The 72,089-nt window shown below is 40.9% G+C and overlaps 1 protein-coding gene across 1 annotated transcript; it reads right to left on the bottom strand.

Moving 5' to 3' along the window:
• Positions 1–14,050: 14,050 nt before the first annotated feature.
• smad6b (SMAD family member 6b) lies at positions 14,051–57,392 on the bottom strand. The gene is made up of 4 exons (XM_007249251.4): positions 55,608–57,392; positions 50,288–50,344; positions 48,028–48,105; positions 14,051–15,013 (listed from the first exon to the last, which is right to left on the bottom strand). Exons 1-4 carry the CDS (start codon positions 56,362–56,364, stop codon positions 14,463–14,465), a joined length of 1,443 nt encoding a protein of 480 aa, XP_007249313.1. The 5' UTR covers positions 56,365–57,392; the 3' UTR covers positions 14,051–14,462.
• Positions 57,393–72,089: the final 14,697 nt, after the last annotated feature.

Here is a 72,089-nt window from a genome sequence, read left to right as displayed (position 1 = left end):
GCTTGTGATTACCCATCTTCCTCTTGATTATATTCCTGAAGTTTCCTGCATCGTCTTCAGGCAAATGTGCCACAGGACTCCATATGGGCTTGGAATATGTATGCTTCCATGGCCAAAAGGGTACTAGAACCTCCTTTTAACTCTCCTTTGTAGAGTTTTCCTTAATAAACTAATCCTTTTTCTCTAATATTGTAATCAACTACATATGTAACTATTACGTTTACACAAATAAAGTTTTATTCTACTCCATTTTTTTTTAGAAATGTGAAAATGTTCTGTATGTATTGGCATTTTAGCAGCTACATTAGTTTTCACATTAAAACAACAAAAAAACATACAAATTCTAAATTATAGTAACTAAAAAGTTCTTTAGTTCACACACTCCACACTCCAGACACAGGGACACATCCAGGTATGTTGGTGAAGGTAGGGTTGTTCGTCTGGAATGTGTAACCTGACCTCAGAACTGAGGCAGAATCTCTTCACTCATCTTTGTTCCACCAAGAGAGGGGCTCCAAATTGTTGAACACACACACACACACACACACGCACACTGAGCTCTATGGACAATGAATCCTGATCAGCACACTGACATTACGATTTAACATGATGAGGTATTTTCTTCATGTCCACTTCAGTGCGGGACTGTGAGATAAAGTCATGAATGAGAACTGGCAAGACCGCCCTGCAAGATGTACTTTAGCCTCTGGCACACAAAGACCAGGCTCTGTGTTGGATTAGAGAGAGAAACAGAGAGAGAAAGAAGGTGGAGCTTAAAACATCTCTGATCTTCACTCTGCTGAAAATACCAAGCCATGTATTACAGCACACAATATACTGTATGTATAAATATGGTTTACAGCATATACAGGCTTCAAAAAGGTACAAAAGAAGAGTTCTAATGAATTCACACCAAAGAAGATTGACTTTTAGTTCCTTAAAGAACCTTTCACTGGATGGTTCCTCACAGATGATCATTACAAATTGAACCAGTCTGGTGTGTGTGTGATAATTTTAGAACATATCCCTAATAAATTGTTTTATTGTTGTTTAAGATTTTCTTCCCTAAAGAACTCTAAGAGATTTAAAATTTTAAAGAACAACTAACATTCAATACCAAGTGCATACATAGTTCTTTAATTGCCTTAATGGAGCCAGACTTCAGAATCCTTCAGAAGATCCTTCACCATATTCTACACCAAGCGTCTCAGACTGCCTTCATTGATTTTACAGCAAAGACTAAAGAGCCAGAAGAAAATGGATGTTTACCGTTTTTTTAAGATTGTCTAGTACATGTAATGTTTCCACAGTGAAAGATCTGCAGTGTAGAACATGTTTTATGCTACCAAACCATTTCCATTTCCATGCATTACAGGAGCTCAGCTTTGTTTTCTTTGTTGAGACATGTGCATGTGTATCATGCAACAGGATGAGTGTAACAAATGACTGTTCGTTTTTTTATTTCTGTTTATGAATAGGTGTTAATCTACAGTTAGAGTAGATACAGAAATCACGGGCATAATTATTTGTTTCCATATTGCTGCATTGGTGAGTGTGCATGAGACGAGGATTTCGGCACAACACCTGTTTTGTTTTTGCTTTATTCTATTGCTAATCAGTGATGGGTAGCCTGGCGTAACTCCCATAAATTGTTATGAAATTCAAACTATCTACAACGTTTTTATTTTATTCTGCAGTGCAAAAAACTTTAAAAACTTAATTGTTTAGTTAATCAATCTGGACTGTGGTTCACACACATTTTTTTTTGTAGCCAAACTGAAGAGACCAAAAAACTGGACCAAACAAGCTAGATGTATAAGCACCCTAGGAACTGTAAATAATTTAAATAATGATACACTATTTATGGTTTTCCTTAGAACTACACTTCCAATCCACAAATTGTTAAAGAGCAGGTATATTTCAGAATCTCTGTCATACACACACACACCCACACTCACACCCACAAAAGTGTATTACATGTGTGTAACAACACCCTTAATCAGCTCAATGCAGCAACAATTATTTGCATGTTCTTAGACTGTAACTCCAAGTTACAGCAATAACTAGCCCTACCACAAGTCTTAAAGCACCACGCCCCATTTCTAAATTCTTAGGAACGCAGAAGAATACAGAGCACGGTTGCAGCATTCTGGATGTGGAGCAGCAGGCCAGCCGATGTGGACCCCCGCTCTCCCAGGAGGAGGAAACCCAACACGGGCTGGCCAGCGAGCTCGAGCCCACAGAACCACCGCACAGCGCGCCAAACCTCAGCCTGGAAGCTTGGACAGCAAGGCAGTGTGACTGCATTTCCTGAGTCCACCCCATTTAAAGTTACAATATGGAACATATTAGGAGAGAGAGGCAGAGAGACCCCATATTTTCTATTTAATGGCCCCCCTTGGAAAAAAGGCTCCTTCCTGTATAAGGGACAGAATAGACTGGTAGGGTGAAAAAAACACACCAAGACTCTCATTAAGGGCCAGAACACAATGTAGTTTGTTGAACTCTTGCCTTTCACAATGTGTTTCTCAAAAAAAAAGGATCAGAGAGATGTGATCACAAAATGTGGACAGAACTTTACAGCATTAATATGTTACTGACTTCTGTAGATTTTTTAGCCTTGTTTATTTGTGTCTGGACATTTTTTTACTTTCTAGATTTTACTTTCTTTGACAACCAAAATCGCTGAATATTTCTTGAGACACAAAAAAAAACAGCATTTAAAAGACTAGCCTGAGCATGCCAGCCTAGCAGGGGGGACTGAAAGCACACAACTTTGGCTATGATATACATAATAAGCAAGCATAACAGCCAACACAGACCTAAATACAGTGGGAAACTGAAGCACATTTTCTGACAGCAAAGTTTTTCTCACTGTATTCGAACAGCAAATCTCCATGTCTATGTGTACACCTGGTCACCACATGTTTCTAGTATCAGCAGTGTATCCTGATAAGATTTTTATTAAATGCATTTACAGTTTACTCAGTAAGTCAGACTGAAATCCAATCACTGTGTTGGTTGCAAACCAATTTTATATGCTGTCATGTATTTTTGCAAAGCAACAACTTGCTGATGAGAAAAAAACTGATTACCTCATCAAGTAAGCAAGCTTGTATTTGGAGGAGTTTTGGTTTGTTTGTATCTGTTTTAAATACATCTTGTTTGTGTTTATACATCTATTTTTATGTGATTTGCCTTATCTAGATACAATCCTGAGAGTTAGGATGAAAACAGGATCACAGATTTAAAAGCAAATTTTAACTTACATCACTGACCTCACAGATCTCATATTATTATGTCATTGTTGTATCATATTCATTTTTTCCTTTATATTGTGCCAGTTCATAGTAAATGAGGTAACATACATTTCAATACAATGTATATAATATATTGACATCTATTCCAGTGAAGGATTATTCTCTGAATGATGGCCGTCCCTGTGTGAGAAACTGAGCCCCCCTCTATAGTAGAGCAGACACCAGGTACTCCCATGAAAAAGCCCACCCTCTCTTTCTCCAAGAAAAACAGTAGAGCCGGGGAGGTAATTCTAGTCTGATGCTGTGTGAATGGAGTCTTGTCCCATGGTAGGGGTTAATTGAAAGAGGAATGCCTCTCTAATTCTGCTGAAAAAAGTGGGCCTTGGCCAGGTTTCAGCAGCAGAGACGCAGAGTAGTGTTACGACTGCATGAGAAGACTGGGATGGAGTGAGTAAAAAAAGAGAGAGAGAAGTAGACTGTATTCTGTAGTGTTAAATAGAACAGTCAACTTCAAATAAATAAATAGTTCCAAATATATTCGCACCTAGAAGAAAGTGTTTTTTCAGAAACCAGGAACAATTAATTATAAACATTTTGACTGATTTAGATCATTTAGGTAATATTCACTGAGCTACACAAACAAAAATTCTTGTGTAATGAATGTATCATGCAACATTTGAGGCATCTTAGCATGCAGATGTAGAGGTTACACCTAATAGTGTCCTGTGATAATTCATCCCATGCAGATTAAACTTCCTCTTGCAGTGTCTGCAGATTTTGTGATAGAGTTAGAGTGTTGATAGTGCATCCAATAGCATCCTGCACATTTTTTTTAATCAGAGATTGGCCACTCACAATATTTGTTACTTTAAATAACATGCCTTGACAGGTATACAGGCTTCAGGTGTAGGTGATATAAAAAAAATACATTCTTCTCTGCAGTAAAATAAGTTATTTACAATCTGAAAATTTGAGAGCTTTGAAATCTCCTACAGGTCACTTGGAGAAGCCTCATGTTCACTCTCTCTGCTCGACTTAATAATTCCAGATCAGTAAGAGGAATCAACCCCAAATTCTGCATGTTGGAAAATATAAGTAAAACCTAGACAAACAAAATAAAATGAAAGATTTGAAGGAAATTAACTGTTTGATTTGTATTCAGGAATATATTGATTTTAAGTTCAGAAAAGAGCTAATTTTATGACATTAGCAGATTTACTTAAATATATTTTCTATACTTTCTATTACATTTGCGATTATGATTTTCAGTAATTTAGTTGTATAATGTCAGGCAGAAAATTGTCAGACAAAAATCCTGGTTAAAGCAAGCTCTTGAGATGGCAGCAATATGTGTACGAGCGTTGTCCTGTTAAAATAGTGCACTGGTATAATAGTGTGCATTCAGAAAAGGAAGGGCCACTGATTGCAGGACCTCATTAATGTAACTTTGGGCTGTCAAAGTGCCTGTAAAATGCGTAGCAACAAAAAACTTAGTGTTCATCTTAGTGCTGATAGTGTTTTCACACTCAGATCTGGATTAATCGTCTCCACCATAAAAAAAGGATAAAAATTAAGGACTTGACAGTGAAGATGAGCTGCTGCTCTTCTGCGTCACTCCATGACATTCTGGCATGACTACCCACCAAGTTTCGATCATGGTTGATTCCTTCCAGGTGCAGCTATTTTTTTTTAAGATGAGCATATGATTTAAATTTGTTCACAACTTTTACAAGCTTTACTTGTTGCTTCAAAAAACGTAGTCAATGCCTGCAAACAGATATCGGCTCTACTGATGTCTGAAACAAAAACATGCAAATTTTATTTCCTTCAGTATCTTTAATAATTGAAGTAAAAGTCTACCTGCAACCACAAAACTAAAACAAGGCCTATTGTGAGTCTGTGTTCGTGAGCTTATAGCTTATAAGAGCTAAGAGCATGGAAGGGAGTATCTGTTGATTAATGCTGTCAGAATCCTGCCTCAGGGTGTGTGTGTGTGTGTATGTGTATGTGTGTGTGTGGAGGGAGTGCTGTGGCATTCTTTTAACCTCTGTGGAAACTCACTAAAATAAATCCTGCGCGTACGTCAGCGAGGCCGCTCTTTACCCTGTAATTAGAGCGGGGGGAAGAGGGGGTAGAGGGGCGGGAGCTGCAGCGGGCTGCACTCAAGCCTCCAAAAACACCTCCGGCTCTACACCAAGCCTTTTCACTGGCTTGTCGGTGGGCTTTCGCAGCAGCGGGAACAATGTAACATCAGATTCAGTTTAAAGTTGGCTAATCCAGCAGATCAGTAATGTCCCAATACTAGTCCAACAGTAATGTGCAGCTCTCTTTAAGTGTTCAGTAATGCAGTAAATTTAATATGCATTGTGACCCTTGGAAGTCTGGGGGTTTACTCAATGACAAAATCAATAAAATAACCTGCATTTCTACAAAACTAGGCATGAAGTTACAGTATGTCTCAGGTAGATATATACTGTGAATGATTACAGGCGTGGTCTGATTAGACACTGGGTTTTGGGCCCTACTGCCCTATAAAAAGGTTCTGAGAGGTGTACCTCTTGCTGAGAGATTGATGACTGTTAGGCTAAGTTCACATTACCAGGCTGAAGTGAATCAAATCTGATTTTTTTGCTCAATGTGGCTTAGATCTGATTTTTTTATAACTGTGTGAAAGTGCCAAATCCGATTTTCTCAAGTCAGATTTGAGTCACTTTCATATGTGGTCCTAAATCGAATGCGTATACGATCTGTTCACATGTTATACAGACTATGAAGGAACATGTAGTAAACTTACTTAATCATGTAGTAAAAGTGTTAAACAAACCAGAATACTTAGGTGCTCTTATCTGGGGTGCTGTTAACTTGCAGTTTTTGAAGCTGGTAACTCTGATGAACTTATCCTGGGCTACAGGAGGTAACTCTTGCTCTTTCTTTTCTGGGGTGGTCCTGATGAGAGCCAGTTTAATCATAATGCTTTGATGGTCTTTGCATCTGCACTTGAGGGTCAGTTCTTGATTTTTTTTTTTTCAAGTTGACTGACCTTCATTTCTTAAAGTACTTTTTCTTTACTTAGTTGTTTCTTTACCTTACTTGCCATAATATGATTAAAACATTACTCAAATAAGGCGATTATTCACTGTATACCAACTCTACCTCTTCGCAACACAACTGATGCTCTCAAACACATTAAGAGGCATAAAGCTGACTGTAAAAATGCCAATATTTGCAAAGCTGTCACCTAAGCATCTATTCTGGTTTGTTTACCATTTTTTGTTTACTAAATAATTCCAGAAGTGTTTTCTTTATCGTATCTTCATGGATGACTTTATCATTAATCTGCAATGCAGAATATTAAAAAATAATGAAACAAAAATCAAACAATATTTGACTGGTACTGTATATTAATTTTAAGACACAGAAACAAAAACAAGACAAGTTTTTCTGAAGTCTTAAGAATAAAAAGAGGTTGCAAAAAAGAATATGTAAAAACAAATAACTGATTTTGGACAATAAAAGCATATGAATCATAGTTGCCAAATCATGTCAAAGCATGAACCTTAAAAGAATGCAAATTATGGGCCATATAAAATGAAATAAAATAGTTTTGTAATCACGGCAATGCAACAAAAGGCAGGTTCTTATGGCTAGATAATTCCAGTGGTGAATCACCATTAAGATTAACCTGGGTGTGGGAACCTGGCCTTATGTGCTTATTTGTTTTGTTTTTTTCAGATATCTATAAAAGAGGGAAAAGGCCACAAGTATGCTTGTAGATTTATGTTTTTTAAACTTTGATCTTCACATCTTCTCAATCTTTGCCTGAGGAGCCTCTCTTGTACACACGTTTACCTGTGGGTTGACGGGTGAACGCTGTGGGTGGACCATCAATCCCTTCTTGTCCTTCTCTGACCTGGAGTGTGATCTCTGTCTGTCTCTCTCTGTGGATCCCCTAACCACCTCCACCACCGAAAACACACACATTGCGCATGAGCGTGTGTGTGCTTGTCCTCATAACTGCGCATGCAGTTCAGAGTGAGCATCTGTGGTCGGCTGGTTGTCTGTAATTAGGGAGCTCTAAGCCTAGGTGAGAAGACTTCCGCAGGCTGCCTCATGAGAGAGCGCACGCAGGAAGTCTTCCAGCCACTCCGTGTAATCTCAAAACGTGCTATTACTGAGGTGTGTGTGGTGGGCCAGATGTGCCAGGCTGCACCAGCTCATCAGATGGAGCTGCAGGTAATGGGTGGGATAGCAGTCGTTGGGCAGAACCTTTTTAGTGTTGCCATGTTGTTTAGGTAGGGAGTCTGTAAATATACAGGAATAATCAAGGCTGCGACCCAATTGTGTATATAATGTATGGTATATAATATATATGGAGTACTATACTGTACACTAATCTTAATCTAGTGCATGATTGGCAGGTACATTAGTACATGAACCACCACTCCCTTGATGCCCACATGGTTAGAAACAGAGACAGAGGATCCTGTGGCTAAAAGTACCCAAAATTGTGCTCCTTTTTGCAGTAAACTATGATGATGTGCCTTCTTCAGAGTTCATACATGTTTTAACCAATACATTTCCATGATTTTTTTCATGACTTTTCCATGACTTCAAGGCAAATTTTCATGACCATACGATTTTTAAAACATCAGTGCAGACATAGACACTAAAACCAAAAATCAACTAAAAGTATAAATAAAATTGATTATAGTAGGCCCAAAATGAATCTCATACCCAATCTTTAATAATAAAATGTGTGTCAGATCCTGAGAGCTCCATTTGTCAGCTCAAAATAGATTTTCTCCATCGATAAACTGAAACTGAAGATGTATAGACCAAATTTCCATGACTTTTCCAAAACTTCCTGGGTATTTTTTATTTTTCCAAAACTTATCCAGGCCTGGAAATTGTTATTTTCATTTTCCATGACTTTTCCAGGTTTTTCATGATTGTATGAGCCCTGCTCCTTGATAATATATCTTAATAGGTGTCTTTCTTGCCTTCTATTATAAAAGGGTGCCTTCTTTGCCAAGCCTAAGAGACTACTAGTGTCCCAAAGTGTGTGCTTTTTTCAGAGAACTGGATGCAGTGCAGTATAGGGATCTCCTACAGTTGAGGAAACATGATAAAGTGCCCAGTTAGGTGTTCATCTAATGAATAAGTTCCCCTCCAGTAGATTAAGGCCCAATCCCATTTCATCCCATGGCCCTACCACTTAGCTCTGTGTTCCCATTCTTGTTAGGCTAGATGGGAAGGGGGAATTGTTAGGGGAATTTGGCCCTTTAAACAAAAAGTTGTCAGAAGTACACTTAAAACAGAGGGCTGAGAAACACTGGCAAGTGTAATGTGTAGTTTTAATGTTTTATATCAGTTTTCTTTATAACAAGCTTAAAAATAACTGGTAGTTTGTCTACGTATCTAGCTAGCTAGATAACTTTCCTATTCCACCTTAAATGGTGCTACAGAGGGCAGACGCTGCAGCATTTAAGGTGGGGCAGAGAAATAAATAAATAAAAAAAGTTAATAAAAGCTCATTTAAGCTCCCCATCACAGAGAAATAAGGAATGGACAATACTAATTAATTGCTGCACCATCTGCTCCCTTTTTAAAGACATTCAATACCCCAAATAAACTAGTGAATCATCAGCTATGTTACTGAAATTCAGCACTCCACTGCTGTAGGTTATATCTGTGTTGGGAGCAAAAAAGTTGGCATAAAATTTTAAGGGGGAGGACAGCACACAAAAACAAGGGGTAGGAGTAAAAAAGAGAAATGGGATTGGGCCTAAGTATAACGCAGTGCAGTATAAAAAAATCCCTACACTACATGTGTAAGAAATGGTGAAGACAATACTTAACAGAAGGCTCTTTTTTTAATTTTAATTTAGTCTTAATTAGGTACTTTTCGATAAGATTTTTTAAGAGGAACACTCCAGACAGAGGGTTTTAATTAATCATAGAATGTTGCACAAGCTGGCAAATGTAGTTTTTTTTTTTCAAATAAGATAATTATTGCATTATCTGATGTAGGTCCAATGTATTATAGCCCTTTTCTTTATAACAAACATATAAAATAGCGTGTAGTACGTTTTTAACCATTCCACCTTAAATATTACAGCAGCAATTGCTAAGGATGTTGCATTTAACGTGGAGTGGAACATTCGAACGATAATCTAGCAAATAGCTAACTTTATCTCCCTTACACAGAGAAATTACGGGTAGATAATAATACATAAATGTGGCATTACCTCAGTTGATTCCTAAACTTAATTAACGTATTTGGGGCAAACAGCAAGGTTTTTAAACTTTATCACTTCTCTGCTATCACAACTTTTAAGGGAAAGTGTGCCACTCGAAAACAAGGGATAGGGGTACAAATGAGAAATTGGAGTGGGCCTCGGAGTGGTTTGGTAAAACGAAAAACTACATCTAAAGAAATGTACTGGGTGAGAATTATTCGCAGCAGTGGTGATAGGAAACAGACATCCATCTGCTTTTAACACTTCTGAAATTTCTGAAAGTTATTACTTGAAATGGATATGTACACTTCGCCTGATGTCTTAGATATCACATATAAAAACTCAGAAGACATGTGGCTTCACTAGCTATTTTGGAAAATGAATAAAATAACTATATTTGTGTTGTAGACATCTTGACCCTTGGTTCCTGTCAGCATTACTATAATGTGTGCTATTTTAAGCACTGTTTTGGAAAATATTAATTTAATACTGTATTTTAAACTAAAATCTATATTACTTGGTCTTTTGAAACACAACTTTGTTAAATATCAACAAAAGGAAAGGAACACATTTACATCTCTCCAGGCTGGATCATTGTAAATAAAGAGTGTAAACTAAATTTTTCTCATTGGGTCCGGAAAAGTTGAATCAACTTAAGTTAAATTAAATGCACAAGGAAGAACGCAGTTCTAAGTGCTGAGATAATGATAAAGAATGTTCAGTGTTTGTTACGTAGAGTAAGGCTGTATCTCGAATGTGCATAAACTGCCTAGATTGTCTCATCAGAATGCAGTGGGCGAGTGACTAACAGGATGTGACAACATGTAATAAACCAGGATCAAAAGACATTTTGGCACCATAATCATCAGCTACAGCGATAACAGCTTAATATAAATGTAGGTCAGTAGTTATTGGCTGGGTTTTATGGGGAGAGACGTGCTTACTTATATCTTCATGTCCTTGAAATGAGCAATCAAAATTATTTTCGCTATATAAAGCTAAGCATAAGTGCGGTAACTTATTACCATATGCCTGAACTGAAGGAGCTGTGCACATTTGCTGTACATTTTGGGAGATTTAGGGCTACACTACTAACAAAGTCATGAACATTTGGGAATTGCATATAACACTAAATAGTAAAAATAATGGAAAATCTGGAACATGTAAAAAAACATGGAAGATTTTTAGAGAAGGCCTTTGAAATTCAGATTTGTTGTGTGCAAAATATAAACAAGCGAAAAGCATTCTGTTCTCTGAATGCAGGTTGAAACTGGTCTTTTGTGCCTGACTGCAGTTAGCCTGTCCATAACAGTGGCCCAGTTTGCCAAAAGCTTCAGCAGAGTTCAATGCAGAGGCCACGTTCATTAGTCCTACACTCACTACCGTGCCATTCCACTGAGGTCTGTTATTCAGAACCTCTCCTAAACCCTTCTGCAGTCTGCTTTTCCAGAAGACATTAAGTGGCTTGACTTGTACTCTTTAAACGTCTAACGAGTTGAACATTTACTAGGCCCTGTCTCGCATGTGTCCAAGTACAGCAGCAGGCAGGAGGAGGACTTGCCTCCTGGAATCCAAAGTCTATGGAATGCACTGAGGCTTTGGCAGGACAGAAGCCATAATCACAAGGTTTCTGAAATGTGCTTTAGAAAGTCGTCAGGCTCTCAAGGCACTCGCATGCATTGCAGGATTCAAAAAAAGAATAAGAGCAGCTCTGCAGAGCGTTTGCAGACCCCAGCGCAGTTTTCAGCGCAGCAGATCTATGGTCAGCAGAAACAGTAATTTGGCACTTATGGTCTAGTGCTGGTCCAAATCGACCTATTCGCAATCGACGCTCGTGAAGGACTATGTGTGGTCCTTACAAAAGACAAAAGACCTCTGGCAAACTTTTCCAGGCTTTGTGCACCAACCTAAGTAAACAGAGTGGTGTGGAGGTATGTCCCTGTTCCGTCCAGGGCAGCCTAGAAACTCTGAGCAGCAAGAGCCTTAAAGCAAGCGACTTTAATCAATACCATCCATGAGGTAGCAGCAAGAAAGCTGCTTACATGGCTTTTCCGTTCTCCTCCCTCCCTCTTTTCCTCCCTCGCTCTACACTGGAGCTGCAGCTTTGCCACAACTATGAGAAGCAGGGCGCCTTCCCAGGCCTCGCTCTCTCTCGCTCTCCCACTTTCTGGACCTTGCCCAAGCCTGCTCTAATTAGGCCCACTTTCGTACCCGCTGCGGTGCCTTGTGTAATCTGTGCACTATGTAGATGGGTCTCCAGTTCTGCCCAGCAGAGCAGCCTGCCAGCTCCTTCTTCCCCCAGCGCTCATCCAGGCCCTCTTCCCATAAAGTCTAGCACACAAAAGCACAGCATAATGGCCCCCAGTTGCAGGCAGAGGAGCCACTCCTCTGGGCTGTTTGAACTCGGCACGGGGCCGGCGTCACACAGGCTCTGGAGAGAGAAGAACAACGGCAGCAGCGGCGTTCTCAGCTTTGCATGAGATGGCAGGGAGGTAGGCCCACTCTTAGCAAGAACTTCCAGCACCTTTGAGAACGGCGAGTGTTAACAGGCTATAGGGCGCGGGCCATGTTTGCTCAACTTGTTTCAATTACGCTGTCCAGTCATACTCTCAGCAGGATGCGGAGCATCTTTTTCCCAGCCGCTTTCTGGACCACAGAGTGCTGGACTTTAACACTTTCACAGTGTTGCTGTGAATATACCTTCTCTATATTCATTCAAGCAGAATTCCTGCTAAAAGACAAGATTCTGCAGGCCATTGTTATTGTTAAAGTTATTGAGCAAGGTCCCTGACATGATCATTGTTTGATTATTGAAGGAGATTGCACAAATACGTTTTTCACAAAAATCCCATCAAATGTGAATGCTGTGATTTTCATCACAAAACCTCCCCAGGTAAGGCTTATTCAACTCAAACAGTGCTAAATCTACACAATTTAAATTTTTACCTTTTTTTCCCACTCAAACACATGTAGGTCAATTCTGACAAGATGCCAAGGGAATGCAATTAGCTGATAACTTTCAATTGTAAGAACAGGCATATGAAAAGCACCTTAATCTCAACTGCAGGGTTGCACCCTGGCTAAGTGTTTGAGAGAAGTCTACTGTTATGCCCTGCCCAGTGCTTGCCCAGAAGAGCTGGCCCTGTTATTGTTAAATCCAGAATGTGCCGAAGGAAAGCATTGTTTGGCGCCGCAGTCAGATTGTTGCTTTATGTGTGCTGAATGTTGGCAGTAGAGTCCACAGCCAACTCCCCCCTCATCCCAACCTCCACCCTCCAACTCCTTCTCCTCCAATGAGTCTGACAACAAGCAACACCCGCAATTAGAAAGGAAGCCAGCTCGGCCACATCCAGTCCGACTGCGGCCCGGATTGGCTTTCCTCATCGGCCGTTAGAAAGCCTCGGTTTCAGCGCATGCACGCTTGGGGATCTATCAGTCCGGCCGGACTGGAGCCGCCACTCCCTCTTCCCCTGGTCAGTCATTGTGAGGAGAAGAGCAGCCTGCCCCATAAAACCGCGGACTGCGACCGCCACGGATGTTCGTCTCGCGGCAGGCATGCAGGCTGGATTTAGCCGGAGCTGTGGACAAGGAAATCAGGCCAGGCCTCATCTGTCAAAACCAAGCTCCTCCTCTCAACAATGCACCGACCACTCAGGCTCTCAAGGACCTCAAGGAACTCTGGCTGCAGCCCTTCTTCCGCCAATCAGGAGAGCAGGATGGAAGATTGATGGCTGGGTGGCACGTAGAGGTGCATTTTGGACCTTGGAATGAAATAGGAGAGATGTTGGCCTAACAAGGCTATAATAAAGAATGCAGGTCCAAAATAACCTAAAATAACTGAAGCTGAGACATAAAAATGTTGACCAAACGGCATAGCTTATTTCAGACCCAGAGGCTTGCAATATAAAAGAAGAGAAGCCAAGATGAAGCCACTGGTTTACTTGAAGCCATGTCCTAGGGTTTGAATTCCTCTTCCATTTACAGAAGGTTAGGAAATGAATGTCTTGGAAACCCTTCTGTTTTTCAGTTCCTCCCATAGACAGGGAGGGGAATAGAGAGAAGAAGAGGGAAGGAGAGCGAGCTGGAGAGAGTGTATTAGAGTTAATAATGTTGACTTGATAAGAATTCCTGTGCTGCTCTCTTGTGCAGACGCCAAGGAACTGGCTTCTAGAGAAAGATTCTTTCAGTGGTAGTGGTCAACACAATACCAACACTTTTTCCAGCCCTCAGAAGTGAGACAGGATCACAAGCACAGCCATTGGCAAGTTAGACAAGCATGGCGGCAGGGGGTCCTTTCACAGTGCCTACTCGACTGCTTAGACACTTTGCGGCCTGTGGCAGAACATGATAGGAACACTCAGCCTTTGTGCATAAATCTAGAGAGGCAGTGCAATGGACACATCAGAAAAAAGTGGTCACGGTCATGATGCAAATTAATATGACTTTACTCATCAAACAATACGGTTTCTGGTTACTGACCATATGCATATTATAAAACCTGTGGTTATGGAGGGGAGGGTTAAGTAAAAATAAAGTGAGCAGATCAAGACGTATAATGCGAATACTTTATTATCAATGTGTGAATGGTGTTAGCTTTTTGTCTGGATATTAATAATACATGAAAACTATACACCAAAACCAGGCTGATCCTATTTTTGCTGTATAATTTTTCAAATTGGTATTGAAAGATTCTTTATCTTTATAGATATTTATATATATAATATATATAAGCCAAAGTGCATTTCCTGTTTTTTCCACTTGTACACATTGCACCATACATAAATAATTACATTGTAAAAATGACTCCAGTATTTACAAGTATAATATATATTTCATATAATATATAAAACTTTATATTAAATCTAAGTAGATGATATTTGGGATAGTTTGTGGGGGTCCGTAGGGTCTCTCGGCGCGTCTCTCGAGTCCAAAGTCCGAGTCTGTCCGTTTGTGTGTGTGTGTGTTATCTGTGGTTGTTGAGGAGGATTTCGAGCCAGCACGGGCAGGAGGTGATGAACTGGCGCGAGTAGCAGGGGCCCCAGCCCTTGGCGAAGCTGATGCGGACACTGTTGGGGTCATACGGGCCGTCCGGGAGCGCCGGCTCCGCCCCCTGCCGCAGCAGCAGCGCCGAACGCTCATAGTCAAACACCTTAATGGAGTAGCCAGGCATGACCTTGCGCACCACCAGCAGGCCGCGCGTGGCTGGTCCGGCCTCCAGTGTGGGCGAGTTGACGAAGATCGGGTGCTGGCTGCGGTTGTAGGCCCAAACGCCGTCGGGCTCCTTGCTGAGCAGCAGGCCGTACCCGATCTTGCCGCGGGTGCGCTGGGCGGTTCCGCTGCGCCGTTCGCCGCTCAGCTGGCCCAGGCAGAAACCTGTGCCTTGAGGTAGGTCGTAGAAGATGCTGACGGAGGGCTCGTACACCGGGTAGAGGCGGCCCACCCGCGTGCGGTGCTCCCAGTACGCCACGCTGCACCAGTGCGTCTGTTTGGGGGCGTCCGGTGACAGACTGGCATCTGAAACAGAAAGATAAAGAGGGGAAAAAGAGATTAGCAACTGACATATATAGCATTAAACCCCTAGTGCTCAAAACTATGCAGTTCTCACAGTGGTTTATATTGAACTGGAGCTAAGAAACTATTATAAATTACAAATAATAGAATCAAATTACATTACATTTCTTTATTCAAGTATTTCTTTAAACATATTTAGCTACACACCTAACCATAACATATCATTTAAAATACATATTTTAACTGTAGGAATGCATTGAGTATTTGACCGCATAATTAATAAGGCGGAAAAAAAACAACAAATAATTTCTACTTAACAATACTGTGCATTGTTAGTATGTCTGCTAGAATGTTAAAAGGTTCAGTTATACTTTTTTATTGTAGCAAGAACATTCATTTATGCAATTGATAAAAAAACATTAATGAAAACCTGAAGAAATGTGTTCAAAGTTACATATTTTGTGCCATTTTGTTTAGTCTCTTTTTGGTGCATCCTGGTTTGACTGTAACCTTTTATCAAACTGCAGTGAACAGTTTTATTAACCGATTAGTTAAATCTGTTATGATTTGCTTTCATTCCCTAAATTCTGAACAATCAGAATTTGTGCTGAGGTGGGTTTCGTGTTTTGCCTGCTCTAACCCACAAAACTTTAAGATATTACTGAGTAACTGTCAAGACCTTCATGACCTAAACATAAAGTGGTAGACTTTTGCCAATGCAATTTTTAGCACTGCCTGAAGAGGGCCCCACACTGAGACTTCAGATGTTTACTTAAACATGACTTCTATTTGTTTAATGACATTTAAAAAATCATGGAAATATTGTTAATCTCTTAATGCTTGGTGATCATACTTTGGTTGGTGTCTGACTGAAAGATCTAGTACAGAAACACCGACATCAATAACACCTGTAAAGAGCTGCAGTCGAAGCTCATCTTCACTGTAAATCAGCTCGCTAATTCACTTTTCATGCTTGTGGAGTCGGAGTTTGTGGGCTGTGTTCAGTGCCAAAGCCCGGCGCTTTCCTGGTGAGTTACAGCTCCCTGGATACCTGTCGAACTCTGCCTCAAACACATATGAACACTGAACACACACTCACACATGCTTCCACATGTACTGCTGGTTTGGGTATATTTCTGCCTCTTTGTAGTCCTCCTCTGCTGAAGGAGAGAGGGTTTATTGGGGAGGGGTTATGAGCTCATATCCAGGCTTGTTCCTCCTCTAGTATTTCTTTTTCTCTAGTATCTGTTTTTTTTCTCTTTTTTTCTCATTCTGACCTTCCTTCTCTTGCTCTTGCTCTGCTTCTCTTCCCCTCTCTGTCTACATTCCAGTAAATGGATGAAGGTGGCAGTAGGGTTTTGGGGGTAATGTTGGGGGGGTGGGGGGTGGGGGATGGCCCCTCCCTCTCCCTGCTCCCGCTGCGGGCCAGGGGGACGGCATTCAGCTCCCTGACAACTTAGCCCAAGCTCGCGACCTGCTGACCTCCCAGGCTTCGCCCTATCAGCTCCCATTAACTCGCACACAGAGTGATGCCATTATTTTGCTTCAGAGAGTCTACTGGCAGAGGGGGATTTAAAGGGCCCGCTCTGTGGCCCCATTCCTTTCATTGGTCTTAATGAACGCCCCGGCCCATTACCCGGAGTCTTTAAGGTGAAGTACCGTAGATACACTCACACACTCACACATACACACACACTTTAGCCAAGACAAAAAAAACCACTCCAGACACACACTTACACATGTACAGACATACAAACAAGCATACGCTGGTGATTTGATGTCTCATAAGCATAAAATCCCCATCACAAAATGCAAAAAATCACTCGCACATGCAGTCTAGATACATAAAGCACACTCTGGCCTGTTCAAGTTTGATCTACAGCTCTAATGTGGGAGGGGGAATGTGACTAGTGCTGCCATGCGAGCTGGGCTGCGGTACAAGGGCTGGATGTGTGTGTGGGGGAGTAGAAGTGTGGTTACACACACACACACACACATACACACACACTGAGCACACTAAAATGGCCCTCTTCGCTGGGCCCCTGAATGTTACCATTAGTGAATTCCTCAGATCCCGCGCTAGCCTGCAAGGCAGCTTTTTTTCCCTCCTCCACAGCCTTTATAGCCCTCTGGCCGCTATCATTTCAGAGGCTTTGAACATGGCCACAGCCTTATGGGCAGTGTGCGCACGACAGACGACCCACAATCCAGCAGAAATCAGAGTTAAACACAAAGGCTTTAGTGAGAGCAGCGACTTATGAGCACAAGGCTTCATGTTCAATCTGTACATCAAAGTCACTGACAAACAGTTTATACAGTTTATAATGCTGAGAAGCAAACGGTAAAACAGTTAGTCTTAGTCAGAAATATACATGAAGAGAACAAAAAGAAGAGAAAAAGTAAGAGAAAATGGTCAAAATTAGAGAATAAAGAATGAAAGAGCAAAGTAAGAATGAAAACAATGAGAGAGATGTGACAGAAATAAAAAGCAGAGAGAGACAGAGAGAAAGAAACGCAGAGCGAAACAGCGCAAGTGAGAGAAGAGAAAAGTAAAAAAAATTAGAGATGAGCGACAGAAACTGTAATAAAGAGTGGAGAGAGACAGCTCGAGAGAGAAAATGAAAGAGTGTGTAAGAGAGAGAGAGAAGAGAAAGTGAAAACTGAGAGAGATGAGAGACAGGAATAAAAAAGGTTTGTGACAAGAGAAAAAGTGATTAGTAGAAAAAGTGCAAGAGTGAACAGTTGTGACAGAGGTAGAGAAAGGGAAAGAAACCCAGTGAGAATGAGGATTAACACAGTGAAAGATGAACAGAAAGATGACAGACAAAAGGGAGGGTAGGAGAAGAAGTGACTATTGTATAGCTTTACATAGAGGTGTGAGCAATGACAGTAAAAAAGAATGGATGCCGTGGTTCAATTTCCTTCTATTGTTTTGATAATTAAGCCAAAAATGTTCACTATGTTGTCAAATTTGCATCTAGTGCACTTTACTGAGTTTAGATTGCAGTACTTGAGTTCAATGCTAATTGTCTGAAATTAGACACTGGAGACCTTGAAAATAGGTTTTGTCATTGAAATATATGGGAATGAGCAGCTACATATCATACTGTAATCCACCAGCAGAGGCGCTAGACCTGGTTTGGATTCACTTTTGGAAGACACTGCTCTGTTTAACTTTTTCTACAGTCGCTGGGTGTGAGGAACAAAGGTTAATCATCTATTTAACGTTTAGTTTGGGATCAGCTAATGCACATTACATGTCATGCATGTGTATTTATGCGTTGAAGTATGTGTTTGTGTATGTGCGTGTGTGCTGTTCTATGCTCTTGAAGTGTGCAAGAGTTGAAGAGAATATCAGGCTGTGTTTTTGTTTTGGAGCAAAGTGTGTGTTTTGGCTGGGTCGCGTCTTGCTGAGTGCTGCTTCATGCATTTGTGGAGAAAGAGAGCGAGAGAGAGAGAGAGAGAGAGAGAGAGGGGAAAGAGGGAGGGAGTAAATCTTTCAATGAAGGGCAAACTCATTAGAATCTTCGTAACAAAACAGTGCCATCTCTCTCTCTCTCACTCACTCGCTCACACGTTCCTCTCTCTCTTTCTCTCTACCCCCTCACACCCCCTAATTCTGTCTCCCTTCATCCAACACACACAGCTCTGTTTGGAAATAATCAGCACAGTCTCTTTGGCCTCTCTCTTTCTCTCGCTCTCTCTGCTCACTGTTGACGTGTCTTCTTTATTATGAGGTCTCCGTTTTTTCCACCGCTGTTCTTCTTATGCTCGTCATCTCCCAATCATGCACTGCATTTCACCGCACCTCTAATTGCCCCGTGCAAGCAGCCGGCTGCTGTTAAAGCAGTTGAACATGCATTTTCTGTGCCTTTCAGAGAGGCCAGGTAGGGCTGGAAAATGCACATCAGCATGCTGAAAACAAGCAGGATGCACAGTTCCTGTCTGCGCCTCCCCCCGAGACCGCCATCAGTGAGACTTGTCTGACAGCGGGCCAGCGCAGGAACTGCCGCCTCACACACGCTCCCAGCCTGAGTGCGCTGTACACACTCACACACTCACCAAGAGTGCACTCAAGCAACCTTCAGTTAATGATACGTAGTGCACTTGGAGCACGCAGCTATATATGAAGATTGAGACGCAGTCAAACTGAAGATCCAGTCACTGTTAGAATGACAGCACTGTATAATAACACACTCCTTAATAATCTTTCAAGCTATTACAGATCACTAAACTGCAGCTAGTAACAGTAGTAATAGTGAGCACACTACTACAATAAACAGCTTTGCTGCATTTACCCTGGTTTAATATTGCTTGGTTTGTAGAAAGGCATGCATCTTATTTAAACATGTTGTCAATTCAATGAGCCTTTCCAGGTGTTGTGCTGAATTTTGCACATCTAACAGAATCTCACTACCTTGGATTTCATGCGGCAGAATGATTGTAATCTACAGATACACTAGATACAGAAAGCACCAGTGTAGTCAGCTTTGCACCAAGTTTCATCACTTTATCACTGTTTGTTATTTTTTTTTCTTAATTAATTTTTTGTTTTGCTTAAGTTAACTTTTTTTTTACTTTTGTTGAATTCTAATCTCTTAATACATTATTACCTTACTACCTGTTGCCCTCATATTGTGTGTAAATATCTGTAGAAGCATGAACTTTGCCAAAGAACAATCAAGTTAACCAGGTTAAAAATCATGGTAACTGCCATGGAAAATTATGCCATTTTTTCCACATGCCATATTGGGTGTCCTTGTCCACAGTACATAAAAATCAGCCAGACTTTAAAGGGACGTTCTGGCGTAAAACTGACTAACATTTCAAGCTAGCTGTCATGTTATATACAGTAATATTGTGTAGTGCAGCATGGCTTGCTCAGATTTGATGGAACTCTGAACATGCTTTCATCCATCAGTGCATTTTTACTACAGTACCCAGCATGCATTATGCAAACACCTCCTACAACCAGCTATGGTGTTACTATGGTGTAACTGCTAAAAAAGCTGGTAGTTATTGAGTACTTCTTTAAATCATATAAATGTAACATAAAAACTGAACAAAAAAAAGAAAAGAAGTTCAGTATTGGGTTCCATTGCTGTTTTTATCCTCACAAAAACAGCAATTTATGGTTCATTTGAATATTATACACTTTTTTTATTCTTTTCCAAACTATATATGCCTATATATTTCACTATATATTTCATTTGTTTACCCAGTTAATTAAATGAATACTAACACATGCTTGGATGTCTGTTTATTCATTAGAAGGCTCACGGCCGTCTCTAATGGTAATAGTAAACATTCTAAAGAACATCTGATGTCCCATCTGAGAGCATACAGATCCCATAACCGTGTGGTTTCTGGAAGACTGTGTGTTCCCCTCATTTCCGAGCGGATCATGGGCACTCGCACCCACACACACACATGCTCACAAAGCAGAGAAAGAAAGCTGGGAGCAATTACGCCACTTTGCATCTGTTTAACCCCTCCACCTCCCAGCAGCTCCGTTTATCCATTAGGAGAGTAGCAGGTGTTATTATCGCCATTATATTCTCACAGCTGTCTCCTCTACACGTCAGTCTCCTTAGACACGCAAACACGCTGCCAGCAGCCAGCGGATACACTGTCACTCACAATACGCTTGGAGTACACCCAGGAAAACGCAGGTCGCACCCACTGCCACTGACACCAGGAAGAAGCAGATAAGAAGATTAAGAATGAGTAATAGAATGCTTATGTTCTCCATGACTGTTACATCTCCATCACCCACATGACGGTCTTTCTCTGTGATGGGCACCTGCCATCTTTATTTTGCAAACCACTGCCTGAAGGTAGCATCTTTTCAAGGTATGACAAAGTGATGCTTCTACACTTGAACACTGAAGCCTTTCTATCTAAAACCTTATACTGACTTATCATTTTGATGGGTTAGGATTTCATTCTGGATTAGGTTCATTTTGCTAAAACACAAGCAGACTAATCTAAGCCAAATGCATCTGAGTATACACTGACATAACAAATGTCATGAAACCAGTACTGTCTCCCTACACTTTTATCTAGTGCTGTACAATATAGAATTTGAACATCATCATTGCAATGTGTGCATTCACAATAATCACTTCATATGGTCATGCAAAAAAATTAACCAAGCCAAATAAAACCATACACATCATGCCACAACTTGTTTTATACAAAGGAAAACTTGTACTGGTCGCATTTTGCATTTCCCTTTTTACCAAAAGAAACTTGCCCAATTTCATAAAATTTCCAAATATGTTGAAAATACCTGTATTTTTTAATGTTGCAGTATACTCGATGAATAGATAGATAGATAGATAGATAGATAGATAGATAGATAGATAGATAGATAGATAGATACTTTATTTAATTTCCCAAAGGAAAATTAGCAATAAGCATAGACTGTATATCGCAGAGCAACAAGATATTGCAAGGTTCATTTTTACCTCAATATCCTACAGTCCTACTTTTGTCATGTTCCATGAAAGCTAAAGAGGATGCTGTGAATGTGGATGCGATTACTACCAGAGAGCCTTGTCTGCATGGAAAATTCTTGCCAGATACTGCTGGTCACAATCATTACTAATGTATTATGTACTATGACAGAAGTCCTTAGCCCTTTGGAGACACTGCATATGTCTTAAAACACTGGTCTCAACTGGTCTAGTGTGTTTGCATAGACTGTTTATTATAACCTGTTAAAGTCTTCACATTTATCAAGACAGTTCCTCATATGTTTCTTTTTGACATCTAAACAACCAGCATACACACATAAAAGTTGTTCTCGAACCTAAGCACTGGCTATGACAGGATGGGGATTGTCTACAAGTACTTTGGTGCATCTATGATGTGTTATACGTTACTCAACAGCACAACAGCAGATCGCTGGATCATCACAGAACCCTGACCAGCAGCACTGTTGGCACAGCTTCATAAATTCCGTCTGGAAATCACAAGCTTTGAAGAGAAGATGTGCTAAGTGACAAACGCATTGACATTAAAGCTCTCAGTCAGAGCAGGATGATTTAATGGTGTTAGCAAAACCGCACTAAAACACTGGATCAAAGGTGATAACTCGGGAGCGCGACCAATTGAGATCAGTCAACAGCTTGCTTTTCAAACCGACTGTGTTAAAGACAGAGAAGGGGAAAAAAGACGGCACTGAATCCTTTCAAAGTATACACACAAGAATCTGGAAAGCAGTCTTTTATTTCCGCGCTCTGTTTTGTCTCGCTTCATTGGTAAATGTCTTCAAAAAGTAACAAGTGCACACGCGCCCACGCCATACACACATGCCCGAAGGCGTTCCCTTTGAATGTCCACGCTTGCTTATAATGCCCTATTGAAAGTGCGGCACAATCATTTGGGTAAACAAGCGCATTTCATAGCTCTTTTCTCATCCCGTGCTTTACAGGGCAAAGAGCGAGGTTGTTCACCAACAAGGAAAGTGCTCCATGGTAACCACTCCAGAGCTATACGCACACTTCTCCTGCTCTATCCCCTCACTGAGAAACACGGAGGATCAAAGCAGAGACACCATGCTTCATAATGACTGAACAAAACTGCAGATAATTTACACTGTATAGCATACAAGCTCTGTTTCATACATCTTAATAACTTCTTTATAAGCCTTATGGAACAATGTGGAAGCATACAATATACAGTATATTTCTGCATCATTCTTTTTAGTTGGATTAAGATGAAATGGTCAAATCCTGCACTCTTTAAAAATGACAGTAAATGTGTTTTTAAACTAAACGGAACTTATATTAATTAAAGTTAATGCAGCATTAGGTGGAAACTGGCATTTCTGGACATGCTGAGAGACATCAAAAGTAAAAAAAGAATGTGGACTGAGGCAGTAGAGCAATATTACAAATATGACGCCCCAAAACATGGTTCTTAGAAGTTATATAGCACCAGAATAAGCAATGGAAAACTTGTTATTTTCTCTATTCTCTAGTCAAACGCAAAAAGATACTATAAAATGTTGCATTATCCAAACAAGAATGTTACCTAATGTTACCTTCACATAACAAGTACAGGTCCAAAAATCTAAATTTCTGACTTCCTTCTTTATCTTTGCCAGCATCATAGAAGCAGTCAATCAATTCAAGTATCTGACAGCTGGGCTTGTCACTAAAATGTGTTTGAGATCATTATGAAAAAAGGATGCACTATACAACTAAACAGTCACTTTGTTGGTTTGTGTTATAGGATTCTTTAAACTTCATTGTTAAACTTTTATTTGTTTTTTTCCTTGTGTGGCTTTGTTTAGTAATTTCTTTAAAAAAAAGCGGAGTGATTGAAAACAAGCCTTTTAGTTTTAAAAAATCTGGGTATTCAGACTTTCCATTTACATGACCACACAGATAACACAATATCACACATGAAGTAAAAGAGTGGATTTGGGTCAGTTTTACCTGTTGTGTGAAACAGCCTAATGCTTAATGATTACTCACTGATTTAAGAAACTAATTTTTACTTAAACAAAAGCCACACAAGAACTATTTTCTACAGATCTCTAGTAGTGTTTAGGATAAGCTGCAGTTCCTGCTCTACTGCTGACGAACAGAAGGCTTGAAATGGGCTGAAATAACATGTAAAGTGGTAAAAGAAAGAGACAGACGGAGGGGTTAAAGATGAGACCACCCCCATACCTCCCGTCCCTGGCCTACCACCCAGCACTTAAGCAGGGTGAGCTGGGAGTAATTACTTCTAAAGTACACAAAAAGGTCTTGAGAGTTTCAATGACAATCCGCTCTTATTATCCAGTAATGCTTTTAAAAGCACCATGCAGGGAAGAAAAGAGAGAACAAGAGGAGAGAGAAAAGAACAGCCCTGGGGTAAAAACTCACATCCAGATAGAGAGCAAAAGAGTGTGTGTGCATGTGTGTGTGTGTGAACGAGAGAGAGACAGAAAGACAGAGACAGAGAGAAGAAGAAAGAGAAACGGAGAGAAAGAGAGGCAGACAGACAGCAGCAAAACTGTGAGGGCCTGTCGTCTCTTCCCACCAAACTGTAGGCCCACATCCCTCTCTTTTTCATCCCCCCTCTAATCCAGGGAATTCTGAAAAGATGAACTCATTCCTCCACAGCTCAGAGAGAGAGAGAGAGAGAGAGAGAGAGCACTGTTGCCAGTCCGTTTAACTAGAGAGCGAGCAAGAGAGGGAGGGAGAGAGAGGGAGAGGGAGAGAGAAGGGGAGAATGAGGGAGATGGAAAGGAGGGGGAGTTGGGAGTCTCTTATCCTGTGCCAAGGATTAGATTCCCCTCCAGCTATTAGACTCTACCACTTCCCTGACAGGCAGAGGGGGAGACAGACTGAGAGTGTGTTTCTATGTGTGTGTCTACTTTCGTGTCTGTGTGTGAGAGAGAGAAAGAGAGAGAGACAGAGAGAGAGACAGGCAGCGAGGGAGGGAGGAAAAGAGAGCAGGGCAAAGGCAAAAAGGAGGGAGGACAAGAGAGGAAAGAGAAAGAGTGCTGTTTTATGGTGGACAGAATTCATCTTTTGACGCCACTCCTGACAGACCGGAGCATTCTTTTTCCTACTCTGGCTGGACAGCGAGGCTACACTTGGGGGACTGCAGGGTTCTTCTGAGTGGGAAAAACTGAAGCATAATAAACCCAAGCATAATAAACACAGCAAGTTTGGGGCCCCCAAACACCTACACCCCCATCCCCCCCCCACACACACTTCCCCCGCTCCGGCTCTGACGTGGTACGGCTCTGATTTTTTAGACAACTATCACTACAGGGCAACTTACAACTCACTAACAGGCCGCATTTAGGCTGGCGTCTGCGCTATCTCTGCCATCAAAGACTGCTCTATCAGCCAGACGCACTAACCGGCCCTGCACTCTCACACAGATGGATTTCTATCTCTCTCTCTCTCTCTCTCTCTCTCCCTCTCTCTTTCTTTCTCTCTCTCTCTGGCCTGTAATGTGTTTCGGCGACATTAAGGAAGCCTGACTGAGCACAGAACAGAACAAACAAGCATGCCAAAGTAAAAGAACTGCACAAACAGCAGCTACCACTGTACACAGATCCTAAAAAAGGCTGTTGCTAAAATCAGCACAAATCTAGATTTTGCGGAGCTAATTCTTTTTAAATAAATCATACTGTGAGCTGATACTGATATTATCATTTTATTTATATTTTATTATTTACTAACAGTAACTAGTTTTTTCTAGTATAAAGTAAATGAATATGAATAAAACAAAACTGTCAACGTTAAGCGTATACTCATACATCCCAGATCAAATTCATTGTAACTGTGCGAGTATAGTTATGATGGCCACTATTATCCCACAATACACTGCAAAATGGAAAAGAATGAGCTATACACTTCCACTGTCTGGACCATGAACATCTAAAAAAAAAAAAAAACAGTAATAATGCATAATAATGATAATGAATCAAGTTTAAAGGCGATGTCGAGCTGCATAACTGGAAGTAAAAAACGTACAGTATTAGAGTGACGTAAGCAGTTGGGACGCAGCCTAAAATGTTTGAGGTAAGCAGCGTTTTACTGACTAATACAATTTGTCAGTTGTCGAACGTAAATTGTTCTCACTTGTTATATTGCTTGTTATTGATGGCGATCCATTCAAGGAATCTGGCAACGCCACAAGTCATTTATATCTGTCATTAGAAGATTTATAGCTCATTCAGGTTCAAACTGGTCACAGTAAAGCTACATTTGTGTATATACAGTATATCACTGATCCCATGCAAAAACTTGAAATTTCCATTTTTGCTATTTAGCATTTTTTACAAAAGCACTTTTCCACACTCAGGGTTGCCAGCAAACAGTTTTCTGCAGTCATGGCAAAAGGGCGAGCTTGCTATTTTTCTGCTGAACATGTAATCACTGATCTTCAGGAAGGTTGCTAACCATAACTAGGTAATTTACCAGCACTACTAGCGTAGTAGAGATGGACATTTTGAACACTGGAACGTATATATTTACTCATCAGCGATTGCCACTGTGTGTGGCAGCCCATGTGAAAACTCTCTTATATCTCTCATATAAAATATGTTGTCTTGTCCCTTATATATTGAATTAGGGACCAGGGCACACTGCAGAAGGCCGGGAAATGCAGCAGGCCGGGACTGAATTGCTCAGCCAGTGTCTTAATCCTCGCTCTAAGGCTCTGCGGTGTTAATGATGAACTTGGACGCTCGGTCAGATGGCCATAAGATTCACACCTCGGACTCATGCAAAGCTCAGCTCTTGGCTCCTCCAGCACAGGTCCGGCCTCTCCCCGGCCCCCTGCGCTCACTGCTGTTCACACTTCAACACATGAGGCGTCGGAGAACCACAGAAAAAAGTGGGCCAGCCTCTGTGAAGGAACATGGAAGTTTGTAGCGAGGATCTTTCTTAGATTATTAGAATTAGACCATTGATCTATAATCAGATTTTCTGCTGTATTTATTCAGTAAAATTGAAAAACAAAAACTGCAACTAGATGTGTGGTCACTGAAGTAACACGCAAATCTCTAAAGGAGTGTAAGTTTAGTGTCACACATAAACCCCCACACCTCCGTTTTTAACTTTGTTTGACACTGTACAAAATATCAAACATTACTGCATACATTCTAACTTAATACTAAGTCATTTTAAATACATTTGAAACTTAAATAACTTGTAATAAGTAGACTGTCAAGGTCAATCTGGTGCTGAAATGCTGCTACTGCACTATGGAACTTTGGTGAAGCTGCTTTCCTACACGAAAACTGTGCAATGCTGCAGAGTCATTTTCATAAAAATGTATGGCAATTTTACGTCTTTAACTACAAATAAAGGCCAATGATAGGTTGCACAGTTCTTATTTTATAACTACATAAGTTTCATAATAGTTATCAGTGCCCAAGTCAGAAGTATCATCAAGGTATTAATATAAATAACATAAAATAAATGTGTTTTTGGATACACAGCAGCTCACAGCGCAGAATAACAGACAACAAACAACAAACATAGTAGTCAACAAATAAATCATAGCAGTTATTGCATAACAGTTCCTAAGCCCAGGTTTCAAGGGACTACGAATGTTTCATCCTTCTATTAGCGTTGCGGAGACACGCTGTTTTCCTGAAACGGCAAGAATGAGTAAGCCTTTTCATTTCTACAGGTGAATCCAGCGGTGGATTGAGCCAGAGGGAACAGGGGGAAACCCAAGCGCTGTTCTATTGCCAACAGTGCAAGCACAGAGAAGCTGTGCAAAATTCCTGGTGCGACCGCAGAAACGCAAACTCCACTTCCCATCACCACACCATGCTTTCCCTCCATGCGTCTCCCACAGGTGTGCCACAGCATACTGAGAACAGCCTCAGAGTTCATCAGGGGGAACAGCGATCCATATATCCTCGCTCCAATCCAAACAAGCATCCTGTGAGCAAGCATTCAATGAGCTCTGACAGCTGGATAAAACACTGCAGATACACTTTCAGGTCAGCGCTGGAGCGAGTTGCTTTAAGACAAATGTAGTGTATCTGGATAGTGTGTGTCTGTGAGGTTAAGAACACACACTTGGCTTAGTGAATGCCCGACTATTGATCGGGCTGCCCGACTGCGTACGCTCGGGAAAATGCGTTCTGTCAGGGCGCCGCCGCGCGTGTGCTCTGTTTCAATCACAACAACTCACAACCAGCTTTTATGAGCAGCCGATGTGGACCAGCAGCCAAGCCAGCTTTTGCTTTGCATCTGGCCATTAAAAATGCAGCAGTGAGCATTACTGATCGTTTACAAGCAGGTCACAATCGCATCTGTCAGCAAAAATGGGATGGAGAGGAATGGCAGACTTCTGTCTGGACGTTAAGAAGCGAAGAGTTATGGTTGTTTTGCTGTATACTGGATACGCATTACCATTATTTCATACATTGTAAATGAATACTGAAGTCATCCAGACTATGGAGGAACACATAAGGAATCATGTAGTAAACCTAAAAGTCCTAAACAAACCAAAAAAGCTTTAGGTGGTTCTTAATTGGGGTGCTCTAAAACACATTAAAACACATTAAGAGGGCAATAAATTAAGTAATTTCTGCGAGATTTTGGAGAATTGCTGTGAGGATCGGATTGCATTCAGCGACAAAAGGTTTAGTGACACCAAGATTTGGATGGTCATCAGTCCACATCCACCATCATCCACAACTCAACCCAAATCTGGTACTGGGGCATCTGGGAATTCCTGAGTACACAGTTCCACTGCTCCACTGCTAAATGCACATCCTCTAACCCATGCCTACTACCATTATGTATTGTGCCAACAGACTACTATCTGCTCCAAAGGAACAAGACAAGCTCTAAGAGACAAGACAAGCGACTTAAAATAGGGGCATTTATCAAGAGGGGTGTCAAACAAACACCTGAACATATAGTGTAGTATGCTTCCAGTTTATACCATACATAGTCAGTCAGCATCTTTCACATTCCTACATTTGTTTTAGATGTTAAACAAATGAAGTTGCACTTATATAGTACCTTTCTAGAAACCCAAGGATGCTTTACAATGACATTTTACACACAACCTTTTATACTCAGCGACAGCCAATCATGTAGAGAATACTCTCAACCGGAAATAACCATTCATCTGGAGGACTGCATCAGGCCAATCCATATCTGAGCACACAGTCATACATACATTCATACATACACAACATGCATACTTACACCCACACGCATATACACAACGAGCATTTTAGCATATCCAATTTACCTGATCTCCTTTTATTTTGACAGTGGGAGGAAACCCGAGTCCCCAGAGGAAACCCATGTAGACACAGGGAGAACATGGAACTCCACCCAGATAGGGACTTGAAAGTAAGCCTCCACAACGTGGGAGGCGAACGTGCTGATCAATAAGCCATTGTGCTGCCCAAATGACTCAATTTCTCAAACTGAATCCCTTCTTCTGCTTACGGACCCAAACTAAATATTGATTGTTAAAAGTTTAGAATCTACATGTTGGACATATTCTTTCCAGAATGTACAACAATGGTTTCATGGTTAAAAGCTCCAAAAGCAAGAGCTAAAAGAGTTAAAGCCAATGAGGAAAACATCCTCTGAACTTACAACAACCCCAAACACCAGTACAGCTATGATCCACATTTCTAACCATAACCTCATTTTACATCAAACTGTGACTAAGCCCACACTAACCAGAAAGGAATATCCTCTTCTGGTCTGGAAATAGCCTGTGTGTGCGGAGACTCTGTAAGGTCCTCAATAAAGGGCACTGAAGGGCAGCACAAACTCTCCATTGAGGCCTGTAATTTCATTTGGAGAGCGAGTCTGAGCTCTGGACGCAGAGATGATGCGCTGGGCTGCTGTGGGTCAAGCGTGTGTTCCCGCCGCTCCGCTGGCCTCAAAGGCCGCAGCCTGTGTCTCAGAGGGAATCTTCCTTTCCACGTGGTGATTGATCAAAGTGGAATGCGGGGGCAAAATAACACAGGTACGGTGTGTTTCGTCACACCGCTAATCGCATCAGAGGGAGCGCTGTGGCTGTGTGTGAGTGAGTGAGACAGAGAGAGAGAAAGAGAGAGAGAGGGACAATGTGAAGGAGTGCAGTCTGAATTCTGCCAGGCTGAGCTTGAAACCAGTCCAAGATGCTGTGTGTCTGCCTCTCTTTCTCTCTTGTTCTTTTTCTCTCTCACTTTCTTTCTACTTCTCTCTCCCTCGCTCTCTCTCTAGCTCTCTCTGAGTCTCATTAGTTAGGTAATTTCATTTAAAAATTATCTTTAAATAGCTTTCTCCACCCTCTACTTTCTAGAAAGCAACTACAAACACTTAAAACGGAAAACTGCTCTAAGTCAGGCACAACACGGAAGAAACGGCATCATTCAAAGGTGCTGAAAATAAATCCAAAATAAAGCAGTGTTTCCACTGAGCCACCAGCGCATGGCCACGTGTTTCTGTGTGGCCCTACAGTACAGATCACGGAAATTGTCCTGTTTCAGCACAGATTAAAATCCTCCCTTTGTGAAGTGGAAAGCTTCGCTCCCACTGCTGATGGATCCTATTTGGTTCGAATGAATAATATTTCCACATTTACAAGCAGCAAACATGAGTGGGGGGAAGAAAAAAGAAAACAAGTCTCCACAATGGCAGTGGTGTTCTGGAAAAATCTAAAAATACGCCAATGCCAATACGAGTTAGGCTGACAACTTTGCACTGCGTTCAACCCTTTTGATTGCAGCACCCGTTCCTAAGACGGCCGCTACATCATCTTAGCTTGGCTCCAGCAGTGGAAAAGACTGTAAGAGAGAGGCAGAGAGAGAAAGAGAGAGACGGAGAGAGAGAGAACAGCAACAACAGGAAATTCAAATCCAATTCCGTAGCGAATACATCCACTCTGTTAGCAAAACACTGTGGCGTCAGACTGCTGGAGGGCCGCAGCACTCACTGTTCAGCATTCTACCTCATTTAACACACCTGATTCAACTCATCAGCTAATTACAATTACCTTAATTACCTAAAGAAAAACATTCAACTCTGCCGGGTCGCGGCCCTCAAGGACCTGAGTGTGACACCTGTGCCATTAAAGTGTCATTATACACGTGCCACTCACAAGCTAAGTGATTGGTAAATGGGTATAGATTAATATATCACTGTTAATATATCAGTATTGTGATCACAGAAGACTACAGTACACACATACAAACAACACTATCCTAAACTGTGTGATACACTTTATATCCAAATGTTTGTGGACACTTTTTCTAATGAATGCATTTAGCTACAGTACTTTATTCTATTCCCATTGCTGACACAGGTGTGCAAATGCACACAACTGATCTGCTCCCCATGGAAAATTCTCATAATCGAATAAAGCTCTCTATTGGTACCATGCTCAATGCCATAATAATGTATAAAGCCCCAGCACTGAGCTGTAAAGCAGTGGCAGGAGAACTGTGTCCTTTAGAACACATCTAATATTTTTAAATGAGGAAAAGATTGGGAAAATGAAATAAAATGGCATGGTGATTGTCCAAAATCCTGTTCGCACAACTGCTCTTGTGGCTGAAAGCAACCAAATCATCACAGAAACGCTCTGGAGTCTAGTAGAAAGTCTAGCCTGGACAGTAGAGACAGTTACACTAACAACAAAAGCAGCATGAACTTTAATTTAATACACTTGATTGTGAAACAAGATCACGACACGCACCACTGTAAACATCTACTGGTCCTTCACGCACATTTGTTTGGAAACAAAAATATTCCCACACTGGCACTCTGCCAGATCTGTTGTAATCTTTCCAAGTGGTGTTCAAAGAGTGCGTGTGTGAAGCTGATTAGTTGGAAATGTTTGTGTGCTACATGAATGACTCAGGATGTGGGACCTTTAACAGTTAGCACAAAATCTGATAATAGAAACGATCAACCTAAGGATGGGTGCGAGTCAGTCTTTCCAAACCAATGTTAATTATATACTATATGTAGTAAAAAAATAATCTCAGTATAGAAATGCATTCAAATATTACAGACCTAAAATAAAGACGACGAAACCTTGAGATTTGACCTGCACTCTCAAACTCTTCCACACACACACACTCACACCCACACACAGCTCTCTCTCACTAGGGGGTGAGTGTTTGAGAAGGTGGGCTGCGTGGGCCCCTTCGCTTAATCCTCGTGGTGCATTCTGCAGGCTCAGAAGAATGCACCAGCTCTTTGCAGTTTTAAAAATACTGCCCCCGCCATCGCTCCCTGCACAACTGTCAAAGTTCCTCTGACGAGGAAGGGGGGAAAAATTCTTTGAGTTATTTTAGCTGAATGATTGGACCACAGGCCCAAATCAAAACCAAAACCACCATCCCTCTTTGGCAATAATAAGAGAATTCACAATTGCTGAGACTAGAAGGTCAGACACAAAATTAAACTAAAAAAAAGAGAAAAATCTAAAAGTATAAAAAGAAGAAGAAAAAAAAAAAAACAGTGTCAGCATCCACAACTGCCACCACCTCTTCCGCCCGCTCTCCTGGGCCCAGTCACTTTCAGAGCGGCCGCCGCTCAAACGGGGTATTGTTCGTCCCCCTCGGCAGCCTTGAGAGGAGGCTCGCTAAAACACTAAACCAACAGTTGGACATTCCATACATTTTTAATGGCATGGCTGGCTCTTTATTTGTTGTCCTAACCCCGTGGCCTGGCCGGCATGAATGGCTCCATTGGTAGAAGGCGGGCGAGCGAGGGAGCGGCACATGGAGAGGAGAGAGAGAGAGAGAGAGGGAAATGGGCAGCACCAGCCTTCCCAGAGCGCCCAGCAGGATTAGCCCGCTGGCATCGCTGGGCCGGGGAGGAAATCTCCAGGCGAAAACGATAACCTGTGCAAATGGGACGTATTTTTAAACACGGGACCCTGCATACGATACGTTAGCAGCTGTTTGAATAACCAAAGCTCCTGTGTGTATTAGGAAATACACAGACACACGCTAGAATCTGTGTGAACAAAATTGCTCATTTCAATGCTGGCTACTGACATTGTGTCGAATAGAGTATTGTTATAAACTGCTGTGGTTACGATACAGTGTTTGACCTATATTTGAGCCTACTGTAAATACTTTCATTTAAACTGAAATGATGTGTGTGTGATAAAAAATCCCTTTCCTTTTTCTTTTTAAGCTTTGAAAGAAGTTAGCATCAAATCGGAGTGACTGTCTAAGTGCTGGCCATTTTATTGCAAGACAGCCGCCACACTGTTCGAGTTACACTGAGGCAACATCCATTTATAGTTTACTTAAATCCAAAACAGCATAACTGGTCTTACTCTCTAGACCCCATCACTCAGCGAAATGCTGGCCAGCACAGGTGTCTGTTACTTACAGTAACAGAACTCACACTTTGTGTTCTCCTCCAAGCGTGTTGAGCTGAGCTGTTAGCAGTAATGTGTCAGCGGCAGTCTGAAATGATGTTGTTGACACTGGCTTCATGTGTCTTGGACAATTTACAGCTAGCCTTCAACCTTTATCCATCTCGCTCTGGACTAAAGCATTTTCACTGCAGCAGTTTCAGGCCAGTGGCACAGAACGCATGCATATACATAGTAAAAAAAGTGCAATTGTGCTTTGACCACAACTGTTGGTCAAATTATTGGAATCACTGTTTGTACATGTTTCTATATATTAAAACCATTCAGGAATTTCAATAAAATATTATGCTCAGTTCAAACCAGTTTAAATACATTTTCTTCCACCATGTGAATAAATGTATACATAAAGCCAGCATGATATTAAAGCCCACTTTCAACATTGAGGTTAAATTGAAGGAAGACTAATTGAAACTTATATTTTTGTGCTAACAATTATCTCAGTTAATTAGAGTATGAAGCCTTTAGGCCTTCCTTTCCATTAGCTTACAGAGGCCATATTAAAGGAAGCTGTGTAATTTTAACCAGGTGAAAGTCTACATGCATTCATTTTAAGTATAAAGCTTCAAATCAATTTCAAAAATCACTAAGCTGCTTCTAGCATGAAGATGCTGCTCAGTTACACTGTAGTCAGATATAACGGACTCTGAGAGCTTAGAACTGCATACACTATTAAAAAACAGGATTAGGCTTCAGTATTATAGTCCTTAAAAAGAAGGAGCAGATTTTATCAAAACTTTTTGACAGAAAATGAAAGGCTTATTTGCTTATTTTAAGGTAAGGCTTCCAAAACGCTGACTGAAACTGGAGGCTGACATTACCATTAAAATAAAAGCCTCCAGACTAGATTACGCCTAGTCCCTTATACTAGGCACGGACCAGCTCCTGATAGTGTTGCCATGAGGGGTAAATAAACAGTGTTGTTTCTGTTGACTTATATTCCGGAGCCTATTTCCACACAGAGCAGTAGATTACCCTCAGAGACCCGGCTATCTGACTTGGAAAAATGCTACAGCCCCTATCTACTGATTGATGAACGTTGTTTGGGCTAAAGAGCACTGCACGCTCATGATGAATGCCCGGTTGCAATCTTCAAAAACATTCGAATAAAAAATGACGCAGACGGGATGAGAGACAGCATGCATTGTGCTGCTGCGCTGTTATAAAAGTATGCAACATGACTCTCTGGAAAAATAGGCGTCAGGATCCAAACAATTCCCTAAACCCCGCACCCCTCTTCCTCAGTGCACCCCCCCACCCCCACCCCCAAAGCAGTAAATGCCTCACATCTTGAAATCCTTATAACACTCAAACAACCTGGAGAGCAAACAAAAGGTTCTAATCTAATATCCCTGAGATTTCATTCCAATCCCACATTGAGCGGCCAAATTGAGAATGCGGACACACACACACACAAACACAGATACACAAAACACACCCACATAGGCATACACAGCAACGTCAAACACACATGCTTGCCCGCAAGGAGACTGATCCAAGGATCTGATCCATTTCATTACACATTCAAATGTTTTACAAACAATATAATAGGGCTGTCACAATCAATCGATTAACCTTGATTACTCAATTAAAAAAATCCCTGACTAAAAACTAAGACCTTCTTATTCAATCTGCCATAATCAGTTGGCAACTAACATGATGATAATGCACGTTTTATTTGTCTTTCCTACAGTAAGATACTACACAAGCATTGTTAGGCACTTTTAGGCAGGTCTTTTAAAAGCATAACTAGCATCGCTAGCAAAACTTGGTCCTTTTAAGACACTTTTAAGACGCTAACAATTTCACAAACATGAGTTTCACCTGGAAATCTTAAACTGATTGCAATTATCTAGTAAAGTTTGGATTTGTGTAGACTAGAGGATTTAGGAGCATCGCTGAAGTATGGCTACATTCACAAAACATAATCAATAAATCAAATGAATGATGTTTAATCTGATGTTCTGACATGTAGCAATGCACAAGTTAACTACATATCCAATCCAATCTAAGACCCCACATTAAAGTGGCTCAAATCTGATTTAAAAAGACCAGATTTGACATGTCCACACAGTCAACATATCATTAAGGATTGGATTCTACTGCTTACTAATATATTCATTACTGACAAACCTACAATGTACAGTACTTATTACTGATGAACTGTATACTTTTTTTCCCCATGTCATTACAAGTTGGCTGAAGTTGGGAAATCAGCAGCAGCCATGATGTAAACATGATGTACAGCCACAGTCCTGGAAAGTAAGAGCAATGCAGAGCAGGCTGTATAGTAGCTGGAACCCAGTTTTTTGAGTGATTATGTTGAGGCTTGTTTGGGTTTGGTCTATTATTTATGTATCGAATGCACTGTGCGCTGGAAATCACATAGGGCACAAACTGACCTCAGTGTGCTGCCAACCCCAAAGCCTACTTCAAGTGCTTGGGTAGGAGCAGTGATAAGGAAGTAAATAGGCCACAGTGGCCTGGGAGCTGTACTGTAGTACAGTAGAGTGGAGGTAAGTAGCCCAATGCAGCTGTCCTCTAATGACTGATAACCATGTGTGTGTTTGTGGAGTTTACTTGTGTTATGTAAGGGGAAGAGGAAGCCAGCCTCTCTGAACAGGAACACACACACTCGAGGAGAGTCCTGTGGCCTCAGTGTCAGCCCAGCACTGTGTGTATGTGTGTGTGTGTGTGTTTGTGTGTATCTGCGTGTACTTATTTGTGAGAGACAAAAACGTGTGTTTGCTCAGGATGTTCAGTATCACACACTCCATGTGCAAAACTCAGAACAAAACATGTCAGGAAAGGTCTATAACAAGCACACACACACACACACACACACACACACACACTATCATCCACACACACACACACACAAATGCTAACACATCACCTCCAGGCCACTGGCCTTCTCTTCAACATTCCTCAGCCTCCCCCTGTCGTCAAAGGGGCGATTGAGCGGGGCCCAGCGCCCCGGCGCTACAAAACCCAGGCAGGCTTTTTAAAACAGGATGTTTGGCCGAGGCCTCCTTCCCCTCAAATAAACAATCCGCACAACCTGATTTTCTGGAGGCAGGGTGGAAGTACTCGAGTCACATTATTTCCACATCCCGTATCCTGGAGCTTGCGAGGCCCTGGGGGAGCACGGCCAGGCCTGGGGACTGCGGTGGAAACCTGAGGCCTCGAGCCAGGCAGATAGAGACCGAGAGAGAAGGAGAGATAAGGGGAGAGAAAAAGAAGATACAGCCTACCAGGAGGAAGCACAGCAGTGGGAAAGAGAGAGGAGGAGGATGAACAGAGTTTGGAGTGAAGCAGTGTTTTTTTAGTCAGGATTACTGTGGTTTGCTTTTCACTAAGGGTGCAAATAACTCTTAACTCTATAACTGATGGACCTAATTAATAGCTGAAATTATTACGCTTTAATATGAGGTTTTGAGATGCACGACTGACATACATTTGCAGTGCCACACCACCGTATACATTCTATCGTTTTTGTGATAATATTTCCAAAGTAAAAAAGTTTGGAATTTGGAATACACCAAATTCTTATACCTTATTATTCATGCCATCATGTTTATGGCTATGCAAAAAGAGAAAGACAACAAGAGTTTAGAGTAAGAGTTTGGACAGCTTCAACATGTCATAGGAAGCGAATCCCCCTCTCCTATAAGTAGAGTTGGGAAGGAGAGATAACAGAGTTGAAGGGAGGAGATGGGACAGTGGAGTGTTGTGAAAACTCGCCATGACATGTTAGAGAAGTGCAGGGTATTTATAGGATGTTAGATTGAAAAGGGGATGTCTTTCAGGCATGGTTTTCCCCTCAAAACGTAACAAAGTTTTTGTTATTTCTCAACAACACTTAACACACTCAATGTCCACAACACAGTTTTTTACATTACACCACCACCCTGTCGCCTCCCTTTAATTCAATTAGCTTTGCTTATTAGTAGAGGTTCTTGCTTTTTACCACAAAGCAGAAGCCACCCAAACACCAGTTTAAAGTGACCTAAAGTTCTCCCCATCTAATAGAATCTCTTCCCATTTTATCCTATAATGATTTTTTCACTAGTTTAACTAGATGTTTTTGATCTAGTAGCACTGTGTTTCACTAATTACACTGTTACACATACTTTCTTGTGGCACTGCCAGAGTCACAAATAAGACATTCCTAATGTGGCTTGTAGATGAGTAAACCAGGACATCCTATCTTACCAAAGCCGGTGGTAACAATACAATATCACATGTTTACTTTCTATAAATTCTGAGTCGTATATTAAGGTGTGCTGTAAATGATGTCAGTCTGATTGCCGCATCCTGGCCATCCTATCTCTCTGCAATAAACAAAAACCTGGCCAGTCCAGCACAATGCTGAATAACCAAAGGCTGTGTTTGCAAACTGTTGTCCAATAATGCAAAGTGTGTCAAATTCTGTTAAAAAAGCATGAAGGGCAAACGCTGGGAAAGAGCTCACAATACAATCTAGCCATTTTCAGATGCTAGTAAAGAAGCTAATGAGCTCAATTTGAGGAAAAGACATCACATGCCTTTTAAGTCTGCTCAGAATCTGCAGATACAATCTAATCAGTGGTAATCAGTGCAGTATCACATGCTTTGATTACTCTGTTTAATTGCGCTGTGCACTTCCAGGAGCCCTTTCTTCCTCTCACACACACAAACACACACACACACACACACACAATCACACACATACAAACAAACACACACACTGCAGGAATGAGATGAACTTTCGAGGTGGTTCAGGCTGACCTATTCAGACAGGCATGTGTGTTTATAACAGACCAGCATTAAATACACTCTATGTTTGTGTGTGAACTTATGTGTGTGTGTGTGTGTGTGTGTGTGTCTGCCCTTCAGTCTGGAATAGAAAACCCTCACTTGTCCCAAGCAGAAAACAAACACAGCAGATCTACTGTAACTCTAACCGCAGCTGCAAAACCTGTACCCACACTAAACCACCCGAAGCTGATGTTTGCATATATTGTGAAAAAAAAAACACCTTCGATTTTTTTTATTATTTTTGCTGTAAAACTGAGTATCAGTCTATTTTCATCAAATACTTTTGCTTTAAAACTAGATTGATTTCATAATCAAAGCTATAACAGGTATTCGGGCTGTAAGATAAAATGTTTTTCAAAATAAACACACTGAAAGAGCTGTAATAACAATGTGAATAACAGCAATATCAAAAAGTATTACTCAAATGCAGCAACAGAGGAAGCTTTTCACGCTGTAAACTGTGGTCACGTGACATAACTAGGCTGGAGGCAGAGCGAGACAGAGCAAGGTAGAGCTGAACACAGTAAACCAAGCGGCCGAACCGCTTAACTATAAACCTTTGAGGAGTTTAAACTAATTGTTTATCTTATTTTTAAGTTTCACATTGATATCAATATATCCAACAGCATTATAACAAATCACAATTTTTTTGCTCGTATCGCATACTCCTAAAGGCTACCATGCTCGAACAGCTCATACCTGCATCTACCCCACAGGACAATACACACAACTTATAACATGACATCACACAGCAGGAGTGTGTGCTATTTTAGGATAGATTTGTTCCAGGATTGGATCAGATTCGTTCTGTTTTTCTCTGATATCCAATCCAGCATTTTCTCCTGAAATTAACCTGATACCGATACCCGCCTGTAGCAACATACTATCTTTAGTAAATATCATTATACATACTATTTTATATACAGACAATATTTCAGCAGATTTTGCTTCATTTCACTTAAGTTTTCAGTTCTGTGTTGGTTATACAGCTCTTGCTTGCAAACCACTAATGCACCAGTCAAAAGCAATAGATGTTAAGAAAACAGCTGCAAACGTTGACAAAGAAACCTTGAAAGCAAACAAGACTGAAAAGAGGAACCTGTCCTCCTCTGGTCATTACCGGATAACACAGTTAAGATGCAAGTGGTAAAAGTTTACAAGTGAGAATAAACTGAGGCCCTTGGATCATACAAAGGAATTTGACGTATTCTGTTTAATTCTGCTTAGCCATGAAAGAGAGGCCAGAGGAAGCTGCTTCCCCCTCAAACCTACAAAGCCGGTCCGCCGAAAGAGCCCTGCTAAACCTCACATGACAATGGAGGAGCCACACAGGCTGCAGTCTCCCCACCAAAACACACACACAGCAGTGTAGCATTACTAAACCTCAGCCTGTCCGTCCCAGCCTGCTAACCCCCTTACACTATGACTGACACAGGATTAGACCATTCCAGGCAAATCTAACGCTAACTGTTGCTAGCTGTTATTATATTCTTAGGAATAGCATATAATGGGTTATATTAAGTATTGAATAAGGGTTCTATAACTCAGAACACTAGTGGATATAAATAGTGTTTTATTTGCATACCTAACTATGCATTAACATCTTTCAGAGCTCAAACTGGCTCTAGGTTCTGGTTTGACAGTCTATGTGTGTAAGCACACTAGTTTAGCGATATTTATACGGGCATGCTAAAAGTCATGTGATAGCATGTAAAAAAATTATTGCATAAGTTGGGAGGTTTTATCTAGTAAACACTGGCCAATGTGCTCATGGCAAGACAACACTAAACATTGGAGTACTAGTGAGGCCAAAAAGTGAGCACCAGAAGAACAGGACATTCCATTTCAAACATAGTCCCATGACATGTAGCTTGTTAGTATGTTTGGGGGATATTAGCTTTTGTGTTTATTAGATTGCTTTAATGTATCAGTCAAAAATCTGGACATGCCTTCTCATTCAATTGTTTTCTCCATCTCTTTATTTATTTATTTTTTACATTGTATGTTAATATTAAAGACATCAAAACAATTAAAGGAAATATATAAATATATGTGTACTAAACCTAAACCCAAGAACCCAAGTAAACCTCTGTTTACATCCTATTACGTTAGCTTAAGCTCCGTGCGCATCCATAGCGTCTCCTCATAGCGGCGCTTTTTAAGTTATTAATGCCTCGTTTTAAATGTCAGGGCTCTCCGGATTCTAGCAAGGAGGTATGGAGCTTCTTTGAGGCTGGATAACGGTTGAAAAAAACGATTTATCGGGGCAAATTATGCCCAGTGTCACCCAGTCTGAAGAGTGTTTGGATAAACTGTTAAAATTTCTGGATCTCGGAGCGCTCTGGGAGAACGGAGGTGGGCTATTCATCAAAGGTAAGTACTTTTCATCATGTTTTACTAAACCAAAAGTCCATTTTACACCGAAGTTTTCCTTTAACCCAGCTGAGCTGGTCATGTGGGATGAGCTGAAGCTTCACAGAGTAAAGGAAAATCAACTATTCAACTATTGTTCATCACCTCCAAAAACTCCTTTAAGACGCTGAGAAAACTATTCCAGGTGAATCTACCTCATTAAACCACTGAGATTAAAATACCAAGAGTGTGCAAAACTGTCCTCAAAGCTAAATGTGGCTAATTAGAATATTCTAAACTATAAAACATATTATGCTTTGTTTTACAAAATAATTCCACATTTGTTACTGTAGAGCTTTAATATCCTCACTATTAAAATAGTTCTTTGTGAGATTTAAATCTGAAAAAGAACATGCTCTGCTTGTTTGTGTAAAAGGTGCAGCATGAAGACTTAATTTTAATATCTCAAACAACACAATCCAGTGCAGCTTAGCGCATCATATTGTATTTCATTATTTCTCATAAGCATATCAAGATCAGAGTTTTTTAGTCATATGGTCCAGCCCTAATGTATAGCATTTTTAATTGTGTAACAGCAAACATGGTATTAGCTGCCTCCTATGAGCTGAAATGAAGGATCCCAGCAAAAGTGACTGAACAACCCCCCCTCAGTGATGACACAACTCACTCTCCACACTGATGTCAACTGATGCACATAATTATGATGTAACACCCTCTGAATGTACAGTTGTACAGTTGTAAATAGTTTGCATTTGTTTCCTTTCCGACATCTGGCAGCTGATTCTGCCAGGCTCCTTAAGGGAGCATTCTTCAGCCATATGACCTATCAGAGATCCTGACGTCAGTCCGAGGCTGCTTCAGCGACAGCGCGGCTGCAGTCATCACTTCACACTTGCTTTCTGATATGTGTATAGCTGTATATACTCTGAACAGATGTCTTCTGTTTGTTGACGGTTCACTACGTATGTGAACTATTTTAGTGCTGTGAACGCGCTTTGAACACACGTGCTACTGCTGCCGGAGCGTCTCCACGGTGGTTGTGTTTAAACTAGTCGTGATTCAGGAGTGAAAGACATGGCGGGAGCGTGTTTCCACAAACATGGCAGAAAATAGACAAACAAGGTGTGTAACAGCTCAGTTGTGCCTTGAGGACAGTTGGATTTCTCTACTGTAAAGTAGTTCCACACTGCAGACATTCAGCAGACAACTGCTGATGTTCTAACAACGTGCCTCAGTGGTGAAGACTGGAAATTATTGGCATCTGTATCAAAGCAGCACAGAAGTTAAAAACATAGTATTGGAACCAGGGCTGGGCGATATATTGAGTTAAAAAAAATATGGATCTTTTCACAAGAGATACAGTACTGTGCAAAAGTTTTAGGAACCAAAGCAAATTACACTATTTTATTTTATTTTCATTTGTTTCAGTGTTTTTCCTGAAAAAAGCACCACATACTATTTGAACAGATGCAAATAAACATACATACAGTAAAATGTAACAAGGAATTCTCATTTTTAACTTTAAGTATGTTATATCCTGTGAGCAAAGCTGAAGAACAAAAAGTAATAGTTCCAGATTTCTCCTGCATGCTCCTCAGCCAGCATGTGTATATGTTCAGTTCCATCAGCAGCTCACCTGATTTATCAAATTTAACCAAATTTTATTGTTGATATGATGAGAACTAAAAATAACTCTATTAAACTCAGATGAGAAGAGATTAGGAGATGTTGTTTTAAGGAAAACAGGGCTGTAAAAGCTCTGCTTTTTGTAAAAATGCTGTTTGTATTTATTGTAATGCTAATGTTTTACTGAGCTCATAAACGCTTACTTCACACAGGTGCCTAAAACATTTGCACAATACTGTATATGTACATGTATTTTCATCCAGATTTGACACTGCATTTAGTATATGCCCTGATACCTCCTTCTTTTTAGCCATAATTGCATCCATATCACTTATTTTATTAGCTTTTTCTGATCAGCAAGCTCTTACAACTAGCAACCTCCTGTGAGGTTTCGAGAATTGTCAAGGAGCATTCGGCTGGGCATGCTTAAACTTCAGGTGTGGTTTAATGAATAACAAACTATAAAGACAGAAGAATCAGTAAAATTAACTATTAATTATGCTATAATATACTTACAGTTACTATAATAAAGTATCCAAATTCAAAAATCCTTAAAACTCCTCACTGAAAATGCACTATATGTTTATGCATCTTAACCAGAGGCTTCAGGACTCAGAGGGCATTGAGGGCACTGGAAGAGCGGAGGCTCCTCACCGTTACACACCCAGCTGCCCGAGTGTGTGACACACAGATCACACACGCCCAACACAGAGGGGAAACACAGTCTAATACACACAGTTATACAGGAAGCAATGAGCAAAAACTTCAAAGGGCATCGTTCTAATGTCCACACGACCACAAGCGAGGAAACAGGTGTTCTGCATGACTACCCAGTCACAGATAGAGCACACACACACACACACATACACACACCTAGCACACAGATGTGTTACCCCAGGGCCATATGTTTAGTGGCCATGCACTGAAAACGGAACACTTAATCAATAACAGACCTGTAAATGTACTTTTCCTTCACCAAGACATCATCATCATCATCATCAGTACACACTATAGTACACAAACACACACACACACATATCCATGATGACATCAATAAATAAAGATGAAGTGAAACAGAACTAAATACAGTAGCACCTGCACCCAATTCACACACATTCATTATCTCAAACTGAACTCAAACAAACAAAAAACTACCGGTGTTAATTAATCATAAATAAATGCACAGAGCAGACTTTAAGTATTTAGACAATATTACTGTTTTTGTTTTGCATAATCCAGTATATTAGATTTTAAAATGTCTAAAATGCACAATTTATCTTAAGAGAGTTTGCATTTGCACTGGATAAACCCTAAAAGACATAGATATATTTATTTGCATTTTTACATTTTGTAGTCAAATTAATAAAAAGTCCAGCTGTTTGTTGGCCAACCTTATGTTGGTAATTGTCTCCAGAGACACAAACAAAAGCTCTAATAAAAGTGGCAATGGCAGTAAATCCATCAGTAAACTGAGATTGTGTGATAACAAGAAATTGATCCGGGTAAATTAATTTTTAATAAATACTTTAAATTAATAATGTTCTGTATGAAAAGTCTAGTTACTCCTATGTAGTTTTTTTTGTATATACTTAAGTTTAAATCAAAGTCTAATTATACAGCTGATTTTAAGGTGACAGAAAGCTTCACAAATTAATCTCTCTAATTTATTGCAAAATGTAAAAAAAAAGGTCAAAAGATTATGGCATATTTTAGGTGATATGTTTTAGCTGTATTATTTTCATCAAACGATTCAAATTCAACATCTGCATAGTCCTTGTATTTTATGTAAATCATGCAAGCTAAATTAAATGTGCATGAAACAAATCTAAAAACAAAAGTTTTTAAATTACAAGCAGCTTTAGTATTAAACAAGGTGCAAATCACCTCTTTATATATAAAATATGAAAATCACTGCCACATCAGGTTTGAGAGATTCCCTCTGGCAAGTTCTATACAAACCTTTTTTAGTCTTGGTTATCTTATTTTAAAAATATCACCATGAATTCATTTGATCAATCTTCCAGCCCTATTTAACCAGTTTTTAGTGTAATTTGTTAAAACTGTAATGTTCAATAATCTGCTTATAAATGTGCAGTTAAAGCCAATGTAGAGTGAAGGTAAACATTCACTAATTAATGCTAATTTTCTACACTCTAAACTCATAGTTTATTTCTAATTTAACAAAACATGTGAGTTGGACAGGGATCTTCAAGCTTCTGCATGCGACTATATAGTTCATCCAATCTTGAAGTAAATAAACATGAATTAAAACTGACATTCTACACTCTAACCTCATTCTGTAGTTTAATTTTAAACTTGAAAAACAGGCAATTTGAACTGCGATGGTCAATCCTCCGCTCACAGCTGTGTGGGTTATCCAGTGTAGATGTAAATATCTATGAATTAAAGCTGACATTCTACACTCTAACCTCATAGTTTCCTTTCAAATCCAGTACGCTGGAGTGCGGAGCCAAAATAACCAAAATTGTATAATTGCCCAATTCCTTATGGACTTCCATGTAGTTAAATTTGATAGTGCTCTTACAAAAACAAAGGCATTCACCCTAGCACCAATTCTCATTAGACGTGACCCTGGATAAAAACTCTGAACCTCCCTGTAAATGGAGAGGAACTGCAGAGGAACGTAATGAAATCAAGGAAAGTGCTTGAGCAGGCAAACCCAGATGCTAGGTTTTTAGTATGGATTTAGTATAAATGTCTGAAAGAAAGACAAAAACATATCACCTCTCAAAACTTTGGCTTTTGAACAAACATTTTCAAGCAAAAGGAAAAAATCCTCCTCTCAGAGCTCATCTCACCGGTCCAGTTGAGACGTGCTCTGCAGCGATTGTCAAACAGCGAGGGATAAGTGTTAGGAGCAGGTATTACAGTAGCCTGGGGGCTACAATCTGCAGCAGGTGGTTTTCCCCCTCTTTTCCCCACTATCTGCCCCCTGGCCCCACTTTTAAGCGCTTTACTAGTTCCTGCGTGTGGGTGCGGGACGTGGGCGGGTGGGACCACACGTTGGAGCGCTGTTCAATTGATCTGGGTTTTCTGCAGGCCAGAAGGCAGGGTGGGGTGCTGGAGCTGGAGACGGATGTGGAGGTGTGCTGATAAGTGCTCGGGGGGGGTGGGGGTGAGGGGTGAGGGGGATGTAGAAGGATTCTTCTCTTCTTGTGAGTGTGCTGAGGGAATTCTGTAGGAACAGCATTTCCTTAAGAATTCTGCACGATCCGCAGCCCAAGACAAACATAATTAGTCACACGGAGCAGCATATAATGGGACAGAGAGGAGGTGTTTAGGGACTCTGGGAAAATGACCTCACTGCGAGGTCAATGCAAAACATCCTTCATTAAAAGATTACTCTTTGCTCGTTCCCACTTTCAAATCATCTATTTGACCCTGACAAACAAAGAAATGAGCCTCAGTTTGTCCAAGAAAAAAAAGTGAAGTTAAAAAATGAGCCTCTGTGCTCGCTGAAATAACATGGAGCCCTGGCAAACGCAGGCAGTTCACACACTTATTCTCCACACCAGATCCAGACAGCTAGAATCAGAGTTAGTGTTTGAAATGGCGTTTGTTGACACAGGGAGTGTCGCTTGCCCAAGGAGTAGTGGTGAGTGTGAAGTGAGGCCAAGAGTTTGGTCATCTGGCCTGGTGCTCCATTCATGTGTGCAAGGTGAATGGAAAGTATGCTGCTTTATTGTCATAATGTAGGAAAAACAGGTAACCAGAGCTGTAGAATGCTTTGTTTGTTAATATATAATAATGTTAATATATATAATAGTGGTCTGTGCAGGCCCTTTATCCATTCACTATGTTCTGTGAGCATCTTGACCAATCACAGTTCTAGACGAGGAGGATTCTTTGAGTGTTTTGATGAATCAAGTAATGCGTGCGTAATCTAATAAAAGCTAGTTATATCAGTGACAGGTAATCATCAGCCATATAGCGCAGGTCACTCTTTTTAAACAGTGCTGAGTGTGGCTAATGGGACATGCAAAAGTTATTGGACACAATATTAGTCCCATGTCCCATGACTTTTGCATGTTTCAATGTTGGTAACCATCTAATGCACAAAACATGACTGCAAATGTCATAGAAGGCCAGCATGTTGGTTTTACCTTAGGAAGGCAGACCTAACAGGATCTATTGTGCTGACACTGCTTTTTGTTTGTTTTCACAAACCCCCCTGACGTCTTTCAATTAAGAGCACTAGACGTGTGTATATACAACCAACACAGTTCTAATTAATGGTACAAAAGATACACAGAATCAGAATCTGGCTTCTTGGCCAAGAACGTTTGTGCATTCCAGGAATCTGTCTTTGATCACACAAAAGCTAAAAGAGACAAACATTTTACACCCTGATTATGAAAGACTTCTATATCTCACTTCTACCACACATCCTCTCACACCACACACACACACATCCATACATGTTAACTTGTGCACATTCATACATCCGTGAACAAAAGGGGGTAACAGATCACATGTATACGTTTTTACTATCACTCAAAATTCAAATCCAATCTCCAAAATGACAATTTACCACAGTAAGCCAAAATCTTCTTAACTTTTAAGAAAAATCAGTGTAAAAAATATATATTCCAAGCTATTTCAAATCATTTACAGCTTAGGTCAATTCATCATGAAATTCACACAACGTTACAAAAAAACAAATGACGGATACAGATTATGTCAGAAACACACAACATGCTGAACATTTGTGCCTAATGAATACAGGATTAGATCAGGACACTTTGACCTCATACACACCTGAGCCAGTTTGAATTATACTGAGCAGTACAGTAATCTTTAGAACAGGGTTAAAGCACAGCTTCAGCTATTCCTCTTGTACTTTAACAATGCTGAATGGGCTAAAAAAGTTACAAATCTAAACAAGAACACTAATCTAAGGCACAAAGTTTTGCTGTATGAAACTGTACCACTGAGCCTAATGGAATTCAACTATACATTTTGTGAATTGTTACACCCTCAGGTCAATCTGCAACTGTGCTGCAGTGCTGACTCAAAGTACTGCAGGTACACTGCAATATAACTGGGACACCAGTATGTTGTCTATATCATGCGGCCCTAAAGGCTTTTTCTCTCTCTTTTTCTCTCTCTCTCTCTCTCTCTCTCTCTCTCTCTCTCCCTCTCTGTACTGTGGCCGTGATCCTACGCAAGCACAATGTGCTTCCAGTTTTATGAGACAGGCATGTTGAGCTCATGCCATGTGAGGGGAGTGTTTCGTCTCAAATCAGGAGACAGGACGGGGCTGGTTCTCCTCTTTTCTCTTAGTGTGGCCTCATTCACAGGAGCAGAAAACCGCTCCCCCCACACTCTCTCTCTCTCTCTCTCTCCGCAGCCCACTTTCGGCCTGCCTGGATAGATAGAGCTGTAACTCTACTGTGCGTTTGTGTGCGAAAGCGTGTGTGTGTGTGCATGTGTGGAGGGATGTGTGTGTGTATATGTGTGTGTGAGTGTATGAGTGCATGAATGGCCAGCATGTCTAAAACGTCCCTCTCTGTATGTGTGTGTGAGTGTGTGTGTGTGTATATGCAAGCGAGTGTGTGTCCCAGCGAGCTTGGATCTTATTACAATTTGATCCCACTCAAATATTTCTGAAAGAAAAACAGAGGAGGGGAGGCCGGCTCTGTGGCCAGCACGGCCCACTGCGCCTCGGCCCGCCGCACAATGAGCGCTTTATCTGCGCCCGCGCTCGCCCCGCTCCTAATGGCCTTTAATGAGGAGGAGTAAAGCACAACATAAAAAACAAATTACCTGCAAAGTTTGCACATTTACCCCAACTGCATGAGAGCCCACATCCTCAAACCACTAAAAAACAGCACTTTATACACAATTTAACCCTTTTCATGCCCGATTCGAGCTAACGCAGCACCAAGCACTTGAGGAACGAAAAAGTTTTGTCTTTTGTTAGGAGATCTGCTTCATTTGCCATATCTGACGTGTGGTGTAATCTTCCAGAACAGGTAATGATAAAACTTGATATCCGTTAGTATAACAATGCCTCATGGGGGAAATGGCTTGCCTGATGATTCACTACACAAACTATTCCCTCTTGCAGTGCAAAAAAAAAGAAAAAGAGAGCAAATATTTGACACAAGGTCACCATCGCCGGCACGTAGCTTTTGTTTGAACAGCGATATTACCTCACGGCTCACAAAAACAGCATTGAATCTGGCAACTGTGGCAAAGGACATGCTAATAGTGTTTAGAATGCAAGGCATAGCCATTTCTGGCACAGCAATGGCTTGTTCAAAGCTCTGTGGGATTCAAGCAAAGAGGAAAAAAAAGCAACTCACCTGAGAATTCCCCTTGGGTGATGTTTGGCGAGCTGGCAGCCTCCGTTTCAGTGTAAGACAGTGTGGAATCTGACAGATCTGAGGGAGGAGGAGGCCATTAGTCTGACGTTAGCATGTAAACTCTTGTCAAACACTTGCGGCTCAGTTACAGCAGACATATGTACTTCATATTTTGAACTTTGTACAAGCACTCGAGTACATTTCTATTCATCTGAACACGTGCTACATGTAAAACTGTGCTATACAAAAAATGCTGCATGTACAAGCAATTGAGCTAATTGGACATGAATGCTAACATGGCAGCTGTTGATTGGGTTTGAATTAGAGAGATATGATAAAAAAAATCGCAAAGTTTTAGAACATTGCTGAAAATTATTCAGTTGTCTCTTAACAAACTGGCTCTTTCAGAAAAATAACGGAAATATACATGCTGTACAGGGCTAACAGTAATGTTAGCTCAACTGGTTTAGCCTAAGCATGTGTTTGTTTCTCTGTGTGAAATTTCACTCACATGTGATTTTAGTAGTAAATGTATGACTAAAACAGCACCTCTAAGGTATATTTCTAATAAGTATAGCTTTACTGAGGTAAATGTTTGACTAAAACAACATTGTTGAGAAACATAATGAAACTAATAATACTATGCAAACAAGTTATGTCTAAAAGCCCCAAATAAGTAGATCAAAGCTACCTGAGAACCATCTTAACTAGAGCTTCAGTAGAAGAGATATGACAAGTCATTAAAAGGATCAGTCAATTGTGCTTGTGTGTATCTGAATATTTATTCCAAATTGGGGCATAATCATTTTGTCATAGCTTTCTTTTTCAAAGTTTCTTGGAAGTTTTTTTCCAAGTCATCTTCCACGTCTACAAACTATATCTAAAATGTGCCATTCTTTTACACTGATCTTAAAATGACAGAAAACGTACAGTTGCACTGTGCACCTTTGTAAGCCATGTCTTCTCCAGAAAAAAAGACAGCTGGCAGCCATGACCACCATGATGACCGAACCTAACTGTAGACCACAAGAGCCATCCCTCTTTACAATGGCGCCATTCCAAATTGCCCCTTCCCACATTCTTCCCTCAGGGCTGGGTGGTACTAATGGGGGATATCCCGGCCTAGCCCCCGACCCACGACCAGGCTCCGGCAGGCCCTCACCACAGCCAGGCCCAAGCGCAGGCCGCCTCCGCACTGGCATGCTGAAAATGGGCCCGCCGGATGCTGGCTGCAGTCTCCGCTCTCTTTCGGCTACCGCACACATTCCTGGTCACTGTGCCTAATTGCCACCATTAAAATTCTTCACGTTGTTGTACTCTTTGCTTCCTCTCCATCCCTCTCTAGAGCCAGGGATTGGAGCGGTAGGGTGAGAGTTGATGGCAATGGCTTCACTGTGAAGGCCAGGTTATTTTCTTACACAGTTTTTTTTTTTTGGTTATTTTGTGATTACTTTCTTTTGTGTAATGGTCTCATGGTGACCAATTGTCCAGCAGGAAACCTCACCCCGAGGATAAATCAATGCATGTGTCGGTAACTTTGTAAAATGTAAAAATTAAAACCCTGATTTGTGATTCCTTAACAAACACTATTTCAGGGTTGATCTCAATGCTACACAACAAAAAAATACTTAAAACACTAAATAATAATTTTTAATGTAAGTATTTATTTCTGTATGTTTTGTTCTGCACTAGCTGAGAACCTGGCCTTACTGGTTTACATTTAAAAGGTTTGAACCAAACGTGTTGGGAGCACAGTTCCAAACATTTGTTTTCTTTGAGTTTTGCATCAATTGTGTACATTGCACTCAACCACTTATAGTTTGGGGTTCACCATTCTCCTAAAGTAATAGTAGCTAATTTATACTAAGCCTGTAAACCTGCTATGCTGTGTGTCTACAAATGACAACCCTAAATATAATGAAGAGCAACAAAATTTAATTCTAAATACAGTCTGCTGCTTGAAGCATGATCTGTTTGGTCATGTACACAAGGTAAATGTAAACTGAAGCCTCTGTAGTTGTTAAATGTTAAGTTGTTGCCTCAAAAATTGAGCCTATACTGTAAAACAAAAACAAGTATCTTATTTCCATGTCTGCATTTGTACCTGTTTAGTAAATATCATCTGTTAATTCCAGATAACATGATGTATAACATCTGCAACACATTTCTGTTTTAGATACAAATAAAGAACTTACATTAAATGTTGCACATATAGGCTTGTGTGTGTGTTTTAGTATAATTTTATTGCAGAGATGCTTACCCAGTGGCTTGTGTTCGTCACTAGGGGAAAGCCTTGAGTACGGAGGAGGAGGCGACTCTAAAGAAGAACAGAAGCAGAATTACAATTATTAGAGAGAATTATAAACAGGTTTTATCCTCAAATTACTGAGGCATTTAACTGCACAGCCCAAACTGAGCTCGAAAGAGTGATGATTCAGCCACCATCACAGGATCACTGATGATCAGATAGCCTGTTTTCATTTATTACCACTGCAGTGCACGAAGGTAAATGGGTCAACAAACAAAGCATTATTACAAATCTTACATTCTACCCGAGGCAGGTTAAGGTTTACACATAAACAGAGTTGAATTTCTTTCCTTGAAAAGAAAATGACAATTCATTCAACTTTAACACCCAAACAAAGCATTTTAGTGCAAATACTCTCTGTTTTTTAGTCTACTTTCAAATATATAAAAAGCATTAACATTCACTATTCTGAATTACGACTTGGACAACTTCGCATTAAATGGCCATTTTATGACCTAACATAAAACTGCAACAGGAAAAAACATAATCTATCAAGTTGCCAAGTAGGGTGAGGGGCAAGGCGAAGCTATTTTAAAAGAGAAACATCGTCTGTTTACTTTCTGGCCTTGTATCCTCTATACTGAAAAGCTCTGGCACATAATTTGCATAGCTAAGTAGGCTAATGCTACATGTTTGGACTTTGGCCAAAACTGTGCTGGAACGGGGTTGCAAAGTGTCACACAGTTGGCCTTAACCTGCAACCACCTTTAAAAACGTTCAGATATCTGCACTCAAAGCAGAAAAGGCTTGAAAGAAAGACATGTAGAGGCTCTCAGCGAGAGCACAAAGGAAGAAAAGTTTGTGAACACGTAGTGACCTCGCCTAGAGGGAGAAGGAAAAGGAGAAGAAAGAAAAGCCATAATAGCGTCTGTCTCTTTAAGAGTGGCGGCAGTAATTGCCAGGATCCTAACTCACTCACTCACATACACAGCTAGTCAGTCTGGCGCCAGTAGTATGCAAACTGTATATTATCACCACTCCTTCACCTAAATAGCATGAGGGGACCTTCTTAGGCAAAAGAGCTTTTAAAAACGCAACTTGAAACTGATCTCATTTCAAAGGCATAATGCCTAACTAAATAAAAGAAAAGAGAAAAAAGGGAGGAGGGGAGGGGGCAGTTTTGTCTGTGAACATCCCACTTCTGTTGAGTGTAGGCTTGAAATGCTCCGCATGCTGCAGATAAATTCCTGTTTACTTGGCAGGATTTAGTGATAAACCAGTTAAAGAGTAACATTTTATAGACGCAGGGCTATTATACAACACTGTTTAGCTCACCGCCATTAAAAGGGGCGATTCACAAAAGTTAAATGTTTTGATAACTATCTTTATGCACTAATTGGAGTTAAAAAGAAACGCTTTAAGGCGATTAAATACCATAAGAGCAGTGTAAGACTTGAACAATAGCCCGGCTGTCTTTAGCTTCATTTGTGAGCCTGAACTGAGAGGGAAAAAAATGCCAAAGAGGTTACAAAGTTTGAGGATTGTGAGGGCCTCTGTTCAATCGCATGAAAGAAATACCACCTTTATCGGGACACGCATGAACGCATTTGAGTTATGTCTCAAAGGGCCAGTATGGGAGAGAAAGAGGGGGCTTTTCTCCAAAGCACACACTTCTGAACTAAGGAAACTGTGATTAGGAGGAGAAAAAAACATACTACTGATGTATTTACTGTAGTTAGTGCAGTGTGTTTTTTTAGTTTTCATTTTTTAATGACTTAATCCATATTATAGAGCAAATGTTTAATGGCATGTGTCTGTTTGAAAACTCTGGCTGCCTACTGACCACTAAAACCGCAAAACAAACTAAAACATCAGACTTAGCTAATCTTATTCATAGATTTTCAATGGTTGTGCGGAAAAAATTACCCAATTTTCTGAGGGGAAATGCCACAAAATACGTAAACAGAGACACTGTTTCATCTGTACCAGACTTTGTCACTCCTGAAAGCTCAGAAGTTATGTGAAAGTATAAAAAACAGGAGAATTGCTTGTTTTAGCACACATGTTGTGGGGAAAAAGTAGGAATAGGCACCTGGCTGTGCTAGTTAGCATTTTAGCAATGGTGGCTGAGCAAGAAAGGCTACAAAACTGAAACTAACTTAGAACTGACTTATGGTAACACATACCAAACCTGTACTAACATTACTATAATTTTAGAAGATTTAGTCCAAATCAAAACATTATCTCTATTGTCTAAGCAGCGCAAGCCCATAAACTGTGTTTTACCTGAAATTATGATTAGCTGCAACGTTAGCTATGTAATGTTTATATAATATCCTTGTCATTTCAATGCAAAGCTAGCTGCAAATCATCTCAGTAAATTATCATTTTAATAATGCCTTCATTATAAGTTCTTCAGTACATCAGTAATTTAGCTCAGCGACTGATGACTGCTTCAGGTCACAGATCACAAAGAAGCCTGCTATCTTTAGCCTATAGTAACCTCCTTCATATCCCTGAGTTAAAATACGCAGACCTGTACTCCACTTTAATCCATAAGTAGGTCAGTTCATACATTTTGGTCCTTTCTTTGTGGGACAATTATGTTAGCTGTTTGAACTGCAGAAGATTTACTTAGACGTTAAGAGGCCTCCAGTAATGGAAGTGTTTTAATGGGATAAGAAGAAAAGTGAACATGTAGAGAAAAAATAAATGGAGTGGGAAATGGACCTGAATGCATGCAGTTTTGTTTAAAGCTTCAGTGCTTTCTTGCTCTGTGTGAGATAAACAGGCTTTCTGTGCTGACTGGCAGAGAAGCGTTCAACTCCACTTTGAAACTGGGAAATATTTTAACCTTTCACTGACCTAGTGAGAGTTTCACTAAAGTGCTATATTTCAACAGCAGCATCTGTAAAGTGTTCATCAGACTGCCATAGCTCAATGGCCAACACACAAACACAGCTCTTCTTATATGCAAATCTGGGAAAACTGTGCTATAGGAAACTATCTGCCTGTACAAAACTGAGCTCTTCTTGCAATTAAACCTAGAATAAGTTAACATGTAAATTGTGAGAGATTAATGTCTTAGCATAAATTTAAAGTGAACTGAAGATCCAACAGTCAGTAAAATGGTTAAATTCCATTGCATTTCTGCAGAGCTCAAAGTAAACAAAGCCATGGTGTTGCTTGGTGTAACAATATAAAGTTACTGACACAGATTTCTGTCTAAAATGCAAATACAGCCTATTTCAGTTACTACCCATAACAGGACCTATATGTGTCTTTCATATTACTGCTATCAAGAAAACAAAAATTATATCTCCAATTCAGCTGTTCTGTGTCTTTTGTTCTAATGTGAACTTGCAGTTTTTCTTATATGGTCTCAATATTTCATGATAGTTCACAACAAATGCTCCAAAATCGTTATAAAACCAGCTTCTATTACAATTTAAAAAGTTTTTTTTTCATGCAAAGTTGCCATTTTGGGTTTTGTCCAACAGTGACAATATGTAATCTTGATTAAGATCAAATAGAAATGAAAGTTTGCCTTGCAACTGCCAGGATGTATCTTTCCAATGTATTTTAAAAACACAATTCAAGCCAAACAGTTTTTACATTTAAATATTTATATATTTTTTCAAAGCAAGTATATTTCTTTGTATGACTTTTATCCACCATCACCACTGTTGATGATTCTGACTTTAATTAACCCTGTAAGATTACAATGGAGCTTTTCAAACCAAAACATGAATTGCTTTATTTACAAATTTACATTTAATTTAATAGTGTTGATGCTAATTAATCGTAATCTGTTCAATTCCTTTTTTAACACCAAGACACAAAGACTCTATCAACATCAAAATGTACATTAAAACATTTCAGAGAAATGCAGTGGAAATAATCGTCATTTCGTCCTACTCTGCGCCTTCATTCTGCCTGTACACTCTGAAGCTTGATGTTTTAATTAAGAACACTTTTTTTATGTGTCACTATTGTAACACACTGTGTGTCATCTTGTTGTAAGTGTGTAAAATGAGGGAGATAATAAGAAACAAATGTCCAACAAGTAATGTGATAAACCACTGACCAATCACACTGCAGACTGCTAGGAGCCATAGCATTGTGATAACATCCCTTCTTCATTTCTTAATTTGTGTTTTTCATGAGTGTGATTGGATTTATTGCCTCTGTATTTACTTTTTGAGCATCTCAAAAAGGTTTCCTGTGAAACAACAACAATACTTTTAGGGGTATAATATATAATGTTGGCTGTTTAATGTTTATCATTGAGAGGATAAAGTAAGTTTTCTTGTGTTTTCTCATGAGTTGTTATTTCCCGTGGTACAATTAGCCAGCTACAAAGTTTTTTTATCCTCTTAAACTTTGCAGAACCACTGGTGGTTCCTTGCTTTTTCGCCAATGGTATAACAAATCAGACAGTTTGCACTGTTTTGCATACCAAATAGCTACTAAATAGTAGTGCTTAGGGTGTGATAAAATTCACAGAGCATAAGGAATACATCACAGCTAGCTAAATTAGCTAACCTAAGTGAGCATCACCAGGCAGTAAAGAATGGAACTGCTAATTTAACTTAAATCAATAAACTTTCACTGGTTTATACATATAAACTTGCTGAGCTCACAGAGCTTTTAGGCTAAAGAAATACTGATTGTATCCCTGACAGATTTGGCTAACATTGTGAATGAACACACTGCCTGTGTTAATGCATGTTGTTTTTAACACATCTGGTTTAGGAGTGTGGCTTTCAGACCTCTGAAAACTCTTAAGTAACTTTTGTAGAGCCCTTCAGCTGAGTTCATAACTTTCAGAGTGGAGGCCTGCATGTGTGTGTGTAGGCCATTGATACAACAATTCACCACTCATTCTGAGAAGCAGTTTGCCCTTAAAGGAGGGATATGTGAAAACGGTAGGAAAAGGTAGGTCGTTAGCTATATTTGTGAGGTGCAGGTTTTCAGGTTTTCGTAAGTATTTTTACAATGCTGGCATTTTATAGCCATTAAGGCGTTTTATAAAGCAGTACTAAGGTTATGTCTTTTTCATCAGTTACATTTTCATCATTAATGCGTTGAACCGGAAATCAGTTGGGGACCAACTACCACCCTCACCTGCTTTGCCTCACCTGACTTGCCTGACTCATGAAGAAGGGTCTTAACATCAGTGAGCTTGTGATCTGATTGAGGTGTTTTTTTAGGGAATATAGCCTGTCTGCAACTGTGCACCAAATTGTGCACCAAACTGTAGCTACACACTGGTCGCATGCAATCAATGCTTAAAGTTCCACAGACATTTTTAGACACTGCTGGCTCTTACCTGGCCCACAGAGCCTGCTGTAATGGTAGGGGTTGCAGCACACCAGTGGCCCGTCCTGCGCGCCGAAGCTCTTGCACTCGCAGAGCGCTTTGAGCTGCGCCGCGTGCTGCACGTCTGCCCAGCGGTACAGTCTGCACAGCAGCAGCTGCGGCGGCGGCGGCGCGGCGTGTCCGGGAGCGCGCAGCTCGGCGCGCGCCACCAACACGCACTCGCTGGGCACGCCGCCGCCGGACTCCACGGCCTCGAGCAGCGCGTGCAGCGTCTTCTCCTTCAGCCGCTTGAGCAGCGCGTACGTGGCGCTCTTGAGCTCGTGCTCGGGCGCCTTGTTGGCCTCGGCGAGGCGGCACGAGCTGGAGCCGCCCGGGCTCGCGCTGCCGGAGTCCCGTTCTCCGCCGCCGTTATCCCCTCCGTCCCAGTCTCCTCCGCTTGCTCCTCCTCCTCCACTACTACTACTGACCGAGCGCTCTTTAAACAAGCAGCACGTGACGGCTCTGCAGTCTCCGTCCCCGGCTTCGTCCCCCCCGCCTCCACCGCCACCGTCCACCGCGCTCCCGCACCCGCTCAACAAAACTCCCGTCTCCGTCTTGGCGACGTCGTCCGCGCGTCGCTCGCCGGTCCGTGAGCCCCCCTCGCCCTCGCCTCCTTCCCCTCCGCCGCCGCCCCCCCTCCTGCCATCCCCGTCGCCTCCGTCTCTATCCGGAACCAAACGGCTTCGCCAGAGTCGCCGCACGAGACCTGAGCGTTTCGTCCTGAACATACGACAACTTCGAGCCCCCTCCTGACCGCACGCTCTTATCTCCTTCTCCTCCTCCTCCTCCTCGTGCTCCGGCTCTTCTTTTTCACTCTTTTTCTTCGTTTTTCTTCCTTTTTTCTAATTCTTCCTCCGCTCCTCTGCTCTCTCGTGTCCCCCGGTCACGCTTCAAACCCGTGTAGGAGCCTCATCCACGGTCGCTGCTGTTGAGCGCCGTGCGGGCTGCTGGGGGCAAAACCTCCACAACATGAGTTTGGAAGGCGCCGCGGTGGCTCGCATTTACAACCGAGCTGCTGCTGCTGCACGAGACAACCTCGCAGAAATCAAAATGCATTCAGCTGCGAGCTCGCGTGATACACAGACACTGTGGGCTGCTGGAAAAAGCTAGTTTAGCGTTATTTTATAGGCTGCAGACTCGTTTCAGACTAGTTTCTGGGTTCTCAGCTAGCAGACACAGTTTAGCAGCTAGCGGGACTCACAGCGCCCCGCGTGCGTCAGATCAAAAAGCCGGACGCGCCGGGACGCAGAACTCGCCCGCTCCCAGAGCCGCCAGCCCACAGCTCACATCCACTCTGCACAGACATGAATTAAAAAGAAGAACTAGAAGAACACGCTCCACCGAGGGGTAAAATCCACAGACATGCACAACACAAAAAACAGCAAAAAAATGCAAAAAGAGAACAATCCCGGTTCTGCTCGGTGTCCACTCCGGTTCAAAGGTCCAGAGGTATCCGCTCGTGCGCGTGTGTGTTTATCTGTGAGTGAAGTAGTGTGAAGAAGCAGCCAGCACCAAAACAAAAAGCAGCAAATCCGTGAGAACTACATTCAAGCACAGCTCCTGATCCGGCGCACAGACCTGCTCAAACTGCAACCCACTTCTCTGCCTTTCTCCCGTTTCTCTCTCTCCCTTTTCCTTTTTTTCCTCTCCCGCTGACACACACACACATACACACAGAGACACACACACATACACATACGCACGCACGCGGGGCCCCCGAGGAGAGCGGTGGAGCCATTGGCTGCCTACCATCATGTGCTAGTCTAGACACTTTGGCGGCTCGGAGCTCCACTGATTGTTGCGCAAACAAGGTTTCAAGTTTCTGAACTCTTAAAGGAGAAACAACCATCCATCTCCATCTCCCCGCTCTTCCCGACTTACAGCTCACACAGTCCCCCGCTCCGGAGCTCCGGGCCGGGGGAAAGGGTTAAGAGCAAAGACGCTGCGGTTGACGGTGGGTTTAAGGCAGATAGATTCTTACTCTGGACGGAACGGAAACTTTGTTGCGTTTGAGTAAAGAGGGACCTATGTATACAAATATATATATAGAAACATAGATATTCGTCATTGAGGGCACAATTAGCGATTTTGCATCTCCCAGAGGAAGCTTTGGTTTAATTTTGAATATCTTTTAATTTATATTTTGTCATTGTTTCACTATTCATATTCATAATATATGCTTAAACTTACACATAATATTAACTAAATGTCTCCCCACTCCTCACATTATTGATTGTCAGATTTCACTTCCATTTGTCACAAATTGTATTCAATGTTAAGGACAACTTGGAGATGAAATGGGTGATAAATTATTAAAATATCTGGAAAGCTGTCTCAGCGTTTTATATTTTTTATATAGCAGAAACATGAGTTAGAAAAACTTAAAATAATATCTTGGCAAAAATTGGCATGTAAAAACATTAAGAAATAGACAGCCTCCCCAAGCTAAAATGCAAAAGCTACTAAGGGCTAATGTGTAGTTTTTTGTGTATCAGTTATCTGTAAGGGGGATGAGGTGCTCAGGTAAAAAGGTTCTTCTTCTCTCCTATAGGAGAAATTAAAAGAAAAAGGGAAACCCATTGATTTAAAGCCCCTCAGGTGTTATTTGTCCTTTCTTTTTGCTCAGTTTGTAACGGACAGCTACCTTTCACACGGCAAAGGGGTTAAATGAGTTACAATTGGTTATTCCATTAGTGTGATCCATAAAAAAGCCTTTTTTATTTAGTATCATAAAACTAAAGAAGTCAAAACAGCATTCACAATTTCTGCAAAGTAAAACAACAAAATGTTGTGCTACTTTTTTTAAATAATTGCTGTTATGTTTCTGTTATTTAAGGATTATTTATTATTACATAGTGGATATCGTGTTTGGAAGTGTCTCTCCTGCTGCTCCGTCCAGGCGGTGAAGAGTTAAGCGCTCTGAGAGCAGGACCCGCCCCCTGCGTGTACTCTCTCACTGAAAGTAGCAAAAGTTCAGCTCTGAGCGCTGCTGATTGGTTCATCAAGCTTCACGGCACGCCCCCGGGCAGACGGATTGGCTGAGAAGGGAGAGGGCGGGACCGCAACAGGCGCGCCCTCCGTTGTTGAGTTTGACAGTGAATGAAATAAATTCCCCATTTTCCCGGCAGGTTGCCAAGAGGCAGCGCGCTGTGTTTGACACGCTTCTTCTGGAGGAAGCTATGTAAATACAGCCCTGACAATGGCGCTGTGTTGACAGTCTTATTTATCAGGTGATCAGGATGTGAAATGAAGCTGTGAGAGAAAGTATCTGAACTGCTCACACAAACCAGTGAGACACTGGGCTTGTTGTTTAGGTTTGGTCATTAACAAGCGCGCAAATCAGAAGCCAGAGTTGGTCTAAATTTGTATACAAACCAGACCTAATCCTGGCTGTTCAGTGTGTTAGAAACTGGGTCATGTCAGATAAGGATGAGTTTACTGAAAATAGTGCTGCACTGAATTCACTGGAAACAAATGTGTGCCTAAAATTTTTACATACATAATGTTTCAGAAATATGTGATCCAATATACAGTATTTTATTCATGTAAAAAGGGTGTACATACAGCTCTGGAAAACATTAGGAGAGCACTTCAGTTTCTGAATCAGTTTCTCTGATTTTCCTTTTTATAGATATATATTTGCATAAAATTAACATTGTTGTTCCAGAAAAAAATACTGTCATTTACAGCATTTATTTGCAGAAAATGAGAAATTGCTTATTATTTTTTCTCAAAGCTGTCTATGGTGTACACATAGTAAAAAAAATCATAATAATATTCATATTATCACATTTTTAGAGTTTTAATCCTTACTTCCAGGCAGAGGTGGTTGACATAAACAAAAGTCCAAGGTGGTTGCTAGTGTGTGTCAGGTGGATGCTTATTAGGTATTAAGTTGTTGTTGGTCAGGTCTTAACAGTGTATTTGTATCATCTGCACATAGGAAGGGTGAACCAATTTTTGCACCTCTTTCATTCTCATGAGAAAAAATATATGTAACAATCTTAAATCTCACAATCAGACGGAACAATCTTGAGCTGGATCAGTGCCACCATCTCTAGAACTGCACAACAAGATACTGTTCTACGAATAGTATGTCTTTTCCTGAAGAACCATCCACAGCAAGAACGTGCTGTACATACATATATGTGAGGGTGTGGGAGAGTGTACAGTTGATGCAAAATCATGTGCCTGAAATCCAATTTTATTCATGTATTATAGTGTTACCTGTTTCTTTCTAATGACCAGTCATTTTTGAGTGAAAAAAAAGCTTAAAATGTAATAAAAACTATTTCGTTAAAATATGTGTGTTTAGATGTGCTTTGTCATGACAGATCATTATGATCAGATGAAATGAGCACTTTTTCACAAAACAACAGGGTTAAGCTAAAAGCAATCAAGTAAAATGTAATATTTGCATACATACGCACACACACACACACACACACACACTGGCTGCATCATTAGGAGTGGTGGCTGAAGAGGTGGAATCAGGTTTCTCTGGCAGGTTCATGGAGGTTAGAGAGAGAGCACGGACCCCTCATGACTGCTCTGTGTTCTAGGCACCTGTTGCAAATACATACCCTTTTGTAATTCAATCACATATTGGACAGTGCAAAGAAAACAGTTATTGCAGCACCAGCCTTCATTTTAAATCATTCTCACACTTTTCAGCCAAGCATGAAATGAAAAATGAATCGCTGAAGCACTGCACATGTCTGCTCTTGGTGCAAACAGTTCGGTTTAACCTCAAATAACACTACTTCAGAGACTAAAGGTCTTCAAGACCATTACAGCCAATTCAAATTTTACGTCCTGTTTTTGCTTGTGGCTTACCTGAATCAGACATATTTTGTAGAGCAAAGACTGTAGAGCTTTGCTAACCGTTAACAGGTATGTTATGGCTGAAAGATCCTCAAGGACTGGGATTATGCCCAGAGGCGGTCTTTGCATAGAGGCATTGCTAGGCAACTGCCTTGGGCCCCTTTCACTGCAGCCCACTGTAGGGGCCCCTTGACTAGTTGCAAACTTCCCATAGGCCTACAGCTGGTAATTGGGGTCCTTTGGACAGTAATTCACACATAGTGCGTTCAGAAATGGTGATTCTTGTATGTTTAAAATGGAAACAAAGACAACACAATAAATTACAAAGAAATACAGTTCAGTCCACACCCCCTCTCTTTCGCGTTAAAATGGAATATTCTATTCATGCCATGTGGCCATGCCATGAACCAACACGAGGAATTAAGGTGAAATTAAGTGTACAAGTGGGTTGTGAGCCAAGCCATGAAGCGCCACTTGCTACAAAATGAAAAAAAGAAGGAAGAGGCTAAACTAAAAACAGATGCTCTTCCAAAACTGATAAGCTTTTTTTTTCAATAAAATACTCAAAATATTTTAAATGAATAAAAAGTAATTAATATAAAATAAAAACTCATTCAAAACACAATCAAAAGCTATATAATAGTGCACAGAATAATATCAGTTTCAGTTAGTTTCAGTTTCAAATAATTGAAACAGCTCCCCAAAACCTCAAACTATCCTTTATATTTGACAATATTTTATTACTTTACAGGTCCTTACTCATCTTAATTTTAGTTGTTGTATTATTTTTAGCCTCATGCTGAATTTAGCTCCGTGCTGCGGGAGGGAGGGAGGGAGGGGGAGAGAGAGAGCTCAGCGCATTTTGCCTGATTTCTCTTGATTAAATATCAATAAACATGTGAATTTAATACCATTTAACACCATATATTTTAATTCACTTGATAGGACCTTATTTATTAAAACGTTTTTTTTTTTTTATCGCAATGCCGCGCGCGCTTTCCTTTTGACTGACGCTAAACTGTTTGATCCAGTTATTATATTTTATTATATTAATACCATTTTAAAGTTTTTCGTTTCTATGTTTTGAAATTCGTTAGATTATATTTTTGTCCAGATTTTGTGTTTATTTTCGTTTGTTATTTTTCTAATAATAATAGAATTTTCATAATTTATTTTCAAAGTACCGTGCCCAACACTGGCTGACAATGAGCAAGTTTCCTGGCACAACCAGCATGAATGACATGAAATGTTTAAAATTAATACAGACATGTAGAAAAACCAAGAGAAGACAAGCTGTAACCTAGATATAAATAATAATATAATAATAATAATATAATAATAATATAATAATAATAATAATAAATAATAGAATAATATGCCAATTAGGCATATTTAGCAGTAGGGTATTTTTTCATCCCTGACTCATATACCTGATTTGATCTTTTTCTGTACGATCCCTGCTAAAGTTTTAGGTGAAGGAGACCTAAAGAAGGTCAGTGCATGTTTCTGGAAAAACAAAACCGTGGGCGTGGCATCGCGATGGTTACCATCCATCGCAATGTTGGGTCCTAAATGAGGATGGACGATGATATCATCCATCGGCACAACCCTATTTCTTGCATATTAATGTTGATGGGCCCCCTAGCTAAATTCGCCTTGAGCCCCCAAATTGCTAAGTCCGCCACTGATTATGCCACCTGGCATTTACAGAAAGAAAGCGAAATTGCCCAGTCCTTTGGATGATGCTGATTAAGGGTGTGTTCACACCTGAAGGTTTAAACCCTGTTTAGAGTCTTTACCAAGGTTCAGGTGCTTTGTTCCACTGTATACTGTACATTTGGTTAAATTAGTTTTGGTCTCAAACTGCAATTTGGCAAAGGCTCTAGTTCTCAACCCAGGTCTAATTGTCACATCTGGACCCATGTGTATCCTGCCATACATGGATGTATGTCACTTCACAGCTAGTCTTCCCCCTTCTAGTGTTGGGGTAGTTAATAATGATAGGGGAAGTGCAATTAAACTAGAAGAAAACAGCATGCATTGGGCAGCCTAAACATTTTAGGGTTTAGCTGTGACTAGTTTTTCCCTCTATTGTGTCTTTCTACCTTGAAGGTAAACAGTTGAAAAAGGGGGCTTGATCCCCCATATTTTTCCAGTGCCCCCTTCACTCTGCTGACCCTAATGTGTGCTGCATGTGTGAAAGTGTGTAAGGAAAGAACTCTTCAAAGCAGAGGAGGTAATAGAGTCAGAGGGCTGAAAACAGGGCCCAGCTGTTCCACAGGCAATACCCCCCTCCTTCCCGTCATGACCGCTGGGATGGACGGTCCACCCCCCTGGAGACCCCTGGGTAATAACGCTGCGGTCACGGCAGCTCGGTGCGGGCCGGACACTCCAGAGGGAGAGAATAGCAAATCAAATTAAACACAACATAGAGATACGTGCAGACAGGAGCTGCAGGAACCGGCAAGAAAAATGGCATCTGGAGGTACATTAATGCCTCAGCATCCTGGCACAGCTGAATTACAAACTGCCTTTGATCAGCTAAAGGGATTTTTCCAGGAGAAGATTGAAGACACTGAAGAAACTCCTTATATTAAGCACACCTACTTTCAGTCCAATATGCTGTTAATGTTTTTGTCAGTTTTAATTTCAGATTGCCTGAAACTTAAATACAATAAAATTAGCAAAATGTTTTTTACTTTATGGAAGCCACTTTTAGTCCCCTGAAGACCCCCTTGGCACCCTAAAGAGTTCTCTAAAGGAGTAATATGGTTTTCTGTCAGCAAACATTGCTTTAGTGCTCCAGCATCTGCTGAGAAGGGCTGTTAGCATTGCTACTAACCTGCTTCAAAACCCTGCTGAATCCAGCTGTTAGCATGATAACCAACATGCTGGCTGTTAGCATTGCAGATAACCTGCTCCAAACTTGCCAAATCTGGCTGCCAACCCTGCTGAATCCAGCTGTTAGCATAGTAACCAACATGCTGGTTGTTATCACAGTGGCTAAACATACAAACATACAAAATCTGTCTGCCAACCCTGCAGAAGCCGTCTCTTAGCATTGCAACTAAGCTGCTCTTACTTTGCAGAGCAAAATATATATACATCGAGCCATACATTCTTTAGCAGAAATATAAATCAAACTGCCCTGTGACTGAAATTAAGACAACTATGTGAAAAATAAACACTTTTGATTGTGTTGGCAGTAGAACTGCAGTGAACGTGTTTTGTCTGAGGGAAATCAGTCAAGGGAGAGAAAGACAGAAAGGCAACACAACAGTAAAACGCACCAGCCTGTGACAGCAGCCATATATTCAACAAGCAGGAGGCATTCATTCTCTATAAGGAAATTGGAAGTGTGTGTGTGTGTAAGGGAGGGGGCTATAGACAGATACTAATTAGAAACAGGCAGACAGACTTAGCCTTGCGGACACCACAAGGTTGGAAGGCATTGAGTTAGTGGGGATTCTACAGTTAGATCTTCAAAATAATAACCAAGGAAGTTTAATGTCCATTCATATTGGACATTCACTCTCAGACAGTCTAGCCACACAACTAATTGATCCCTACTGAGGTGGAACATGATTTACATAACAAAAAAACATATCTATCTAGAGAGGGTAAAAATTGTGGTTAGTAATATCATCTCTTTGGGTTAAGTAGGTGAATGCAACACCACAGGAAAAAAAAAATCCTTTCAGAATCAAATTCCATAACCAGCCATGAATCCAAAGCATATCTCTAAGATCTTTTATTGTGTATAAATATGCTTCCCAAGAAATTTCTTGGAATTGCAGTAGAGTTTAGCCTGATAAGGGCATCAAAATAAAGGTGGTAGAATTCTACCCTGATATGTGAGGTTACACAACATGGCATTTAGCTTATTGATAGCGGAATTAAACACCTACTTACAATTACAACATAGAATGTTGTCCATTATGATTTGCTGCTGAGAGAGTAGTCAAGTGTACCCATTGTCTGGTTGTTTTTTGTATTGTGCTCCGTTGAGTTTATAAGTCACTACCTGTGTTAGCTCAGGACTGTTCGGGAAACTCTATTCATTATGTAAATTCTATCACTGAAATATTCAAAACATTCTGCACATTATACAGAATTTCAGCATTTACATACCTGTCCAGGAGTAACATTGCTAATTCTGGGCCACATTTTTTGCCTTTTGTTTGTAAGTAATCTTCTAATTTTGGAAAAACACGTTTAGTATTTACTTGTCTTTACCATTTTTTTGCATTTTTTGCCCACAAAAGTTTAGGGAGCTTTTCAAACCAAACAGACAAAGATGAAGGTAGAGTAATCGAGTGCTGAAGAATGTCTCATACAGACTGACAGGAGGTCAGTGTAAACATAGACAGGTTCTGTGTTTTTCAAACAGGATTTCTCAAGCACATAATACATATGTTCTGATTTCATTGCTATAATAATGATTTTTCATAATGTTCTACAAATTTCACACATTAATAATAGACTGTTTACTCAAATGATTTACTTTTAGAGAGCAACAATAACTTACAACAGATGATAGCAGATGATAGATTTGAAGTAAAAGACAACACAAAAGTGCTCAAACCTGGTAACTGAGATAGGTGTTAGTGGAAACACCAAAACAAAAGCAAACAGAGCAAACATTGTCATGAACTGAGTAAACAAGTCAGCATCAAAAACCAGTAAACCAAGCAAAACTCAAAGAGAGAAAGTTAGGAATAGAAGATCATACATAGGAAATAAATGAGTAGGAATTAAATGCTTGCCATACAACAATAAGAGTTGGCAATACGTTGTAAAGAAACAGACAAGGTTAAAATACAAACTGGGTAATAAGTCACAGGTTCAATGAATCAATACAAAAAAAATAAATGTTTGTGATTGTTTGGAGTGGGGCATGTGACACAGTCCTCGGACAGAGCAATAGTTGGAATCACCGGAGGCAGATCTGGAAGCGTGACAGTATTTTTTTATTTTTTTGCATTAATGATGGACTGAGCTTGTAATTATTTGTGTGTGTTTCCAGGGTAGCTTAAATTCACTGCAACAACATTGTCTAGTTCAGTAAAGAAGAATTATAAACTGGTGACTCAGCAATATGTAGGGTTAACTCCAGTCTAAATGTATTTAGTAAATTGGGAAGCTTATCTAACCTCACACAGTTGCTATAAAAGAATGTGCTTGTGGTTTGAGCTTGGATAAGATGAACTGTTAGCTGATCCGGTGAATCATAACAATTACATGGGCAATTATTTGTACCACAGCTAACCCTAACCACCAAATTCATATGTTACAGATTTTCTGTTGCAAGGCCTTCCTGTACTTCCAAGATCTGATTCAGTTACGCTTCATTCTGTCGTTACAGACGAGCAAAGCAGTCGCCTTTTCTTCACTGCAATCCATTCTGTTCCCTCGAAATACCACAACGACTGAGGCATGTTTATATCACGAGACTGTGAGAACACTGCGAAGTGTAGCGAGGGAGACAGAGAGGAGGGAGAGAGAGAGACACACACAAAGGGAAAGGAAAGAGAGATGGTTAAATCTTTAATTGAAGGCAATTTGATTCATTTGGTTGTGTTGGAGACGGGCAGTCCAGGCAGACAGGGCCCAAGGCAGCGTGTGTCATCTTCTCTTTGTTTCTGTCAGGGTAATTCATGCCCCCAGGGGCTGGCTGTCAGTGGACAGGCTCCATGATCACATTCCTGCTGATCCGGCCCATTATGGGCCCATTCAGCCTCTCAGGGAGTCGGTGTCTAGGGCATAGTCCTGCGCCTCACTTCAGCCTTTCTGCTTCTCGACTCTGGGACACGGTGTGAACACTAGTTATGCACACACAGCGCTATGTCAAAACAAGTCTTTAAGGCATGTACTATTTTGTTACTTTAAAAAAAGGGGTTTAAACTATTATAAAGTGCTGCTTAAAATGCTATTAGAATGTAGAAATGTAATAATTTACTGTATTTGCAACTTGAAGCCTAAAGAATGGATTAAACTATTAAATTATATTTACCATGGCAGTATTGAATATTAAGTTCAATAGATAGAAGTGGCAGATAACTAAAACAGAGCTGGAAAACAGACCTTTAAAATACCCAAACTGTTATGTAACAGTCCTGATTTGTATATTTACAACCCCAACATCCCCTTGGAAAGACCCTAGTCAAAGTTAGCAAAAGAGTAAAACCCTACAACAACTTAAAAAGACTATGGTGTTGTTGATACTGGAGAGCAGCACTGTAACACCAGACTCTGCTAGTTGTAGGAAATGCTAGTTTCTACATGAGCCAGGACTCCTGTTCATGTGTTCATAGCAAAGAAGCTCAAACTCTGCACTTAACAAAATGAAAGATTTGAATCAGATGGAAATGCAAGGCTAAAAGCTAATGCTAGGTGACCAGCATTTGTTGTATTTTCTCATCAAACGTCAAGCTTAAGTAAACTGGATCTAAGCAAACAGTAACCTAAGTAAATTAAATTAATTTAACTTGGTAAATTAAGTGGTATCATACATTAGATTGTTTATATTAGATAGAATGAAGTCAACACATTTTCAGTTCATAAGGAAAACAGGAAAGAAACCCCCCCGATATTCATGAGTAGTTATGTGACAGTAAGGAATAAAAGTGAACCCACATATATGGGTACACAAAGGTTTTAAGGCCTTATAGAACTTTATAATTTACACAATAATTCTTTGATTGTCACCATTCCGCCCACTGTGCTTTCCTCGCCTTTTTCATGCGTTCCTTGAGGTCATGAACTCAGCAGGCCTGCAGTTAGCTTCAGTTCAAGTGCCTCAGCAGTGCTTATACAGTGGAAAAGCTTCAGAGGAGTCGGACTACGCCAGCGGTCGTTACGCCCACTCCACACATCAACAAATCACACAGAGCCACAGGCAACCAGTCAGTGTTTGTCAACATGGGTGGAAAAGGTGAACAGGACACCTGCGCTGCTCTGCTCCCGCCGAGCTGAAACGGCAACCTCAGCTTCTCTCTATCAAATTATGCTGTTTTTTTTAGAGGCTGGGCTTGGAGATGGCCGATCAATAGCGCGGTTATCTGAGTGTTCCGTGTTTTTTCCCCTCTCTCTTCCTGACCGGCAGAGACGGCGAGGCTGAGGCCCGCGTGGCTCGGTCAGCCTGAGCCCCGGCCAGAGACAGGCTCGCGTGAAGAATAATATTTTCCAGCGTTTTATCAGCATTTGTTCAGTGGGTCAGGGAGACAGTCTGTCTTTGAGAGCCAGATAACCAAGTCAAAGCCTCCAATTGCACTGTCTGTGCCAGATTGGTTTAAACGCAATCGCACACACACACACACACACACACACACAGTGAGGAGGAATTCCTTAGGGCCTCAAATTAGAGGCATAGGAGGAAGAAAGCTTTGAGGCGACTTCTACTCCTTCTGTACACCACCCAGTCCTCTGTGTTTTGGTGTTTGGAAACTCCTTTGGCAGATTCATTGTTTACAGTGGTGTCTTTGTCGTCTAGTTCCACATTCAATAAGACATAGATGTTGATATGGCTCCAGATACACTTTAAAATGGCTTGCAAAAGTATTCATATCCCTTGAACTTTTTTCACATTTTTAAGTGAAAGACACAAACAACACAAGCTAGCACATAACTGTGAAGTGGAATGAAAATGCACATGACATGCAAAAGTATATAGCCCCCCTATATCAATACTCTTTTGGGCCGTGTCTCTACCAGCTTTGTGCATCAAGAAACAGATATTTTTGCCCATTCTTCTTTTCAAAATAGCTCAAGCTCAGCCAGGTTGTATAGAGAGTGTCTGTAAACAGCAATTTTCATGTCTTGCCACAGATGCTCAATGGGATTTAGGTCAGGACTGCAACTGGGCCATTCTAACACATGAATATTATTTAGCTCTGGCTGTATGTATATGTATTTTGCAGCCTCCAACATTAGTTTCCTTTTATTAGGATTGCCCTGTATTTAGTTCCATCCATCTTCCCATCAACTGCCACCACCATGTTTCACAGTGAGGATGGTGTGTCCAGAATGATGAGCAGTGTAATTTTTTCTTCCACTCATAACACTTTGCATTTAAGCCAACAAGATAAACTTTGGTATCTGACCACAGAACCTTCTATTACATATTTGCTGTGTCTCCTACATGGCTTATTGCAAACTGCAAATGACACTTCTTATGTCTTTCTTTCTTCAATGGTTTTAATATTGCTACTCCACAAAGACCAGATTTGTGCAGTGCATGACTTATAGTTGTTCTGTGGACAGATTCTCCCAACTGAGCTGTGGATTTCTGCAGCTCCTCCAGAGTGACCATGGGCCTCTTGTTTTTCTGACCAGTGCTCTCTTTGCTCGATCTGTCCGTTTGGGTGGTAGGTAGGTTTACAGTTGTAGAAAACTTTTTTCATTTTCGGATGATGGATTGTACAGTGCTCCTTTCGATGCTTAAAGCTTGGGATATGTTTTTATAACCTAACCCTGCTTTAAACTACTCTACAACATTATCTTTGTCCTGTCTGGTGAGTTCCTTGGTCATCATGATGCGGTTTGTTCACTAGTGTTCTCTAACAAATCACTGAGGCCTTCAGAGAACAGGTGTATTAGACTAAATTACACACAACTGGACTTTATTAACTAATTAGGTGACTTCTGAAGCCATTGATTGCACTGTGGTTTATTGAGGGGTTTCAGAGTAAAGGGATATAAATATTTTTGCAAGCTACTGTAGATTTGAACTCCAGAACTGAAAAAAATGCAATTTTAAGTCTGCAACACTAAATGTCCTGAACTGTACAGGTCCTTCCAAGGCTAGCCAGCAGCTGTGCTGCCATGTTAAATAGTCCATTGACAAAGCGGCAGGATTTATAACTATGTGCATAACCGAGTGCATTAAAGAACTGGAAGGATAATTACTGAACATTTGTGTACGCTGAGATTTATACATTCATAAAGTTTTATTCCAGATCGCCCGCATAAGTAACCTGCATATGTTACAGCGAGAGACGAAAATACTGCACCAGAAAAGGTGCCAATACACACAGAGAGGGAAGAGCATAGGCCAAAGTAAACTGGCACTGAGCAGATTTTCACACCTCGGGAAGACCCAGTCCTCACACTCGGGCAAAAACATTCGCATGCAGGCCCTAAACACACTTAACATGGCCTCCACCAATAACAGATTATTGACTTAGCACAACAACAGCATGCGGTGAATGAGCTACAACAGAATGCCGCTCAGTAAAAGGGAACTGTTGAAATAAGCCGCACCGTAAAACGTTCCCCCCAAAAAAGGCGAAGTGAGGGAATCTGAAGTGTTGAGCATTTTAATGAAAGAGTATTTGTGATGTGGAGACCATGGCACAGTGGCTGAGTTTTTGGGTATGTGGATGGAGGAGGAGGGGGGTGGGAGAGAGGAGGGAAGGGCTGCTGGAGGGAGTACAAACGCTTGCAGTGTGAACCGCTGTACTTTTTAACGTTTCCCGAATGCTAGTAAATCCAGGCCTCCTTAAAACCCATGCTGAAAGCAAATGCCAACCATGACATCATGCTCAGCACAGACACTTTTTTCACAGATAATTTTTCACAAGGGCTGCTGTGACCACAGCACCCGCGATGTACCCACTGAGTCACCATAAAAAGGAGCTGGTAAGTTTTGGAGGTTTGTAGTTGCGGAAGCTTACAGAGATAGAAAGGATCGGTAGCCATTTGGCTGTTACTGATTGCTGTGCAAATGTAAACCATCTGTTGGATTCCTGCTTAATTGACAGTTTGTCGTGGCGAAACTCCATCTACTGTTCATTGCCTAAGCTGGAATTCGAGGCTGTGGGGCAAAGAGGATTGATTATATTGCTTTACTTGTTACTTTATCGTAAGTTGGCTGTTCCACGGTCCAGTTTATTGTAGATCAACAGCATTCCTACTTGGCACTGTTGATTGAACATGTGGGCTGATGTTTGTGCGAGTGCCTGCAGGCTTTTTTATTAGGCTACTTCTCTTCCCCCAGTGGGAGAGGGATCCAGGCTGACAAAGGCAACAAGAAAGTGAGACATTCTAGATGCACTACAGTCAGCTTGTAGAGCTTTATGAGAACATGACCTGAGAGAAAACGCAAGGTTCTTACGACATTCGTTTTACAAGTGGAGGGGTACTACAGTAGAGGCCATTAAAGGCCTTTTACTTGTAACTTAACTGCCATGAACATCCCAGCCTTTTTCTTTTTATCTCAGAAAGGACGTTCTCAAGCTGTTGATAGAAACCATTTCCATGTTTGCGTGAGCGCAGTGCTGACATTGCTGAACACCACTGCTGGGCATTTCTCACTGTCGGACCTGCATCGGATGCTCATTAGCACAATGGTCAGTTAATCTGCAGTCGGGGGTCGTGATAATGATAACCGTGCTGCCTGGCGTCAGGCTGGTAAGTGGCAGTGACTCCCCTTCTGAAAGCCGTCTTTTTGATAGGCTATCAGGAGACAGGCTGTGCTGGGGAGACACTGTGTCCGGCTACAAATGACCTCCCAAAATAGAGTCCCATCCGGGACCAGGGTCCCACCGTCCTGTCTGCCAGAGAGGGGCCCAAATGGCAACTCACACAGGAAGAGCATGTCATCACACTCATTTCTGTTAATGGGAGGCAGCAACCAAAGAACGCAACCAAGAACCTACATCTTGCTGACTTGTGTGGCCTACATACTTTGTCCTTCTTCTCCCAAAACATCTTTACGATACTGACAAGAAGCATCTCCTTGCTTTTCATCATTATCACCTGGCTCTGTTCTGTCTGATGTGATGTACATGGCTACGTAGATAGCATCTAAATACAGCAGTATGGCATTCATTGACCTTCAGTAAAAGGACATTGTGTGAATGATTTATATCGTTGTAAAAAATATAAGTTTCTTGATGACCTTGTAGGTTTGAAACTGTGAAACTGTGGAGGAACAGCTAAGGCCTCAGTGTAATTCTTGCAGAGACAATGTTCGCTTGATATTGTGACGTAATGGCGAAGAGAACAAACAGCCGCAGATGTTTTGCAGAGACTTTATTAGCCATGTCAGAAGTGGCCAGGGAAGTTGGCCAAAATCTGTGGTTAAAGATACTATGTGACAATGGCAGTTATTGGTCCAACAAAACTGTAGAAAGTATGCCAGCTCGTAATTCATGAAGAAACATTTGGCTTTTTGCAATGCTTGTTTGCTTTGTGCATTACTTTTCATTAAAGGTGTCTTGAGGAACCTTCACATAAAGGTTTTTAGAAGAACCTGTTCCGTAAAGCACCTTAAGCTTTTTTGAAGTTTCCTTGTCAAGCACCTTAAAAAAACCCCTAAAACTCCCTCTGTTATACTTTTATCAGTGTACAACATGGTTGCAACATGAAATGTCTGAAAGACGTTGACCTATAAACTGTGCGTCAGATGCTTGATAGCACCGCTAGACTCCAGTCTAATCTCTCTATTGATATTCTTCTGGAGACACTAAGTGACTTCCTTTCTCTAACAGTCAGATAAGTTGTCCACTCAATATGTCTGGAACATATGAATATCTGAAATGATGTCGAAAATTGACAGGCTGACTAACCTACAGTATCTTTTCTTGACCCAAGACTGGTTTGTCAGTGGCTCTCAAAAATAATCCTT

This window comes from Astyanax mexicanus, chromosome 9 (genome assembly GCF_023375975.1).
Source record: "Astyanax mexicanus isolate ESR-SI-001 chromosome 9, AstMex3_surface, whole genome shotgun sequence".
NCBI classification, from domain to species: domain Eukaryota; kingdom Metazoa; phylum Chordata; class Actinopteri; order Characiformes; family Acestrorhamphidae; genus Astyanax; species Astyanax mexicanus.
This window is presented reverse-complemented; position numbering and strand designations above follow the sequence as displayed.

Bases quoted from the DNA above. Each gene is read 5' to 3' on its own strand.
- smad6b (XM_007249251.4), bottom strand. From the start codon at position 56,364: ATGTTCAGGACGAAACGCTCAGGTCTCGTGCGGCGACTCTGGCGAAGC. The intron at 50,345-55,607 runs GTAAGAGCCAGC...GTTCTTCTTTAG, and splicing joins CAGCAGGCTCTGTGGGCCAG to AGTCGCCTCCTCCTCCGTAC. The intron at 15,014-48,027 runs GTGAGTTGCTTT...TTTCTGTTTCAG, and splicing joins CACCCAAGGGGAATTCTCAG to ATGCCAGTCTGTCACCGGAC.